This window comes from Rhyacophila brunnea, unplaced genomic scaffold, assembly GCF_057557595.1.
Source record: "Rhyacophila brunnea isolate RB1 unplaced genomic scaffold, BYU_Rbru_1.0 scaffold_5, whole genome shotgun sequence".
Classification (NCBI taxonomy): Eukaryota; Metazoa; Arthropoda; class Insecta; order Trichoptera; family Rhyacophilidae; genus Rhyacophila; species Rhyacophila brunnea.
Genome location: NW_028233170.1, coordinates 15,404,004 through 15,458,668, shown reverse-complemented (window position 1 = coordinate 15,458,668; position 54,665 = coordinate 15,404,004). Strand labels below are relative to the sequence as shown.

Here is a 54,665-nt window from a genome sequence, read left to right as displayed (position 1 = left end):
GAAATAAAGTAAGGACATCATATCGAAGCGGAGCCGGCACAGAGGCAGTTTATCTACCCAAACTGTGGTACTATAAAAATTTGGAGTTCTTGAACGACCAAATGGAAGGTACGTAGGAATGCTTTAAAGCTATTTATTATACACGTGCAGATTTTGAAATTGTCGTACCTAGCTCTGAAAGTGACATCGCATTAGATTAGCTACTATTAAGCAATTAAAACATACAGCTATGAATCATTTCTAGTCACAATAAAATTTCTTATTCTTTGCCGAGGTAGGTAATAAATAATAATAATATATAGGTACGAGGGAATGCTTTAAAGCTATTTATTATACACGTGCAGACTATGACATTGTCGTATCTCTGAAAGTGACATCGCATTAGATTAGCTACTATTAAGCAATTAAAACATACAGCTATGAATCATTTCTAGTCACAATAAAATTATTTATTCTTTGCTGAGGTAGGTAAGAAATAATAATATATAGGTATGATCATGGCGGTGGAAGCGCGGCTTATTGAGTCGTGGTCGGGTCCCAGGTTCAAATCCTGGGTCTGACAAGTACACATTGAATTTCAATTTGTGTATGAGTCAGAGTATGGACCTAATATGTTGAGCAAGTGGCTGACATCCATTTCTCGTAAAAACAAAATCTGTCAATACAAACCTCCACTCCGTGGAGGTCCATATTATGATCGGACATGGTCGAAAGAAGAAGAAAAGAAATGATCATAAAATCAAAAATCGCTCGAGTTAGGTTCCTTCAGAGACAATCAATAAATCGTCAATCATCAATCAAAATTAATGGTACAGTTTGGTTATGAGGAATACAGCGGAAAACACATTTTGAAAATACCCGATATACTGGATTACACCAATTATACCAATATCAATATTAACCGTATGAAGGAATGGGTACTTAGGGGAGAGATAATAAAAAACAAGTTTGAGTATTATGTTGTATTTTAACAATTTACATTTTGTTTTACAGAATCGAGCTCAATATCCAGCATGGTGGACGATTTGGAAAACATGTCTCCTGATGAGAGTTACTCCAACTCGTTAAACAACGAAGATTGTATTGAGGTAAAACATTTTAACTAAATTGTTACATTGGTTTAATTTATCTATTGCTTATCATACTTTCTTGCCATGTGACAGCCCCGATAGTATTAAAATATTTTTTTGGTGCAGGTATTTTTAATCTGCCTTCGTCTAAACGTTTGAAAAAATCAGATTTTCTCAGTACGCCTCCATCAGAAATACGTCCATTTGTTCCAACATCAACATAAATAAATTCATAATTAGCATTTGCAATCGCCATCAAAACAATGCTGTGGAAATGTTTGTAATTATAAAAGTGGGAGCCGGCGCCTGCAGGTGGCACGATTGCAATGTGTTTCCCATCAACTGCGCCCAGGCAATTTGGAAATTGCCATTTACTATTAAATTCTTCTGCAATCGTCTCCATTTCTTCGTGCGTATCAGGGAACTGCAACAAAAAATAATCAACATTTTATTTACAGATAGAATATTCGCCTTCAACATCCACGTTGTCGACTACTCCAAGGTCGAATCTCAATAGAGCACCAGAACCCCCATCGTTCAAACGAAAAAAATCGAATGATAGCGCCAACAAAGTGTTAGAATTAATCACCGACAAACTAAGCAAGACTGAAGATGAATTTGATGTTTTTGGCAAAATGATGGCCATGAAACTACGATCGATGTCACAGGGACAAAGATTGCTGGCCGAGAAGCTGATGCATGAAGTTGCCTTTATGGGACAAAGTGACAAAATAATGCCAGCAACTACTGTTCATACTCAACCAGTTTATCGTATATTAAGCAAAAATGTACAAAAGCCGGTATAATAAATTAATGTTTTTTGTATGAATAAATATCTTGTAAAAATATTTGTTTTTTTGTTTGTTTTTATGCCTATAAACCTTAGCTTAAGCGATACAACAAATGGTAAGTATTTGAGCTATGTTAGCAAACCTATATTATTATGTGGCCTCATTTAGAAATCAAATTCCATGCTTGCTTTTCGAAGAATATGACTAGTATTACAATACATTCAACAGGAATAATTAAGCAGCTTGCTTACAGCCTATATGGAGAGTCCTGGCTAGGTACAGCATTCTAATGGTCTATTGAATATTTAGCATGTCAACGATGGCCTTATTTGTGACTATATATATACCTATCTCAAATGCATCTTGTCTGCCATTCTTATGATGTTGCCGTCTATGATTTATATAGGTAAAACAATCCACTAAACGTTCACTTTATAAGACCAACCAATGTCTACTTGTTAATGATATATTTGTAAATTTGCCCAACTTTATTAGATGACGTATAATATAATACACACCTTGAAATATTCTCCTTTCAAAACGTCAATGATGACTTGGCAAGTTTCGGGAATTATCTTGCCCAGAGTTTGTCTTCCAATCGCAGTTCTATAATGCAAGTCAGTGAATGTTCCGCCGGCAGCCAAAAATCGCAGGGTTGCACATAATCTATCATGAGGAGAAATAGCTTCCCTCATCATAGTATTTTTTTTTAAATAAATGGGGAGACCAAATTATACAGTTCTGTGTATACATCCTCCGACATTCGCAAATAATTGCGGAAATCGCTCGGTTGCAAACGCAATTCTCGTATTAAATTTGTGTGGGATAATGTCGTTCGTTTCCTTATCCAATGTTTCACCCAGTATTTGTGTACCCTTTGCTTCGTTATTACATTATCTGCCACCCAATAACCCAAAAAACATAAAACGTCGGTATCATTTAACGCCATCACGAACTGTCAGATATACGTATATTATCTATGCTGTCAAAGTCGACTGTTTTACTCGTCAAATTAATTATATACTCGTTTCGTTGAACGTCTGTTGGCCAGTAGCAGAACGTAGAAAAATCTGAAGACTTATTGTCGTCGGACTTTTGGCTCGCCAATGGAGCGCTGGCATTAAGTTTGTTGGAAAATATGCAAATAAAAACATTAATGTACTGATTTCAATAGCCAATGATGTAATTTTTTTTTTTTATTTATATTTTTATATTCATTATTGATAATAAAACTTTGCTTTCTTGCATGGTTTCGACAAACATAAATTATTGTTGTCTGGGTTCTATGATTATCTATGAGTATGGGTACCAATCACAGAAAAGAAAATAAATAGAACTCCGATCTTCTATTCTCCAAACGTTTGAAAGTGAAGCAGGATTTTAATAGTGTGAGTAAATGTGTGGACGCACAAAAAATGACCTTCGCATCACGCACAGAGCCGCATTATTGATGACTACTTATCATTAGACAGACTTAATACGAAACATATTTTAAATACTTACATATTACTAATATTTGTGTTTTAACACGTTTTTTAAATTAACATACATAGTTATTAATTTCACACACAATTAGTTAGGAATATGCTTTCTAGAAATTGAAAAAGGATATGAATTTGGTTTTTTAGAAAGTATATTTATATGAAATGAATGAACATAAATAACACATTGTACAGAATAATTATAAAAAATATTAAATATAATTATAAAAATCCCATTCAACTTATACCTACGTCACATAATATATAAGATTAAGTAATAACAAGATAAGTACAGCAATATTTACATACAACAGATAATTCTAAATAAGTATAACATTAATCGCATTTATAATAATATATATAACATAATAACAAAATTTATAATAACATTTATAGTATAACAGAAAGTATATATTTTTGTCTTATACCTAACTTACTGTCATCCATCAAATACACATTTTATTAATGGTGTGAGTTAAAAAAAATCAATCTAATAAACAAAAATGATGGGACCCATGTAGGGCTTACAATTATTATTAACCTGAGGAAAATTACTTACTATCCGGTTAGCGGTTAGGTTGCTTATTTACAATATATTTTTATAGAAACAAAATTATTTACGGGCAAGACAAGACGTGTACCTACTCCATTTAGGGGATAAGCAAAAAACCCAATGCAGTTGTCGATATCCTACAGATTGGCCGTGGGATATCGGAGCCCCGCGTAATCCTTAAAGACCGCCGCGCTAATATTTATTCTATGGAATTTGACTAACACTATATCAATAACAATAAAAGTAAGCCATTTAAAGGGTAAGTAAGTAATAGAGTAATTTAGGCAGGCGATGTTATTACTTGTTACGACGCAACGTTTATGAAAAAGCGCTCACGAGCTATTTTCGCTGTTTGTCTCTTTAGTTGTTCATATACATACTAATAATTTTACCCGGTTTTCGGTTAGTTTACATATCCACGGTTACCAAGTTATCAGGTTTCAGTAAAAACAGGGTTGGAAGCTCTAGATCTATTTACACGCTATTCATTTTTCGTATACAAATATGAAAAACGACGGTACGGACATAAATAAGAAAATATTATACACGATTTATTCAATCGAGACAGGGAGAAAAAACCAAATATCAAGTTTTTTGACTATTCTGTCGCATGTGTAATGGAAGATCGTTCTAAACATGGCATTTTCACTTCTATAATATACTAAATATAGGTAGGTACACAATAAATTAACGGTGAGGAATAATTCATAATTGAAACATTTAATGACTTCAAAATAAATTGATAGTCAGCGATTACAAGGTGTTGTGTGTGCTTATGGTGGTCAAGATGGTTATCCAAAACAAGGTACCTATTTGAAAAGATAAAAATATCATGGCTATGTCAAAATGCCGATGAAGATTAGATATGTCGACGTAGTTTTAAAATTTGGAATAATATAGCTAGCCATGTTTTTTAATTCATAATCGGCGGCTCTCGTGGTGCAGTGCGTAAGACACTGGGCTTCCATCCCTGATGATGAGTTCCAAGTCCAAGTCGTACGCCGTACTTGGTCCCGTGGAAATCTGTTATGCCAAAAGCCAATAGTATAATATCATTAATTATTCACTAAATATTTGAAATCGTTTAACTTTGTACTATGTAATTAGTGTGTTTGTCTCTTCATTTTATGATTAAAATGAATATTGACAGTAAATAAATGCACATTTACCTATGCATATTGCATACGCAACTGTATAAATCATTATTATAAACAAAACAGTTATAATTGATTATAATAAATATTATCTAATATTCCCTGTCTGAAATGCGGCCCTGTTATTCAAACAAAACACACGTATTATATGCATACAACGGTGTGCGTCGCACTTTCCAAATACACCCAATATTGTTTGTGCGTCGTCAAATACCACGCGTAAAAATAATTTTAATTCATGTTAAGATATTGACATATTTATTCAAAATAACAACAAAAATATGCTTTCTTGTGAAATGTAGTTGCGCTATTTGTTTTATTTTTCATATTTGTATCGCTACTACAACCTTTTACTGAACATATTGCCATTTTCAATTTTTAATTAACATAAAACCGAGAGCACTGAGGCAGTTGTCAGACCGACGCACAAGTTTAGAGTGACGTTTTCTGAACACGCGGTTTAAGTTTACCGTACTCGAGATCGGTTGCTTGCGTAGCCTTACCAGTTGGGTATTTCAGCTCCCATTATTTCTGAGTTCCCTGGTACCAATAGTACCATCAGTGTTGCCAACCGTACTATAATTATAGTATTTTTTGTACTATAATTTTCGTCTGCGTACTATGTACGATATAAAAGAGGTATAGTACGCATAAAATACTATAATTTTGAGAAATCGAAAGAAAGTTGCCAATAGAAGAAAAACAATGCCAAAATAATCCCCATGTCTAAAAAAAGGTGACGTTAATTACTTAACACAGCGATTTCCAAACTGGAAGGCGCGGAGTGTTGCAAAGGCAGGCGCGAAAAGTTTAACACAATTAATGTAGCCACAGGTTTGTTATTTGCAAACGCATAGTTTATAAAACGGCCGCTAGTTATAAACTACACAAAAAAACAGTCCCATAAAAGGGCAAACCTGTCTGCAAATATTGAGTCTAATTTTAAAATCCCTCACTTATATAGTAATCACTTTAAGCGCAATGACTATCTCGTAAAAAAATGAAATAAAAGGGTTAGGTTAATCATAATGTTGAAATTTGAGGCAAATTTGTTTAGGAACTATAATTTTGTTGTTAAACTTGTCTATTTGGTTGAAATTTTAAAAAAAATTGAGTGAATAAATCAAACCAAAGACCACTAATGGATTCACTGATTTAAAACGACAAAGTGAAGGCATTCATAAAAAAATGAAGCTTAGAAAATCAAAATGACAAAAAAAAGCTCGCCATGTCTCCAGTTTTAAATGATTTCTACGTCAGATATATTGAAGCAAACAAAAATCTATTTACTGAGTTCTTGGTTAGTTTGCTAATACACTTTTCACACTATTTTATTAATAGTAAAAAAGTCGCCTGTGCCGCTGCTTCATTTCGGACCTATTAAATATGTGATTCAAAAATCCTGACCAGTGGGGCCCGGATATAGGGTCCATGATAGATTCCATTAAATTTTGTCAATGAACAAAGATGAATTTGGATTGACTACTATTGAAATTGATTTTGCTAATAAACAAGCACATTCGTCAAAAATGAATGTAATATAAGTAGTAAAACGTTGTTTATTTTTTTTCATTTTTGTATTCGTAAGTAGGTACATTGTTGACTATTTAAAAAGGTGTCTGTATTATTTAATGAAATAAGGGGGGGGGGGGGAGGCGCCTAGATTAGATTTTTTTTAAAGGGAGGCGTAGTAACATAAAGTTTGGAAACCACTGACTTAACATTTGACTTTTGTCTAAAAAAACAAGACGTTAATTACACCACGTTTAATTTTTTGAAAATGCAGAAAATTATTGGTCACTCAACGCGTACTATAGTTTTTGCCGAAATACTATAATTTTGAAGGTACTGTACTATAATTCCACTTTCAAAATATGGCAACACTGAGTACCATAGACCCCATAGACTACAGCTGAAACCGAATCATAGATAAGATACTAACCGAATGCACCGAATGCTTTATTGAGTACGGTGACATCTCTCAGTTATCGGAATTAATCACTAGAATTTTATTGTTTGACGATTAATGACGATTACTGTATTGTATTTAAATGAGATATCGGTGTTAAAATATCTATTGGATGATATCTTCTTTTACAAGACTCTCAAGAAAATACGTGGATTGAACTTTTATTCACAATGGATGGATATTCAAACTATTACCAATGGAACGGTTGGTACTCTGAAATCATTGCTTGAAATAGTTTGGAAGATAGATGCTTCGTTTCATTATAATGAATACCAATTATTCCATGGATATATTTAATGAGCTAGCATCCAATAAGTTTATGTCTCCATAAGACTTATAATCTGAACATGGTAGATGTTTCTGACACTGACATGACTTACGTACGGTACCTACAATATACATTTTTTGAATCTGTTTGAAATGTACACAGTACGTAATTAATTACACTAATGTGTATGTACAAACAACAGCCAAAGATTATAAATAGCGAAAACAGATTTAAATTAAAATTTTGAAAACAATCTATAGGTACATTCCATTTCAAACCTCTTGTTTGTAAGTATATGATGACAAATTGTTATTCATATTGACTAGCAGAGCCGGCTGCCTTGCTAGACCTTGCGGGTCGCTTGGCGTTTTAATTTTATAGAAATAATTCTAGGATTGTAATAAAATGTCTAATCATCTTGAATCCCATTGGACTTGGTATGCTAATTAGGTACTTTATTTACTATGTAGTTTGGATAGAGTCATGGTCTATTCATTAGAATGCTTGGTACAAGTCGGTTATGGGGAAGCCAACGGCAAACACATTTTGAAAATAGCCGATATACTGTATTATTTGTTAGTTTGTGTTAGTTTAGGTTAGGTTAAGTTATACTAGGTTAGGTTAGGTTTTCATTCTTGAATTCATCAATTTTGCTAAAATCGCCTATGACAATTAACGCGGTTCCCGCATGGCTTCCCCATAACAGACTTGTACCGAATGCATAATTTTACGCGATCCAATAATTGACAGAATAGTTTTATTTTTTGTACATTTAGATTATTGCAGTACAAATAATACGTTTTGTTTATTCAATGGAGGAAGATCTCATTACGTTAAAAAAATTACTAAAACTATTTCTCGTAAAGATAATTAAGTACCACTTTGAAGGGGTGGGTCCATATGCTTTGCTTACGAGCAAAAATTGTGTTTTATTTTTAAATTAGTAAAGACCTACTAATGAATAAATTCCAACATGTTTATTTCATTATTTAACAAATTATCTGGGTGAGGAAATAAAAATGTTATTATTTTTATTACATACGTAAATGGGAAAAATAAAATTCTCATCACACATATAAAATTGAATTGACTATAAACTATTAACAACATTATCCTGGAGTGTCCGGCTTCAAACAATCTGGCACTTAACTTGGATTATTACGATATTATATAATATATCCTATTGTATAATATATCCCATTTTTTGAATAAGAAAATGCCTAACTCTTGTCAAATTTGGGATCACAGAGATTATAAATATAATTTTTTATCGTAAATATTTCACTATAATAACATCAATTTTATTTAAAAAAAAAATATTTTAACACTTATAATATTTTTTTATTTTTTTGCAACCAGAATGCCAGAAACAATTACTTAAAATGATTAAATTTGTGTGTCAGATGGTATCCTACGCTAATAACAATATTTTTTATAATATTTCCATTTTTAGTTGATCCCGTGTTAACGTCTCATTCAAACCAAAATAATTACTATCAAGGATATCAAAGCAACTATACCCAGGACAATTATTTAAGTGACTATTCTCCGGGTAGCCAGGTAAATAATATTTCTTGTTTCTAGTCTATAATTCATTTTGTGAACTAATTCATCAATAACAAGGGTTTCCGGATTGATGGACGAATATCATTTTTACTAAACAATATTATATTGCAGTCATTCTCAACTGTTGTGTCACCGGCAGTTATTAGTTGTATTGCGAAAAAGTTTATTTTAATATACCTATTCTGATCTTCATTTAAAAAAAAACATCATCAATAGTGACGCAAAGTGCAAAAAATTAGCAAATGATTTCATTTTTAGTGTCTAATAAAACATGTTTCCATTATTACTATATTAAGATTCTTATGCAAGTGTGTGGCACCGGTAGCTGTCATGTTTGTGGTATGTCGAAAAAGAAAAAGGTTTAGAACCCTGTACACCATGGCCCCCACATCCTGAAACGTGCCCCTTGGCCAGGATCTTTGTTGGGCCCCCCTACCTATCGCTAGAGTTTAAAAGCAGTGTGACACTACAGAAACATTTTCCAAATGGTGTTCCAGGTGAAATTAAGGGTATGCAATGTATTGTTAGCGATTTTTTTGTATTTTTCAATAAAACCACTTGAGTTATGAAGTTTTCGATTATCGACACACAATAATCAAAATTTGCATCACACAATCACATAAATATATTAATATTCTCAAAGTAAAATAGCGCCCCAGTCGACTTTTTTACCATTAGAGCAAATTTGTGATTTGTGTTTATTTCACTTATAAGGTAGACACGCCACAGCCTGGGCCCCCAGGCTAGGAAACTGTCAATCCCCCCTTTCTGGGGGCCATGCTGTACAAACTGTATTGTCTAGTTTACAGATAATAATGATAATAGATTGTAGATAAATCAATTCTTTCTGTTTAATATTTTTTCTGTCACAGGTATATTGTAATAATGATCAGTATTATTATGGCTTGTTTTATATCTCTTTTTTAGACCAATAATATTCAGGATTTGAATTTAGCATCCATGTACAAGACAGGTAATAATAGAAAGCGCCTACTTCCGGACGATGGAGGTATGTATTCAATATAATATAATTTATAAATATATTGTAGCTATTACCAATTTAATTTATTATTCATAATTAGTAGATAATACATTTTATAATGAATGTTTGGAATGATCTTCATTCCAGTTAGGCAAAGAAAATCTTCCAGCATTGGTATAACCATTTAAATATCAATTGTCGGGCAAGAAATTAATAATGTGATTTATTGCCACTGTTCAAATTATTATTATTAGGAGCGTCTCATAAAATATTATATCTTTTTTATACATTAAATAGGTAAGTACCAACAGCAAAAAATATCACACACACTTTTATATGAAAATTTCCCTTATTTTTTTATAATCCCAGGATTGACATACATAATACCAATCCCAATTTAATTTGTATGATTATGACCTTATTGCTGCTATAAAAAAATGGCAATAGGTACCTGTCACGTCTAATATAATTTGTGAAAAAAAATATGTGAATATTCTTAAATTACATTAAAATAAATCATAATTAACTAACCAATTATTATTTTTTGCATGCGAAAAACAGTTTTCCTTGAAAAAAAATGAATTTAGGATAGATTTGGATAAAATGCCAGTATCTGTCCTATTTTAAAATAAGTTGATTAGATGGAATAAACAAGCACTAATAAGATATATCGTCTCTGGCAGTGATCCGGATAACCGGAATAAAGAATAATAATTACGTAGGTATTCGGTTTAATTATGTTAAGTCACAATCAAACTATTTGATAATCCTACTTAAATATACAGACAGATAAACATACCTATAATAATAATTTTGACCTAATTCATTTATCAAATTCCTCACACACATATTTATATTATATTAGTTAATTACAACACACTTTTTTGTGATGCTATTTAACTTTGATTCAATCAAGATTACAAAGAGTTTTTGTTTTAAAGTTTCCATGTACACAAATAAATTCATTAGTTTCTAACACAATTCACTACCTTCTGAGAAATATTGTTTGAGACTTTCTTGTGTGGTTTATCACTTTTGGCGGTATTAGAGTTAATATCATCCGTTTATTCTTCTCATTCCTTCCTCGATGTTTCGAGGTCGAAACAGATGTCACTCTTAAGAAACAAGTTGGTAATATGTACTATTAGTTGTACATATTAATGAATATAGCATAAAGAAATGTGTGTGTTGAAAAACGTTCAGGTTAAGTGACATTGAACATTAATAAAAATAAAAAATGCTAGTGGATGTACTCCAGGCCAGTTTCACCTGACTGAACATTAGATTTTGCTAAAAGAACCGAAAGCCATAAAGTTTTCAAATTAGCATATCATCCCTATTAAATTATTGGGGTTCCAGTGTATTTCAAAGATTTTCTAAAAAAATCCTTTGATCCTGCACAGTAGATTAGTATTAACGAGACATTGATGAAGGCGAGAGAAGAGAAAACATAAAATGACATCCCAAATATATCTTTTTATGTTAATAATAAAACAAAATAAATGCAAAGAATGTGAAGAATGTTTATGCACTGTTGATGCGTTGTGTAAAAAACTGCCTCTCATGTAAAAATCTTTTCTTCTAGAGCCTACAAGTAAAAAAGCCAGAATGGTGGTCAGTGAATTGGGGGTGGTATTGAATAGCGGCCCTCACAATAGTCCTGTGGCCGAACTCAACAAACTCTTTCAAAACATAACATACAATGTTATCTCACAAGTTGGTCCAGCACACTGCGCTATCTTCACTGTCTCCGTGAAGGTACATTTCGGCCCATTAGGATTAAAGAAACATATTTCATTTTATTCTTCTTTACATTCCACTGATATGAACACGTGTTTTCAGGAGATACATATTGAACTATATTTTATCTGTTGAAAGTCTCTTTGTCACTGAACGTAATTTGCTATTTTTTGTCCATTACTCAAAATTGCTAAAAATTGAGATTTGTTTCTTTTATCCTAAGGGGCCAATTTAGTATTCGTATTGGTAATAACTGTATGAAAGAAAAGGGGAGATGCTAACTATAATGTATATATCCGAAAAGAGATGAGTCGAGTTGACACCGCTGAACATAGACACACAAATGTTCCCACGCAAAGTTATCCAAAATTTAATTTTCTTGACTCTTTCACTTACACTTATTCTTTTTCGCAAACAGATAGGTATAAGATTTTACGTTGAATAAAACACAAATTATATTTCACATACATACCTGAGTTTCAATCAAAGAATTTAGACTATAAATAAAAGGAGCCTTATACATTGCTCAGTTGCCATTCTGATTTTCTTACTTATAGCAGTACTGTGAGGTAAAGTCTGCAAACGAACCTGCAATGCAGTCATTTGTAGCTAACCTGGTCAGTGAACAAAAGGTCCGTTTTATTGTTTTAATTTCATACATTTAGGCCTCATCTCTGTAGAAAAAGGTTTTTTTCGACATCCTCAGTTTTAATTAATAATGATAATTAATTGTAATTATTTCATTTTCATATGTGACTGCTAGCTGGTTTTCTTAATATTGCCATGTTAAAAGATTGTGTTGACATTCTAAACCATATGAAATTCCCATGTGCACCACAATATTATGCGAAATATACATACATAGGCTGATTTTGATTTTCCATTGTAAAACTAGTAGTAATATAAAATGTTTCCAGAATGCAGTATATTTTATTATATATTTAAATCCTCCTCTTGTGAGGTTAAATTATTAGACCATTGGGTCTATTCTATACTTATCGACCGCTAAAGTGATAAAGTAATAAATATTATCATACTTAGGGTAGGTTTGTATCAAAATATTAGCACTTATTGTAACAATTACACGAAGTTGGTTTTTATTGTTGCAATAAGTGCGATATTTCAACAGCAGCAAGATAGGTGCTGTTAAAATATAGCACTTATTGCAACAATAAAAACCAACTTCGTGTAATTGTTACAATAAGTGCTAATATTTTGATACAAACCTACCCTAAGTTTGATACTATTTATCACTTTAGTGTTCGATAAGTATAGAATAGACCCACATGTTACATTGTCAATTTATGTTTTAGGTAAATAACAAAGATTTTATCGGCTCTGGGCCGAGTAAAAAAGCAGCCCGGGCTGAGGCGGCCACAAAAGCTTTGGCGACGTTACAGCCGCCGGATTTACCCCCGAGAAGTTCATTAGACTTCACTACTGACATTAATCTGTCTCCAAATAATGGTTTGTTCATCATCTACTGATTGTTGGGGTCATCCATAAATGACATATTATAATTTTAGGTATTTTTGACCCTCACTCTGTCACATCTTGTCACAAAATCTTTTACTCCCATGTCTAAATTACGTCACATTTTTTAAACTCCTTTTGTTATAAATAATGATCAATTTCGGTATAATGTCACAGAATACTTTATTCTCAAAAGAAATTAATTTATAGTTTTTTGGTTTTGTGACATAACATTTTTTACAAATTTCCTTCGTCACAAATCACATTATGTCAGCCCTCTCCCCTCTGAGAGTGTGATGTCATATATGAACCACCCCTTACAAATAAATTGAATGGACAAGTAGTGCAAAAAAAATAATACTGGGTGGGATTTGAACACATTTTTATAAATTCAATGAAAATATGATATATTTTAAAGTGTTGTGTGTATCAGTGGCGAGGGGTGAAGGTGGAGGTGGGCTATTAAGATTCAACATAAATAGTGCACACTAAACTTTGTCAGTCAGTCATACTTGTCTGTTTTCATTGAACACTAAAAAAACCATTATAATATCTTCTGACAACCATTTAAACATGTCATAATTAGATTATTGTCTGAAAATGATTAGCAGTATACTCATTGCCACTCATCGAGTGATTTTGATTTGACTTGCAGTTACCAAACAGAAGGATAAGTGCTTCAAAGAGCCTTCGGGAAGCACCCCTCCTCCTACAAAAGTACAAACGTGTGCCATTGTTCCTAAGAGTCCCATCAACGTGATCTATGAGAACTTTGCCGACGCCGTCTTCCAATGCGTGTCATCAGATGGGGGCAATGACACCTGCAATTCACGCTTCAAAGTTATCTGCAAAGTGAAGGGTCAAGTGTTTGAAGGATACGGTTTGTTTTTTCAATTGATTCTATAGCTGTTTGCTATATGGTTTGCTTCGTATATTGTAATATGATAACAATGCTTATTATATCAATATCGGATAGGTATTTCAAAGTGTTAGACAAACATTTTTTTATAATTTCAACGATAATTATTTTCCATGTCATATCCACCTTAATATTTTATAATATAGTCGTATTGGAATCATTCGACTATTAATCAGGCAATATTATTTCAGGCATGTTAAACTCACAAGTATTCAAAATACTGTTTTTCTTTCCTAAATCTAGGTTTATAAGAGTAAAACATATTCAACTTTGGATAACACAGTAATAGCAACTGTGCATAGAAAACAAAAATTAATGTATTTTCTGTGTTTCTACAGGATCAAGTAAGAAAACTGCAAAGTTAGGAGCTTCAAAGGCGGCTCTTGCAGCTCTGGGGCTGGAGGGTAGCATCACAGACGTAACGGAAACCAAAGTTCAATCTCCGCTCGGCATAGTTGCCGTCAAAGCAATCCATTCCGCTCTTCCACAAACCGTAGCTGATAAGATATCCATGTAAATATTTAACTTTAAAACCTACTCTTATCAATCTCGTTAATCAATGGTAAAAATGTACAATACATACAAAATGTATGGTTTCTGAAATCTTAATTTTTGGTCTAGTATAATATACAAACTAATCACTAATTTTTATTGACACATTTTTAGAGACAAATATTTATCAGAATGCTTTCTTTTTAACCTTTCTAACGCGGCAACTGACTTTAGTCAGCCTATACGCGCGAGTCATCCGCGCGTCAGCTGACTAAAGTCATTTCGATTTTCGTTTGCCTAGTACTGCTTTCCGCCAGGCGCGAATAATTCGAATATTGATTTAATTTATTCAAAAATCATCCTTCTCTTGACATCTGTCAATGGATAGCCTAAACTTTTGTTCTATCTAATTTAAATAAATATTTTTCGGGAGCGTGTCTTGAATAAAAATATATCAGTCATCGGGCCAATTCAAATTTGCCGCGTATATAGTGTCTTATCGTTTCTTAGTGCATGTGCGCCGAAGACATTTGACTGACGTGTTTGTAACGATACGAGTTTGCGATATAATAAGTTATATTGTTTTTTAGTGATTGAAAAACTATTTGGTGCGTAAACTGTTAAATAGAATATTCGAAAGTTACATTGATCAAAGTGAATTTACAAAATATTTTTACAAAAGGAATGCTTTTGGAGATTGCATTCATTCGCCTATCTGCCAGTATATTATCCGCGAGTTTATAGTTTCGGAAAATAATTTGAACCAGGTGTCATTTAAATATACCTAGAAGTCCGCGATTTAATATGTCTCTTTGTTTATCATTGATTAACATTTTTAAATACTATTTTCTGGTTATAGTATTAGGTGAAACAGACAAAAATTATTTATTTACCCTAAAGACACGAACACTCAGACGCCCGTTCCCGCATAAATGCGGAAATTGTCGTATTACGCAAACACCAGGTCCCGCGCTACTGAATTTTTATACACTGCGCGGCAAATCATCGTCTGCTGGTGTGAGACAGACACTTGAGAATTATTTTTTTCGTAATACTATTCAAAAGGGTTTGATTCATGACTACTATTTTTTTTATGTAGAATTCTTCTTATATTTATAGTCGAAAATAACTCGAGTTACTTACTATCACGTCATTATAATAAAATAAGAGATTACCTATTCTAGTACCAGGTTATTGAAGTAATATAATAAAAAAAAAAAACAAATGAACTTGAAAATAAAATTGTGGTGACTATAAAGCATTTAGAAGTGCAAAAAGTGTTTGAAATTTAATATTTTACGAATTGTAATAGGTATTCGAAAAATAAACCATTTTGTTATATAAACTATGTGTCATTCGATTCCATTCAGTTCGGGGTCAATGGTAGGTACAAACCAGGCACTGGTGGTAAGTACATCACTCTCAAATAGCCAGTAGTTCTCAAGGATGATTTATTTATACTCGGCCTGCAGTGCTGCAATGTGTATGCGAGTTCAAACAAAAGTTACACAGTTTGAGATGTCCTGGATGCTATAAAAATGAGTTATTTATGACTGATATTTTTTCAACACACTCAACAAAAATGCTCATAAAAGTCATAAACCATATTATTATTCATTATGTGTATGACATATTTGTCGAAATGGTAGCCGGTAGACTATAAGAATACTGAACTGTTCTTACACTTGTTAATCTGTCATCGACGCATTAGTCCAGCACCATTTCGTAAGTGTCATGGCGCCGCTCGAGTAAGCTGGCATTTTTTCAATGAAGAAGTCTTGTTCGTGATTTCTTATCAGATTTAGGCGACGAATGTTTATTTTTAGAGTCACATAAAATATTAGGTTCTGTCATAATCATTTTTGAACTTGACTCCGATTTTTTACTACTCTATTTGTGTATGTTTGACTGACATTTATTACGATTTATTGATGCTTGAAATCACAACGCGCACTGTTGTACTAAGTCGGGATTCGTAACGCTTAGAAAGGGTTAAAGTGCAATAGTTTTTAAGTTATGTTTTTGTAATTTTACTATTATAAAAAAACGATCGATCGTGTAAAAAAAGTGTGATACGCAGTCAGTGTCCTGCCACTGTGCTGTATAATATTGTGCGTCTAGCAAGTCTAGAAATATTTTTTAAATGTAAAATACTCCTGGCAAATAGCAACAATTTATGTTTGTTTCACCAATCTAATTTTTAAGCGAATCGAAAAAGAAATGACTCCATGAAAACTTTAAAAAACAGACAATCTCAGATTAGACTACTTTTATTTCTTCAATATTTCGATGCGATAAACTTGATTTTTAATTTGACATGACCTGTGAACATTGGATAACCAAACAAAAATTTGATGATATTTTATTTTATAAATTGGGTGTCTGTTTTATGAAAGAGTGGCTAAAACACTAAAACTGACTTTTTTTATGTTTCCGTGATGCTTTCTCTCAATCAACCACCAAACTATATGAATGATCCTACAGTAATATAACGCTGCATTTGTTTTTTTTTTTTGTTTCCAGGATAGTAATTGATAAGTTTAATGAACTATTGAGAGCTGATCCGGTGCATATACGAAGAAAAGTATTAGCTGGCATTGTTATGACATCAGGAGACAACTATGAAAATATTGAGGTAATATATATTGTAATTACAAATTTATAATTTGCCTGAGGAATTTAAATTATATCATTTTAATGTAATTGTATGACATCAAATATGTTTGATGTCCAAGATGTCATAAAATATTTTATCAGTTTGCTACAGTACTAACCTAATCGTTCAGTATGTCAAAGTTCTTGAGATTAGTGTAGATTTATTTCATGGCATCGGTAGTGTGTCATCAAAAGATTAAACCTTGTATTTCTTGGCGCTTTATACATAGTACATATGGATTAGTCAACCAATTTTCGGATAAATAAGAAATAAATAAGAATTTACATATAACGATAAACAGAGGCGGCGGCATTGACTATAATATGTATACTAAACAGAAATCAAGTAAAAATAGTTTTGATATTCGTTTCTGACAAAGCAAAATTGTTTTGATTATCTGTTCAAACAAGAAAGACTAGCAGTATTGAACATGTCTTATTATACCATTATTGCCATGTATTATATTTATTTGTCAACTGATTATATTGTACAGTTTTCTTACTTTTACCACTGGATGTCAATTTAAAAAATAAAACACTTTTGATCACGGGAAGCGACGTTGCCATATTAGTCACTGTTCTGCTGTCCTTCCGCTTTCATGTATACGTAGCGTTCCTAATTAGTTAGTTTTACATAGCGTTGACATGCTGTGAATCAGGCTCATGTCGTTAACGTCTAATTTTTCTTTTAGGTTATTACAGTAAGTAGCGGTACAAAATGTGTCTCTGGAGAAAGATTATCGATTAATGGTCTAGCGGTGAATGATTGCCATGCTGAAGTTGTTTCCAGAAGATGTCTTCAAGATTATTTATATGATTGTCTACAAGAATACTCAAACACAGACGGTACAATATTTATATGAAATATTTATAACACTTCTGCAGATCTATTCCAACTACGTATCTCCATAGTACCCAGTAACAGCACTTCCTTAAAATGCTGAAATCCGAGGTAACACCAATGTGTTATACTGTGTTATGGATGTATTCTATGGCCAAAACAGTAAAAGGGGAATCTTTAAGTTGGTACCCATATTTCATCTTTTTGAACCCAACCCGTGCATGCTGCTGGCAAGGTTGTGTTTGCACAGTGCACTATCGCTAATGTCACACTAAAGGGCAGAGTTGTGTCAAGTTGGAATAGACCTGCAACAGCTCTATTCTAGCAATCGTGTTTACTGTTAGCACGAAATGTAACATCTGCATACAATTATTAAATAATGTGTATGCCATTTATTTATAAGACGTAAATTACCATGTTCATTCCTAAGGTGAGCATATTGGCCTCCTCAAGGTGGAGGTTATATTAACAGACTTTTTTACGAGAGATAGTTGTTAGTCATTCGCCTAACTCATCAGATCCTTACACCAGATTAGACACACTGAGAAAACAACATCCATTTTTTTACTAGCCGTAGGATAGAACCCGCGAGCCACGGCTTCTTTTTTTAAATCTTTTAAACACCACTACAACAAGCCATGTGCCAATGTCAGTAGTGTGGAAGTAGTGAAACAGTAGTACATAGTAGGTAGCAGTGAGAAAATCTCAAAAATACTCAGGCCTTAAGATAATCACATACATAAATGTATTGTGACCTCACCGTTATCGAATCCAGAGTTCCCAGATTAGAAACCTGATGCTCTACCATCTATGCCACTGGGGGGGAATTTTTTTTTTTTTTTTTTTTTGACCATGTCCGATCCTAATAGGATCATATGGGCCTCCACAGAGTAGAGGTTTGTATTAACAGATTTTGTTTTTTACGAGAAATGGATGTCAGCCACTTGCTCAACCAATTAGGTCCATACCCTGACAGACACAAATTGAAAAACAATATGTGTACTTGCCAGACCCAGGATTCGAACCTGGGACCCACGGCGTGATAGTCCAACGCTTAAGCCACGCGGCCACCGTGGGTGTCAGGGGGGGGAAATTATTATTTTATTATTTATTACTATGGCGATATGTATTGTGCACTCTCAGCGGATAAATTTCACGCTAACAGTAAACACTGCTATGTGCTAGAATGCACCAGTAAATCAATTTCAAATATTAATTTATGGTTACATATTGAACCTGTTATTATTTTAATGAATGCAGGTGAACCCGTGAAGGAAGATAATCCTTTAGAGCCAGTTCCAGGCGGAGGTTACAAAGTGCGTGATTCGTGCAAGTTTCATCTTTACATCAGCACTGCCCCTTGCGGAGATTCCAGGATTTTTTCACCGCATGAAGAGGCTTGCTTACCTCCAGATCGCCATCCCAACAGGTTGTTACTTGGAATTATTATTCTAATATGCTTTTAACAGCTGTTTTTTTATAAGTCTCATATCATAACCATAGATACACATACGTTCCGATTTAATAATTACACAAGTTTTTCATACTATGTCCACAAATTTGTTTTGTTATTTATTTATAATGGCATTTCACCGAGGGCTACCGGTAAATAAATTAAATGTCAAAACCAGTGATAAATTTTGCATTATTTCTTCCAGACAAGCTCGTGGGCAACTTCGGACAAAAATAGAATCCGGTGAGGGGACAATACCAGTTAAAAGCAGCGGAGGATTTCAAACATGGGATGGGGTGCTACAGGTAAATATAACCATTGATTTATCCGACTTATGTGTATTACATTAAGACACCTGAGCTGGCCTAGCGATAACGTGACGGCTAATAATGTCATGGGTCCCGTGTCTGGTAAATTTACATCTTGTTTTTTTTTGGTTTTGGACCCAGAGTATACATCCAATGGTTAAGCAAGTGACTAACATTCATTTCTTGTAAAAACATAAATAAGCAATGTATACACATTGTACTTTACACTCATTATACTAGCCCCGGTCGATTGTTTTAAATAATTTAATATATTGTACATACACTGTGATCTCTTGGAATTATGGTGAAATACTTAACCGAAATACAAATATTTATTACTAGTATATACTTTAAATGTATTTGCAAAAAAGATATATATTTTTTTCCCCTATAAATTCGCGGCCCACCAAGTACCGCTACGATATTACCTCCCAGCATTTAGCGATAGCGCCCATAGCATAGGACGTGCGGGGTGCGCGCTCATTTTTGCAATTTGGGCGGTGAATCATGAGAAATACAATAGAGTGTACTCAGCGTATGACGACCATAACGCCACGCGCGCCTTATATTTCAACGCACACAGAATCGAGCGCGGCGTCCTTTGACGTCATAGCACGACAATAAAACGAAAATACCATGCAAAAGGGGCGCGAGGGTCACTAATTTACTCGTGCGGCAGGAGCGTCGTCAAACAGGCGCGCCCTTTTTCTGCATACACATATTTTAATTTATTCTACACCGTGCGCTTACATTGCTTATTGTTATTACAAATAATAACTTACTATGCTAGCACAATGACGTTATTGTGAAAATGAATTTAGAGCGGACAAATAAATTACTAAATTTTATAGCTTTGCAAAGAAACACGAAACGAAATGTGATCGGCGCCGCTTTTTACATAGGTGAGAGGTAATGCGCGGCAAGAGGCATGTGATTATGGTTATGTATATACGCTTCTCACACCGACTACGCCCGCTCCTCTGCTTTGGTGGCCTTTATGCCTTACATACATAATAAGATAAATGATTTACAAATGTATTGAAGTTACTGAAGAGACGATATTCACTAATAGTTTGTCTTTTTGAAACAAGTGTTTCTATTCCTTATAATCCAGCGAAATTTAAAAAGTATCGTGTACAAATACTGAAGGTGGATTCTACGTGAACAATCTTTCTATTCATATTATTGTTTTATGTGTGCAGGGCGAGAGACTACTGACAATGTCTTGTTCGGACAAAGTATGCCGGTGGAATGTGCTGGGACTACAAGGTGCTCTTCTTTCTATGTTCATCAAACCAATCTACCTGGAGAGTATTGTGCTCGGCTCTTTGCTTCATCCGTATCATCTGTATAGGTAGGATAATATATTTTTTACCCTTTTGTGTGAATTATTAAAATAATTATCAATTGTTCTGTACATTTACTGTCATCCAACGCTTATTATCATTTGAAGTTTATAATTTTCATGATGTGTTTTAGTGGTTTTGCAATCATTCAGTCAATCATGTTCCTTTATTAATATGTCATTCAAGTTTCCAACTCAGTCGGGTTTGGTTAATAAAAGATACACTTCGTCCTTACTAATTTATTCTACTTTGGTTAAGCTGTTTTTCTAGTCATCTTATAATATAAATCAATAATAGTTATATGGATATGTCGCTGTTGTTCTAACGAAGAACTTCCCTTTGGCCCTGCAAAAAAAAAAAAAAAATTTAAATACACCCACATACATACATACATGATAATATAACATTCAGTTGATATAATAATTTAATGAAGACTCTTTCATTAATGGTGAAAACCAGTTGGTTATATTGTATCAGTGCCACGGACGAGTTAACTCGCGGGTTCTTGTAATCGTCGTAACTTCTTAATTAACTATTTGTGTATATTTTCTAAACAATATTCATGATTTTAGTGTGAAAATATTCACGATAACTCGAGAAACATGTTGAAAATTAATAACATGAACATCTGAAGATTTTTTGCCTTTACAATTTATATTTCATTTTGAATTCAATATTATTTTATTGATTTATTACATCTCTCAGTTCTTATGTTTGAAAATAAGCAGATTGACTCGCAGTGTATTTAATTTGTTTGTTTTTTATCGGGCACAATGGTTTTGCATCCAAATTCTGTCATCATCATCGGCATTACAACCCAATGTTAGTCTTGGCCGCCTGCAAAAAATGTGTCCATTTCCCTCTGTCTGCCGCGAAGCTCCCTCCACCGCCTTAGCCTCAGAGATCCAATATCTTTCTACACAGTCAAACCACTACAGCCTAGATATTTCAAGCCTCCTTTTATTTTCTGATCTGTTGAAGAAGAGACTCTTCAGTGGTTGGGTGTATTCCATTCTTGAGACATGGCCTGCCCAATGGAGCTCCCCATTTTCACATGTGAAACGAAAAGGAGTTCATCGTACAATATGGATAGTTCGTATTCGTACCTTCTGCACATAGACTCAGAAGACTCTCTATTAGCTTAACCTAATACATACTACCAAATAATAACACAATCCCACCTGTTTTTCAAAATTTGGATTTTAAGTTTCTCCATGAAGTCAATTCAATCTCAGTAAACCGACATACAATGAATCTCGTGAACCGAAATCAGAGAATTCAGCTAAGAGTGGGAATAAACGATTTCAGTATAAAATTAATTTGACACAGAACAAAATTATCAGGTAACAAACCCAGAGGATAAAGTGTATATTTGACAAGTACAGTGAAACGAAATGTAATGTTTGCTAATTTAAAAGTAGAAGCAAGCCAATTGCAAAAAAATGTAATATTCACATGTAAACATGAATGTATAACACATGTAAAAATATGATTGATAATCCACATGTAAAATTTTGTCTAATGATTATTTTTAATATGCTTTCATCACCTTATTAAAAATACTTTTTTATAATAATGTACCAGCCACATTCCACGGTTGTAGGTTATTATAAAAGGGAGTCACAAGTCTAAAAAAGTTTGGGAAACCGTGGATTACAAAGATCTTCTACATTTTTATGTAGCAAATTTCAGGACATCCTCCGAGACTGTCCCAATATGTCAATTGAAAGGCAAGACCTTCCCAAAAATATTGCGACTGCATTGATTTCTACTTGGGCAACTTCTTAACGTTGAAAGCGTCCAAAGACAGATATCAAGGTTGCTTTTCACCAAGACTTGACTGTAATAGCTTAAATGACAATGGGAATTACGCACTTTTCTACTTACTGGGGACTTGCTGCAAATCCCATATATGTAAATGGTCCTTTGAGATCCTTACTTTGGCGTTTGGTGCAAGACTTACTCGAACCACAAAATTCACTCGGATACGCTTGCGGTCTCAATATAGATTCAGCATACAATTGGTAGGAACGCCAATGACTGCAGAAAACTAAAATCATGTTAAAAAATTTGTGGTGATATCTGTAAAATTATTTCACTATAATTTTCTCAACGGTGGTCCCTTAATGTTCATCAATATTCTTATGTTTTAAAATTACATATGCTACAAAAATGATAATTCAAACAACAAAAATTTGCAGTTTTTAGGAGCAACTCTAAATCTCGTCGAATCTAAAAGGAATTTCAATAATAACATAGTACTGAAAATAGTCACATATTAAAATTTCTCGTTTGAGTTGCTTATTTCATATCATATCCGCTAAGTCGATTTGACAAATATGGTGCTTTTGTAGGTTTTTTTTTATTTAACTTCAACTACAGTACTCTCTCAGTAATCCGCCACCCCAAAAACCAGACAAGTGTCCAATTAGTGAAAGCAGCGGATTATAGTGCATACATACAAAATATGGTAAAAATTAAAACAGGTATTTCGTAAAAAGTTTTGAGAAATTTGTACTAGCAAATTACGGTTTTATTTATAATCAAAATCAAGTATTTACTAAATTATACATATTTATTCACTAAAAATAAAACAGTAAATCACCAGTTGTTCAGTGAGGCAGATATTCTTGAATGGCTTAGGATTCCTGGCTTTCCCTATGACCAAAAGCTTCAGTTTGTGTGTTCCGGTTTCATTGGAGCATGGCATAATTGTGATGCGGTCCTTGGGCACTTTCCTCCCTGGTACATTATTACTTTCTTCACGATGAATGTACGTTTTACGAGGGAGAAGTTTCCAAAATAAACCCGTCTCATCTGCGTTATATACTTGTACGCGGCGGAATACTGAATTTGACAATCGAATACCGGCAAATTATAGAGCTTGATTTTGTGCTTAGTAAAAATAATGGCAGATGATAGTAGTTATCGGATAATCGAGCGGCGGATTACTTAGAGTGTACTGTACTTTAATTTAATGAATTTTGAATGACACGACAAATGACATGAAGAGGTTTCTTAACAGTTTCTTCCGTGAGAAGTTGGCCATTTACTCAACTTGTCGAATTTGCTCAACACTAGACACAGAATTCTAAACTGCGGCTCACGGACACAGAATCGAATATTCCGTCACTCATAAAATTTATATTATATCACTTAATTGTCATAATGTGTATTGAATTTCAAGTATACTTATTATAGTAGATATTAATACTCACCCTTTTCCAGAAGTAACATCCTAGGTAAAAGATATTCTAATTCGCATCCTGGTTGTGGACTTAATCCACCATTAACATAATAATCTGCATGACCCATAGCTGCTTGTATACCTGAATTAAAAAAAATGCAATCATAAAAAATGATCATAACTTCATTGGTTTAATTAAATATTTGTATTAACGGTAAGTAATGTCATATTAATTTCATAATAGTATATTTATTCTCAGTTTTATGTTTTTATTTCCTGCAATTTACAACTGAAATACATATCGTCGGCTTACTATGCAAACCTTCTATGTCTATTTTAGAAAAAAGTTCAAGAGAGAGTCAAAACGAATTATTTATTACAATAATTATTTTATAATTAAAAAAGTTTTAAATTTATGGTATATCAAAAAAGAGTGCACTTGAAATAATATTGTAGAAAAAACTTTTTTATTTATAAAAGAAATGTAATAAATAATACGTTTTAACTCTCTCCTGAACTTTTTTCTAAAACAGACATAGAAGGTTTGCATAGTAAGCCGACGATATTCAAAATTCAATTAAAAATAAAATCTATTTAAACACATTCAATTATGTATATATTATGTACACCATTGATATACTACTGGATGAATCATATGCTTCTTAAAATGACGCCCGATTTTCAGCGACTCGGCCAGTGTTAAAACTTACTGTTTTAATATCAGCGGACTTAACTCGATATAAGCTCACTTAATATTTGTCTCGAAAACGACCTGGCAATAATTATGAGTAAGCCCAATCTAGCTTGCATCTCACTCTAACTAATAGTCAGCGCATGACGACTTGCTCTGTCCGCTCAGACATGAATTTTTGGTAGCTTGCAAGCTTTGGGTTGCAGAATCCATAGGGTCGCTATTCCAAGAACGCAAATTTAGTTTTACAGCCAGGGCAATACGGGTGAAATTCGGAAATCCATGTTAACGGTCTTAACGCATTATACCTACAAGGAAATATTATATGACGATATTCGTAATATCTTTTTTTGTGGTACATTTTTAAAATGACACTTGTATGGGAACTCCTCATCTAGTAGTATATCAATGATGTACAGGAATGCACATTAAAACTTTAAGTTACAGACGCGTTATCGCATTTATTTTTATAAATACACCAGCAGTAAACGTATCGACGCATATTGTGCGCATTTCTTTTTTATAGACACTACTACAGTTTTACAAGGTCAAGTTTATACAAATGCACTTGGTGAGTGATCTTTTACTTTTTTTACATTAATCAGCTTGGGACATATGATCTATTTAGATCACACATGGTCAAAAGAAAAGAAAGAAGCGTGGGAAGAAGAGATTTTTGTCAATCTCCATTTTGGCTCAAATGTTACAGTCGCTTCTTTCGTTCTTATTGTTTACATAATTTTTACATTTAGTGTATTAAGTTGTTTTGTGTTGTTGTTTTGTTTACATCCATTCAAATAATGTGTCAGCAAAGAAAAACATTATCAGAACATTCTCGAAAAGATGAATGAACAAGTTGGCTCATTCCCAACAAACGAAGATGCTATGAAGTACTTCGAGGGCGTAAAAAGCTATTTCACTAGCATTGATGACACACGTGAATGAAACCTTCAAATTAATTTATAATATGCACCAAACCAATTTGAATGGTTTTTTAATATCCTTTTTTCAATACCTTCCATTTACATTTTTTTGCTATTTAAACCCTTCAAAACACATAAAATCGGGGTTTCATTATGTATCAGTAACATATTAACAGAAGTGAATAATATAATAGTTGTTGCAATAATTTATACCTACCCATGGATGTAGTGCTTCATATATTTACCACCAATACTCATGCGCTCAAAGGCTGTAATAATCCATATTATGTAAATGTGTCATATTTTTGTGTAGAAAATCGTAACGTCTACTACTAAAATTTTATTTACTATAGGTTTTTGTTCAGGTTTTAATTAAATTTTAAAAACTATCATAACACCGTCTTTTGGCTATGATCGTTTTTAGCTATGATATTATGGTATGTTGACATTTTTATGTACCTATTCATCAATGATAATATAATATTATTATTTATTATCTTCTCAAGTCGCGTAAGTATGCCCAATAAGTACAATTGCACCATTTTTAGGATCCCCATAGTCTACTTCCAAAAGCTACTCTTTCGCCATTGGTTTATATTATATACTTTACCAAATCCACCAGCATCCGTGTGGATAATGTCAACAAAATCTGCATCATTTCTGTCCAAACGTTTACTCAAGGGTAACTTTGCAAAGAGCGGGAACGCGGGATCGAGTCCAGTTATTCGAGCTGGTCTTGTACTTAGTGCGCCCCCGGTCACTCCTGCTGTTTGTCCTCCAAGGCTCAATCCAATCAAATGGAGCATATTTGGCTTCAACCCCCTAAAATCGAAAATATGTTACTTTACCACAATTGGAAACATCGATATAAGGCTGAGTTTTCAATTATAAAATCCTGAACATTGAATATGTGTTTTAGGATAAAGTGCGGATAGATAGGCCACATTAACTTTTTAGGCTATGTAATTCGTAATCTTATTAATATGTATTTTTAAAAATCATTTGTCATGTCCGAAGACTAGGTAATACAGTAATAATATTCCTGATATCTTTATTAGGCAAAAAAATATGTCATTTTTAAAATTAGTCGGTTCATATTCAAGAAAATATTTGGACATGTTTTATTTTGCATAATTTATCACCAGCCACAAGATCAATAATTTAACTGGCTACTGTATAACTCGACTCGATATGAGACTTAAACCAAAAGTAACACCACAGTCGTCTGGCAGTAAGTTTACGAATTATTCATTGTGGGGCATCTATCCTCCTAAGGCATCTGACCACCCTTTACCCTATCAGAATATAAATCTTCAGCCATGGTCAACCTCATTGGTCATCCCTCGTATACATTATAAAAAATTGTTATAAAAGATTATTTCAAACAAATCATTCTTAATAAAAACGTTTGGCAATTGTGCCGCAGATGCCCGCATGAGCTTTTATGATTTTTTTTAACGAAAACAGTTTATTCCATATAGGTAGACAATTATAAATATTAATTAACTTTTTCTGTCGGCGCGGATGCTTTTCGATCGAATAATTGTTAATTTAAAATTTGAAATTTTCATACATTTTGATGCATCATTATCACAAACTAAGATTATATTAGGTTGGGGTATGTTAGGTTTGGTCTAAAAAGAAAGTTATAAAATCATCTGCGGCATATTTACCAAACGTTTTGTTGGTAAGATAAATTATTTACAAATTGAAATCTTTACAGCTAAAGTTGTCAATTTAAATTACCTTGCGTAAAGAAATTCAATAAATTTTGCCGCATACAGCCCTGTAATAAACGTGTTGCTCACTGCGGTTGGATACCACGGTCCTGCATAGAGCCTTTGAGCGGATACTAATATTACATTATATCCACCCCTTATTATATAGCCTGGAACAATTAACGATTGTATTAGTAGTAAAAGTAAATTGCCATGTTAAAGACTACCAACTGTGTCATTGTGGATGCATCATATTAGATATAGATTTATTTAGAGTTTTGCAATAAGTTATCTTTAATTTAAATACAATTCTTTTAAATTCAGTTAAAAATTCACACACTATGTTGAAAGCACTTCAAAATATCACATTAGTAAAATTTCACATACAAAATTTCGTTACATTCTCACTGATTTATTTTGCATTATAATTTATCACAATCACCGTATTTGTGTTTATTTATACTACCTAAACAGGACAATTTCTTATAATACAAAGAGTTCCGTGACAAATTTGGTAGCTGTTATCAAATCTGGCCGACATGCCACCGTATTTGGAATAATCTACGGCATTGCAGTTAACGTGCGTCGACGAAGGTCTTATTTGATTCCAATTACATCCGATTAGAATCACCAATTAGATAAAACAAATCCAACTGGTGATTCTAATCGGATGCAATTGGAATCAAATAAGACCATGCGTCGACGCACGTCTACTGCAATGCCGTGTGTGTAGCCTAAACCACATCGGAGCACATTATGGCATGGCCGCCACATCCTGAAGCGGTCCCCCAGGCTACGATCTTTGGCGAGCCCCCCTACCTATCGCTAAGTGTTTTCTTTGGTATATCTTAATACATCCATTTGAATTGTGGAGTTGTCGAGTATCATACACAATTAAAAATTGTATTGTACAAGAACATAATTTTAAATAATAACGTTATTGAAGGATTTTTTTTTATTAAGTATTAGAGCATATTTGTGATGTGTGTTTATCTCACTTATCTGTTTGACTCGCCACGCCGGGCCCCCAGGCTAGAGCCCTGTCAGCCCCCCCTTGTGGGGGCCATGCAGTATGGTGTATGTCCGAATCAGATATCAGGTAGTTAAGTACTTAAGTTTTGTTAAAGAGCATTTTTTTTGAAAACACTTAATGTATTGGACAACTTAATGTTTTGTTTAATTGAAAAAATTGGCAAATTTCAGAATAATTTTCTACCTTATCTGTGAATAATTTTGAGCGCTCTGGAGCACCATGATCAACCACTGTGACTAAGGGCACCAGTAATAAATTAAATTCCGGACAATCTTGTACGATCATAATGATAGATTCCCAAACTTGTGTGACCGTTTTCTCCAGGTGATGACGCTTAAATTTTAACTACATTATTGCCCTTATCGCTGACACTACGAACGGTGTCAAAATCAGATACGAATTTACTTCCGAATGTCCAATCACCGATCGACAATTCTCAGACAAGCTAAACTAGTAGTTCTCAAACGATATTCTGAAACGTAAATATTTCATTTGATTCTGAGATGACAATTTTTGATTAGTAAATAAACTAAACAAACACCACAAAATATTTATACACAAAGCGCGCCGTGAGACGAAAAATGAAAACCACTAACATGGTGTACTTTTCCTTCACTAATCAAACATAATTGTGAGCCACCGGTTCGAATCCTACATTTTTTGACAAATTCACGTGGTGGTTGGATCTAAAGCAGTTGGGTGTCAACTTGTGGCCCGTGTAGCAGTGAGAAAATAAAAATAATATCAAATGCTGCCGCTAGATGTGCTAATTTCGCAAATTGAGATTCGATATTGGCTCAAGATTTTAAAAAGCACCGTGTGCTTTTTGCTGCTTTTGTAACGCCATTCTCCGTAGACGTCAATTTATTACCGGGAAATTTACAAATGAAACATTGTGAAATATGTTGCGATGAACAGTTAAAGGAGAAATTTCATCAGGTTGGTTTGGAAGAGTTTTACAAAACATATTTGGATAAGGAGAAATATCCTGCATTTTTCAAACATGCTCTAATGATGACTTCACTATTTGGAAACACTTTGAACAGCTTTTTATTCGGATGAAGCATATCAAATCCCGTGTGTTAACACGAATCACTGATGTGCATTTGGAAAACTGTTTGCGTGTAGGAACAACCTCACTCAATATCGATATTGATGCACTTAGTTCTGCCACACAAAATTAGGCTTCTCACTAAAATTTGTAATTTTTATATTATTTTTTATTATTTAAAAAGTCTAATCTAATAAATATTATGTTTGATTGTCATTTTTGTTTTATTTTATTAATATATATAATTCTTTTTTGTTTTGTATAATAAAAAAACGGTTCTGCGGCCCGGTAGGAAATCTCATTTTTAGAATCTGGCCCGGCTGCAGAAAAGATTGGCCACCTATGATCTACTAAAGCATGGACCTAATTTGAGCAAATGGCTAATATCCATTTCTCGTAACCCTCTTCGTGAGCCGACGAAGATCCACATTGGATTGTAAAGCCAAAATATATTTTTTTTATGGGGCTCCATTTGAAATGAATTTGCAATCTCACCCTGTCTGATACGTAACGCACTGTCGGAGGTGGAGCTTTCAAAGAATGCATGAAAGAATATGACGGTAGGTAGTGAGAAATCAATATAGGACTTAGACAATAGGTTGTCATCTCCAACTTTCAAATCCTGTGCCTGTAGCGGGTTATATCTGGAAAATAAAAATATGTCTTTATTAGGTATTAATTATTATACCTCCACACTTACGGCTTGTTGATTGTCATTGGATTGGTATTGACAAACTTTTCACTGTGGTACTGTTATATTTTGAAACATATCCTTTAACTAATGTTCTTATACTTAACTAGATATCTCTATTCATACTATACTTACCATTCAAAATGCCAAATTGGTGGTATTATATGGTAGTATTTTTCATATATAAACTAAACCTTTATTGACAAATTGTTAATCATGTATGAAGCAATTCCAGCAACATTTTTAATCCCAGAATTTCAAACCCTGATATATGCATGTGTTTAAGTAATAATTCAGAAGTAAAATAATTGAATAACCTATTTTTTTATTCAATAAATAATTCAGAAGATTTGAGAATATAAGGTTCTTTACTTGGAATCACGTCAAAAATATACCCATTAGAAAAAATCAGAAACAAGACTCGAATCTGAATCCATCGAATTCCAACCAATGTGCTCTATTACCAATTTAGCCATCTGCGCCCTAACTAATTACGACCAAAATATTTAACTGTCAGGCAATTGAAACGCTTCTTAAATTTCGTTAATATTGGCTGCTGGCTTTTGCGTTAAAGATAATTTTTAGGAAAATCGATGTTTTTTTTTTAAATAAATATAAAATACAATAAAACTATGTACACTAATCAAGCCGAAATTTTCCAGCAATTGTGCGTCCGAGGCATATTAAATTTCGTTAATATTAGCGACAATCTTTCGTAACCTTCAATCGAGGTATTAACAATACTTTGATTTTTAGGTGACATTAGGATCTCTCCAAACTTTGACCTATTTGCATTTGTTTTTTGACAACTGAGAAGAATGTAGAATATATTTTCACGTTTTTTTAGATTTATTAGTGTTGAAAATACGTAATTTTATATTTTCGGAGAGATAATTATCACTTATGATTATTACATAATTTTTCTCATTAAAACGATTATTGCTATACAATATTTATTATAATTAATTATCTTTACAGCTGAGTACATAGTTCATTGTATGATTTTGTGAGTAGGTGTGTATTTTCTTGTTTTTTGACTTCTGCGTGTCTTCGGTGTTCAGATTTCTTAATGCTGGTAATGTTGATTTAGTTTAGATTATTCGTAAAGATTTCTTCAATGCCAGAAAAATACAACATCTCATACAAAATTGATAACATTATTATAATCTTTAACGTATATATTATAAAAGTCAGAAGTTGTAAATAATAATGAAACAATGATTCGCGTTCGTTTATAGGTACATTATAATAATTGTGACAGAAATAAAAATATTTATAATGGGTAAGTTTATTATGTTAATAGAAGAGGGTAGATTTTTCTCACATTCTTGATGTTAGAAACACGTTACAATTATTAATTGTGCTCTGAACAACTGTTGTATGTTTAACGAATGCAGGAAATTTTTGAAGGGAAAGTGCTTTCCCACAATGTATCACAACATAGAAGAATGATAAATAAATTGATTTACAAAAACTGAAAATATTCTCACGGTTGAAAAGTAATCGGAGAGTGTAAATTATTTGCATGCAATAATATTATGAACAAAGATAATGACATGTTGCAGTTACATTCTGTAACTTTGAGATTAATTACTTTCTGACTTTCCTGATTTTTGCATATGTCCAGGATGTCATAGCAAAAGAAAAAGTATCAATATCAATTAATGATCCTTATAATTTTATTGTCTATCACATTTTTTCTCAATATCCACATTATCTGTATCGCTGAAACTGCATTTTCAAAAACATAGAATTCGAAATCCATAACAAGATATAAAACGTTAAATGTGTCCATAATATAAAACTTACATTACTAGCGTAAACAGTGATTCCGAACCGGATCCGTGAGACGTGTCAGGGTGTATGGTACATGTCTATTGGATTGGGATGATATTATTTTCCACAAGTCCACAATTCAATGATTATTATTATGGTGAGCGATGTTTTTGTTTTTCAAGTGGTTAATTTCTTTTTTCCATTATATCGTCTTTTTGCATTATAACAATATGCCCATTTTTATCAGCTAGTAAACCTTTAATTGCAATCAATAGGGACATATGGGGATTTAATTGTTTCATTTTAATCAATCGATTTCAGTAAGTTATTAATTTTTTCGTATAAATTTGGAAGCTACGTATTGTGTGAAATTACCCAATTTATAGAATATGTACCTATTTGTTGTTACTCTCGTTTTCTAGTTTGTGGAAATAGACTTCTAAATTATGAATGTGTCATATTACTATGTACATAATATAATACTTATATATTTATAAATCGAACACTTCATACCGCTTTCTACATAATGATAATACCTGAACCGTCTTGACTATGAGAAGACTTTTGCAAAATGGCAGTACGTACTTGGTAAACAGCTCGAACGTGATATCTTTTGCAAGATTGGGGCTTTTGCACTTCGTGAGATCCACTGGGTACAGCTGGAGATATGCATCCTCGAATAAAATACCAGGAGGTCCTGTGGAGATTTGTCAATTAATATCCCGCCATATTAATTCATGTAAACATAACATTATATGTTTTAAATCTATTTACAATAAACAATCTAATCCTCGTGACGAACGAGTGCAGCAAATTCACTTCAGAAATCGAACATCGCGGGTTCGAATCTCGCAAATGCACCTGTTGTTTTTTATAATGTGTTTGCAGTCTCGGCCGGTTTGGCATTTTGTCATGATTTATAGTGACTTACACGTATTTTCTAATCCACACGCATGATATCGATAATTTTACCCCTAAAACGCCGTCTATTATATTTTTAAACTATATAGGTATTTACCATCTTGAATTGTGTGCATGTTTATTGTTATATCAGCCATCGCCATACAGTGCGAAAACGAGATCTGTGACATTGTGTTATTGTATTGTTTTTTTTATTTAATAAAATAATAATTATTTTCTTAGTACTTTATTTTGTCCCGGTTTGGATTATGATAAGCTTAGTTATGATGCTCTTCTGGAGTCAGCCATGGTCCATATAAGATTGTAGACTGTAGAGCCAATACTGATTGCAACAGACAGTCTTATACATCCATTGATGTGTCAAATAAATAATAATCATAAAATTGTAACGTAGGCAGTGTAATGAAACCTTTTAGTTGCGTAATTTCAATAGTTAAATAATTACGAAGAAAGTTTCGATACACTCTAGTTGTTGACTATTTTACAGGTTACGCATAAAATTACTTCATATGCAACATTTTATATGACTTTATTGTATAACACGATATAATATACTGAGATAAAACTAATCATTGGAACTAGTGGTGGCATGTCAAATTAATATGCAATTGTGCATTCCGACTATAAGTGTAATGTATTATATAACGTATACAATATATTTAATGTTTTAGCACTCGTTAAATTTGCTTTATCAATAGGTACTAATTGAAGTATTGCACATGTTTTTTTTTACCACGCTGGAACTTATGTTCGCATAACAAACCAGAAGTTGTCTAATCATAGGAAAATCGCAGATAGTAGTTTAGCTGGTTGCAGTATCCCCCCGATCGAGTAGTTATTTAGCATACTCCAATAATTATTATTGGCATATTTTCAAGCTAGACAATTATATAAAATAGAAACCCTAGCGGCGTTAACGTGTTTTATGTTATATGTTCTGTCATACTAATGAAGATAAGAATTAATAGTATTTTAGTTACTTCTGCTATGTGCAGTAAAGTTGCAACTAAGCAATTTGATACATACAACGTTTTTTCTATTATTTCGATGACAGATATCCAAAAGGCTTGTTAGGCACGTATGACAATAATAAAGCACGCAATATACGACATAGTTATCAGTCGTCCATAAATTATTGTGTCACACGTCTTTGTGTAATGTTGAACACCCCTCAGCGTCACATTTCATCACAAAATAATTTACATCCTGTCCAATTTACACCACATTTTGGAACGTTAACCCCACCGTTATAAAATAAACGTAAACATTATTTAAATTCATTATAAATGTAATCTCTGAATATTTTGTTGCTAGATAAAAATAAGTTTATTTGTACCAAATAATGTATCAAGTGCAATTGATAAGAAGTAATTTAGAACTAATCTCACTATTATCCAACGCCTACACACATTGTTTTGTTTGCGTAATGCTAAATCGTGATTGTAAATACTGTTTATAATAGGTTTTCCGAAAAACACAGAATATACCCGCAAAGCAATATACATCTTGTACCTATTGACCGTTAAGTATACACACCTTACTAATTTTTGAAGAAACATAAAATCTAACCAGTGCCAAACTAGGTTTTCTTTCAATCTTCGGGGGAAAGATTGAAATTATCGCATGCATAATAATTATTCAAAATTGCACAACATAGTGTATATACCTATCTACGTAAGCCACTGGTGCCAATCAATAACTGTCGGTCGTTTAACTATTATATAAAAAAATATTGACAAATGAATTGACTTGGGTACATACAACTAATACAGTATAACCTCGTTTTTACGTGCCCTGTATTCACGTTTTCCCGGCAATTGCGTGTATTTTTTTCGGTCCCGATGTATTTCAGTACATTTAAGGGGACGCTCTACAGAAATGCCCTTGAGCATTGAAAATATGATATTTTTATATGTGGTCCGATATAGCTGGTCTACTAGTAATATTAAAAAGTCGCCGCCGATACGTGGGTCAAAAGTAATGGTCAATAAATTAAATTTAAAACAAACAAACTCACTTCAGCTTAGTGAGTATGGGGTGACCAAAAAATAATTTCTTTTAATATACTTGTTACTAAATGTTACTAAATTCAATATGTTAATCAGCTTTTTGGTGGGAAGTATTACAACCAATATGGTGGATATTGTGACGTTTTTAAACTTAGAGTTTAGTTTAGTAGTTTAGAAACTTAGAAATAGATTAATAACTTTTTAACCTGAAATTGTACGAGAACTAAACATACAAAGGATTTTGAAACACATTATCTACCTACATTTTTATTTCATGTGCTATCCAAAAAACATAATTAATGAATAGTTTTTATTTTTAATGTGTAAGACCTACATAATTATTTTAAAAAAAATAGCTAAGTATTGTTTAATTCTAATGCATATTTAAAAAAAAACGTACAATATATCTAGTGATGTACCCGAGTTTAGAGACACTTTTACAAACTAGTAACGCAATTACTTTTATAATATAATATGTACTAGTGAAACAATAGGTAGGTACCATTATTGTATTTTGTTGGTTGAGTAAAGCCAATGCACGAAATATTTTTTTTTTTTTTTTTTTTTTTTTTTTCGACCATGTCCGATCCTGATAGGATCATATGGGCCTCCACAGAGTGGAGGTTTGTATTGACAGATTTTGTTTTTTACGAGAAATGGATGTCAGCCACTTGCTCAACCTATTAGGTCCATACCCTGACACACACAAATTGAAAAACAATTTTTGTACTTGCCAGACCCAGGATTCGAACCTGGGACCCACGGCTTTGTAGTCCAACGCTTATGCCGCGCGGCCACCGTGGGCGTAAATTTATAACGCCTAAAAATAAATATTATCGTATAGGCACCCCATATACTGTTATTATTTTTCACATTGTTTTACATTACGCCGGCTGGCAAGAGCGTTCACGGCACCTAATAAATCATTGCAAAGAATTGCTCTAGCGACAATTATTATTATTAAGTTTTTAAAATAAAATCTTCGATGACCAGGGATTTTGTTGTAAATTTCATTTAAAATGACGTGCTACTCGCTCTGTGGACTCTCTTCGAATGAAATATGAATCACACTGGGTCCTGTTTTTTTCTTTCCCGCGATTTACGTCGAAAATATTCAAAATATGCGAGTTACGCCCGCTTCTGAAGAACTATCTGATGAAGACGAGGTTGATATTCCAAAAAATTCCAAAGCAATGAGGTTCATCGAGGGTTTAAAAACCTACTTTACAAACTTTGCTGATATCCAAGATGACACTTTTAAATGTTTATATAGTCTTGAAAGAGAATTACATAACAAAAAAACAAAAATGCAACAAACTAATATACATATGTACATGATTTTTTCAATAAAAATTTTAATTGAATGTTGTTTTTTAATAAAACGTTATTTTTTTAGAAACATAAAATTTTAATGTTCTTTTTTTCAATACCCCCCTTTTACATTTTCCCTCCAATTAGGTTTTTTTTTTCAGTCCCTTAAAAAACGTAAAATAGGGGTTATACTGTACATATAAATAAGTAATTACTTAATATCAAATCAATGCACTGCATCTGCTGATTGCGATAGTTATATAATAATATAAATATTATAATGTTGAGAAATTTTCATTGTCACTGTCGTGGTAAACAGGTAGACACAGCATTGATTAGTTGATTCAATACAAAAAATAGTTGTGTCATTTCTAACATTAAGTTTTGAGTCAAAAACATTATTTTATTATATTATTTACATGGTAACTCTGACTCCTTACTTAAGATACATTTTATCTCACAATTGTATTATACTGCCAACAATTTAAATTCCAGTATGTTTCACTTGAATGATCACGACATTAAATGTCAATCTTTTTTTATTTTACTCACACCTACAGCCGTAAAAAATATTAATTCATATAAGCTGAAGGCTTTTTATGTCTTCAATTTTGTCTAAAAACCATGCACACATCTGAACCAAATAGCATACTACATTACTAGTAACAAAACGTTACATCATTTTGTATTCATCTTATTAAAATTAATAATGTTGGTTAAAACCCTTTCAATGCTAAACAAAGATATATCGTTGTTCATAATAACAGCGAAAAATGCTAAACAACGATCGTTGTTGAGGACATACTATTTGAAATGGTAAATTATTTCTCAAATTTCTTACAGCGCCATTATAAACTGGATTTTTATTTTATTTATTTTGCACATTTATTTACTTTTTAACATTTATTTTGTGGGTTAGAATTGATGATGTAAATTAAAGTTATTTATAGATGGGAAAATCGAAATAGTTACACCTCGTTATAAAACTTCTAATTTCAATAAAACGATAAAATTGATTACACGCAAGAGTGGATCATTAGTGTTATCAAACTTTAGGCTGAATTACTCTAAAATGGGTTCTATTTTTATTACTAGTGTTGTTATTAGTATATTGAAATAAATAAATACAATTATATATGCGATACATGCAATAAAAAAGTAAGGTAAGGGAAGGTAATTAATAATATCATATTTTGTCGTAAACAGTATAAATGGTAGCTTTCTCACAGGGAATTTGAAAAATACCATAGCAGTCAACCAAAAATTAATGTATATGTTATGTTATAAGTTATAATATACATACGACTCTTATTAAGTAAAATAACATATTTTCGTCCCACATGTTTGAAACCATCCATGTGAAATTTAATGCTAACTTCATCCATCATAATAAATAATATTATGGTTAACAACTAAATCTCATAATTTATTCACACTGTGTAATAATATTTTACCGCAGTATTACCACAATAAATATAAAAAATAATAATAAGTTAGTGTTACACTTACCCGGTAGTATTGCCAGCAAACAAGCTAGGGAGAAATGGCTGAATGACATTTTGGTATAATAATGATTGTATTACGAGTATTATCTTGATGGTTGCTTGTAATTTTCATTTCATAATATGTAGTTTCCTCTCTCTTAACTCCTGTTACATTCTTTGATTTCCATCGACAATATTTTCTTCTTCGTCTATTGATTTCTCTCTCTCTCTCTCTTTCTCTTTGGATTACCTATGCATCCATGTTCGAAATTTGAATCAACTATGAAAAGAAACAACTTTCTTGTCTATAGTGACCTTGTGTCCTATAATATTTGATATCATTATTCGGTTGTCTCGTATATGTAGGTACTCAGTTACTGCATTCCATCAATTTAAGTACCTAGGTACCTAATAAATAATAATTACATATAATATATGTTGCTATGCGTGCGCCCATGTGGTATTAGATAACCTTTGGCGATTTTGGTTGGTTTTTTTTCGAAAATCTGTACTTGTAAAATATAATGAATATACATTAACTCTGTACAAACGTTAAAACGAATATCGTAGTTTTACCATGGGCATCTGGGCATCTAGTGACAAAATACGAAAGATGCAAATCAATAGAATTTCCACTGATTAGTAGTATTATGAATAATGCGCTCAAGATCGCCGAGCGGTAACGTGTCTGCATATTATAATGTCGTGGGTCCTGAGCTCGAATTTCGGGTCTAGCTTATTTTTTAATTTGTATTTGGACCCAGAGTATGGAGCTAATGGATTGAGCAAGTGGCTAACATCCATGTTTCGTAAAAACAAAAATATTCTAATACAACCTCCACTCCGTGGGGTCCCATATGATCGTATGTATAAATAATGTTAATAAAGAAATATTAAAATGAATAATAAGTCGAAGATAAACATGCAATTTACAAAAAAAAAACTGTAATGAAATGTACGTTCATCTTATTTACATATTCTTATGATTATTTTTAAAATTAAAACTTAGTTGCCAAGTTCTTTCGAAAAATGCGATAAATTTTTGAATAATTGATATACTTAATTTATTTTTAATTTTTGAAACTTAAATTTTTATAGAAAATAAATACATAACTTGAAATCCGATATTGGATTGGGTTTGCAATACCGGTATCCCAGTATTTTTCGATACCTACCGGTTTTAAAAATCAGCCAATACCGATATACCTATTCGGTATCGAAGGTAGAAACAAAACGTATTAATTAACATAAAAGGTTTAACAGGACTATACTTTTATTAGTGTTTAATTTTACTTAAGGGATAAATGTAAATAAATTGTGTAAAAATAAGGTAAAAAGTGCAATAAACCAATAAAACATTAGGGGGCACATACACACCTAATAATAACACTTCATAATATAAATTTATTGAAAGATTACTCGAAGAAAGTGCCAATAGTTCAATTAGTAGGTATTTGTAAACATCACCATCTTTACCATATCTTACCTTTACCTATTTTTGAAGGTTTATATTTGTACCTATTTAGATATTTTTGCTATAAAATATTATTTCAAAAAAAAATATATATATGTATATAAGTATATTATTATTAGTATACTTTTTTTTCATACATTTCACGAATACCGTTATTGGTAGTTTCATTCTGTATTACAATCCCTAGACAGCTTGTCCAATTCGATTAGAATGACCACGCGACATTTTTTGAATAGTGGAATCATTTTTTAATGGTAAAACCAGATCAACTCATTATTTATCTTGCCGCCTTATAGGTATCTAAGTTTGGCGCCCAATTGCACTACATCTCCGTATTCTATGCTAACGTATGAGATCAACAATGCCCACGCCGCGTATCCATGATAATATTATTATTTATGCACAATGCTGATCAAGTGGTCAATAATAATGCATCACAATCTAAATACATATCTCAGACTTGAGTTTATCGACTTCGTTGGTCTTTTTTATTAGCATTGACAAAATCTGCTGTAATGTAAAAACATAATCACGCAATGAGATAAGATTCAGTTAAGTTAATTAACTGTTTTTTTACTATTAACCTTACAGGTATCTCGCTTCTATTATTCTCATTTAAAATTGATAGGAAATTCGTATACTTAATATTGAAGTTGATAGTCTTGGGAGATATCTAAAAAATCTTTTTATTATCCTCGAAAGGCTCAATCGAAACACTGTTATAGGCAGGGAACACAGAATTAATGGGAACTGAAATACCAAACGGGTGTAAATTAACAGACAACCGATCCCGAGTGTGGAACAATATGGGATAAACTTAAACACGTGTCAAGAATACGCCATTCTAAGCTTGCCTTTCGTTCTGACAACTTCTCTCGGTTTATGCATTGACGCTCATTCAATTTTGTTGTATTTGAAGGTTGCAACACACTATTTTTTTTCGACCATGTCCGATGCTAAAAAGATCATATGGGCTTCCACAGAGTAAAGGTTTGTATTAACAGATTTTGTTTTTTACGAGAAATAGATGTCAGCCACTTGCTCAATCCATTAGCTCCATACTCTGGGTTCAAATTCAATTTTAAAAAATAAGCTAGACCCGAAATTCGAACTCAGGACTCACGACATTATAATATGCAGACACGTTATCGCTCGGCGATCATGGGCGCATTATTCATAATACTACTAAACAGTGTAAATTGTATTGATTTGCATCTTTCGTATTTTGTCACGAGATGCCCATACTATTGCACGTACATAATATTGTGTGTTTCATTTTCGTAGGACACTCATTCATTCAAAATCCTGCTTCAAAATGTAATGTATTGGGGTATAGCCTATCTGAATTCTATTCACTAACTAATCTTTCTGTGGTTTTAGATTTAGGCCATTCTTCTTGAAATAATCTAGAAAGAATAATGTGATGATGAAACATAGTCGTACAAGTAAACAGTATTCACCCCAGTATACAAAAATGTAATATTTTTTTATCTATAGGTATATTTATATTGAATTGGTAAGTACTAGCGATAGCCCGTGAATTCGACTCCGTGAAATTCGGACAGATAAACAGAATGAAGAAATGGACTGATTCGATTTGGGTTTTTTTCTTAGTGTGCACCCGCCTACCCGCACCTCACTCAATCGATGCTATCATACCATATTACGGTCGTACTCGCGATGATTTTTAGCAAATGCGTTTGGTATATGACATTTAGACATACCCGCACCTCACCTCAGTACTGCTATCTGATCACTTTTCAAAGTGCGTTATTTTCGAGAAGTTTTATTTTATTAAAAAACTATTTTTTTGTTTAATTTGAGATATCGAATAATTGAGTGTTCAAAATCAACGATATAAATTAAATCTCAGTTTAGTAGCAGAAATGTTGTGATATAGATATATTATATATATATCATAACTTTTCTGTTACCTATAATAACTTTTTTTTGTTTTCTTCATTATGAAGGTTCCTAGATAATAATGATGCGTTCATCATACTATTACTCTGAAATATATATTACGTAATTACTAATTATTGGGTTCTCAAACACGCGATAATAATAAACTTACACTTTTAGAATATAATATAAGGTGCTCTGAAGCTATTATGTTCGCCGGTGTTGTTATTTAATGTTGTGTTTTTTTTTTACATCAAAAAATCATCTCGTGTAACGTCATGCGAGACAAATAAATTATTGCTGTGATAGTGTGATGGTTCCACATAATATGCAATACAGAAAACTAGTGCAAAGGATTTTTTTTATTAACAAATATAATTAATACAAAAAGTAACTGAGGGCTTGTACCTACACTTGATTGCATTTGAATTTAAATTCTAATTGATTTAAGCTTTGTTCTATTCTATTTTAGTTGCGTCGATAGCGAATATAGAAATCTTGTATACTTACATAAATCCAAAACAAATTTTTACTAGATACAATTTGCGTTTCAAAAAGATAACACAAAACACTATAGATAAGTACAAAATAACAAGAATTCTTAGTATTTATGAGATTTGCATTCTGTTCCATTGTATGGATACGATTTAAGATAGGATGTAATTTCGGATTGTTTATACGTGTTATGGGTACAAGAATCTTACACGGTACCTAGAGATTTTGATTTCTTGATTTTTTTTCATTTCTCGAGATTCGAGAAGTCTCGATATAAATATTATTTGTTTTCTGGAGAATTTTAGATTGGTTTTGATTTCTCGATAAATTTAACAAATTCCGTTCAGAATCAGAAGTTAAGGGCCTAGTGATAATTTTTCGGTGAAATTAAAATTCTCGAAATTTCGGAAAATTAATATCTCGAGAATTACACGAGGCGAGGTTTATCGATCACAACCTCTACAGTCTATACTCTATCTACAATTCTACATGGAGGTAAATATTCAATCGGAGGTAAGTATTCAATAAAAATTATTTTTATTTTGCTAAAGTGAGATTTGTGATTTTTATAAGGTAGACTGTAGACCGACGATGTTTTACCGAAAGACGATATCGATTTAAATAGAACAATAAAAACTTGAATCGATTAGAATTTTTTAAATATACATTGCTTCGATAATCCAGATGAGAATCGATATATCAGCAGTAAGTACCTATTGCGTGAAAAAAACTTTATTTGTATTTAGCGTGAGTATTGAAGCGTTTCCTAATATGGACATTATGATTGTAATAAGTATTGCAAAATAATCAAATCTTTGCAATTTGTTCCTCTCATCTTGATTTCAAAATAAATAACATGTTGCCTAATAATATTTTTATTCCTCGTAAATAATAATTTGTGTAAACCGTATTAATTTGACGAAGTTAACTTGTATTTTTGTCAGACAACGCTACTTTTACATCTCGCAAAATATTATTACTATAGTAGTGCCAGCCAATGCTTAATGGCAGTATGCCATTAAATTACTAATGGACGCAGCGTATGAAAAAACAAAAGGACACCAGTAAACAACCTTGACCATAGTCATCTAGTCCTGCTCTTTCATATGACATCTTTCGAATGACAGATACATTCTTATGAATGTGGCTGAAATTTGAACTACGCGTTTATGTCTTTTAGCATTGCAATAATTGTGATTATTGTATATTTTCTTTAATGTCTTTCACGTTATCAGGTAACGTGTTCGTGTAATATTGATGTTTTGTATGAGACTATCCGAAAATATATTGACGAACTCGGCAAGTTCAATTTGAACAGACACTGGTACATTATTCTACCGTCTTCCTTTATGCATCTGCATAATGTTGTGATACGGTTTATTAAACATTGTCCGCGCATAAAAACGAGATGATACTAATCATAATATCAGTAAAGTTAGTCGCATGTATTGAATTCAACTATGGTTACGGAGAGAATAGAGAGGACAGCTGGACTACGGGACGGCTGGGCGACAGACAACTGGTCGCCGCACACAATACGAGAAATACACATACGTTACAATTCGAACCAGTAAATCTACTATAACTTCATAATGCTTATAATAAAGTGAGGTTTATGTTTATTGCGGACTCGTGTATTCTATGGTGTGCTTTTTCATTTAAATATTGCAGTAAATTGCAGTGACATTGTGCAATCATATTTACTAATTAGCTGATGTCGATATAGTGTAACACTTGAACATATCGAAGATTGTACAATATTTGGTGGTACTTATCAGTACTGCGAAGTTTTTTTTGATAGTGGTCGATATATTGAAGGTTTGTGCAATATATTATGGCAATCGAAAGTTAATTAAATTATGAGACCAATTTCTAAATATTGGAATGAGAAAACACACCATATACTACACCAGTTTTTGCAACAAGTATAAACCTCCTTGTATGGTATGTCGATAAGATGCTTTATATTAGACTTTTTGTATAGGTACATGCTGGTTCAAATCGTAACGTACCTACGTGTATTTGTTGCCGTATTAATCTGTGCGGTATCCAGTTGTCCACCATCCAGTTGTCCTGGCGTCCAGTCGGCGCCGCCGAATCGTCCTAAATCCACTTACGGCGTGCCACTAAACTTAAACTAGTGTTACTATAGGTGCCTAAATAAACTGTGGACAGAAGATTGCCATGCTAATGTGTTTCAAGGCCTGACCGGATTAGAAATTAGAATCATCAGAAATGGCATCTGAAGTATAGATTTTACGATTTAATGTATCGAATACTTCGTTAATGACCCACATGTCCTATTAACGCCAAAATTTGTGGTACTTTTGTAAGTTTGGTCTGAACAATATGTAGACTTTGTAGGAAATATGCACCCATAATATGTCATTAGTATGTCCTATCTTTTCTTATCCTAAAATTAAATATGTCATTGTATTAAATATTAAGTACCTAACTTAATAGGTACCATACAATTTATTTTTGTAAACGTGGTCGTTTGAAATTGAGAATAAAGCCATATTTTGGGTTATCAGATGCCTGTGGTTTTAAAATTATTCTTTTGTCAACACGTGCATTATACCTTTAGTTTTGTTAAAAATGCCATATAACAAATATCGGTATATTATAATGACATATACATCCTTTCTGCAAAGTTAACAGATCTGTTCAGACTTCGAAATTCGACTGACGCGCATGGGCCCTTAATTCTTACATTTTACACAGGAAGATAAGAATTACCGGTATAGGTAAACACCTTAATTCAAACCGTTGGTACTTTTTTTCTCTTTATAATAAAGGTATTTATTCAAAGTCAACTGTCTGAAAACCTATGCCTCTGAATTAATTCATGTTCGCTTAGAATAAAATTATCAAAAATAGTTTCACATAATTTTGTTTTTATGTAATATGTAAATGACATCGACCGGTCTATCGCGGATATACTGAACTAGATTGAGAGTTTTTAATTAAGTATCTAAAAATAGTATTTTCCCATCAAAATTTAACACAATATGTAGGTATTACAAAATGTTCTTTGTGATAATTAATGATTTAATATCACCTTCTGTTAGTGATAAGAATCTTCATTAACAGTAACATACAAAATATTGTTCCAATGGTAAATTACTACGTACCCAGTTAAAAAAAATAACTCAGTCATAACCCGTTTAATAATTTATTGTATGAATCTATGAGTCAATATCAAGTTTAAAATTTCTTATAAATGGTATCTAGTAAATATCCGTAGGTTAATAATTTAATTTGTATTTTTCTTGCACAAGTGAACTTGTAGCATTTTATATTTCAAAGTTCGTCTAGGTAACTTAATTGAGTATTTGTAATAAAAATATATATAAGTATATATTTATTAGACAATAATTATATCCACCACACGTGCATTTTAATCGGCGAAATTTGCTCTAGGCGAAATACTAAATATCTTTACCAAATCTCACACCTAATATTCAATGCATATGACGACTAATATTGTCGTAAGTACGTACGTACCTAAATTATAATTAAAATAAAATTATTTGAAATATTATTGAGAGAGAAAATAGTACACTCAAATACATAGTTATGAAATATGACGTGAACGTCGGCATTGCTATTTTTTGTTACGTATAACAAAAGTTACCATCAAATACCGGTATCATGATAGTGTACGCGAACGCACCGCGGAATTTTGAAGCTGTCATAATTCATAATAATATTGAATGGATCCAAAAAGTGGAAGAAGGCCTTCTTCGACATTAATAAGTTATAAAATATCACTTCACACTTATTAAAGAATCGTTTTGTGTTGAAATTCACAATTATTATTACAATGAAGATGGTAGTTAAATGTTGTGTTGTTTTGATGGTTTTATACAATGACTTACGGGGTGGAATTTGGTGATCTTATAAAACGTTAATTCTAAGACCGTATAAAGACGATATTTTTCTTTCACACTAGTATTATTAAAGATCAGATAAAATTTATACTCGTACATGCAACTAACTCTTCAAACACCACGAAATATAAATTCATTTCACTCTCAAAAAAGCCGAAATAGTTTTATTCACTCATAATTATCCACATGCCGTATTCTAACGTATACCTATTTCTTGACTTCAATGAATTAATTCCAGCGTTAACGTGTTTTTTTTTGTATATTAGTTACCATCTGTTTTTGTTAATAATGTTTTTACGGTCACTCGTGCTTTTATTCGGCGACTAGTTTTCGACTATCACTATAATTGCAGCGAATGTTAGACGCGAGTCTCTTGCCAGATGAACAATCGACTACTGCCTGACAGAGCACCCGCGAATAGATTCTGTTAATCCACCTCGCGGATTTCCCACTCCCAACTCAACCCTCGCTTCGTAAACACATTTGGAAATTTTCAGTGAAAATGCGCTACCCGTTGGGTGAAAATCGGTCATGCGAAATTCTACATGGATACCAATAATTTTATTATTGCACAACCCTTTTTCAATTCTATGATGCAGAACATTATCGCGGAATATGTAAATATATTAAATTGTATAATACTTATATGTAGGTATCTTTATTACACAATTAGTGCAACGTAAGTACTGTTACGCTATAAATCCTCACATACCTAAATATCTACGTTATTTACAATTTCATTTCCTATTTTAATGAAAATCCTTACCATGTTTAAAATCCAGGTAGGTACATTTTTACCAGATTTCCGTATATTTTTATTATACGTTAATATATAGATAATTATTAAACAATATATCAGTAATAAAATCTATTATGTGATTTAATTGCTACCAATCATAATGAAAGATTAGATTTAGTTTTCCGCGTTTTGTCGATTGCGAAAAAATCTCTTTAATAAAATTACTAGCAATTAATAGCAAATATTACCAGATCCTTACCTCCTCTCAATATTATCGTACGTCCTCTCCCTGTCTTCATCTCTCTCATACGTTTACGTGTATGTTCTGTCTTTGTTGTGGTGTTTCCGGCTCCACCCTGGCAGAGTCATGGTTGAGTCTCCTGACTTTGCCGAGCACGCCATCGCTGAACTCGTTCATTTGTCTAACAGCGACGCTTAGCTGATAATTTTTTGGTTACCGCACCCTATGTCTATTATTATTACCCTTGAATCTCTTTTCTCTATTCTTCCTCCAATCACTCGATATGCTAATACCACACTGTAAGCATCTGTCAAACTATTATGTAAGTATCATTTTTTTTTCTTTCACGGCCCTATTAAAATAAAGGATTCCTCCGATTTTTCAAATTTAGAATTTGCGTTTATATGTATATTAAATTTAATACCTACTCCGTCTCGCTCTCTTCCACATTTTCATATGCTTTCTTTCATGTGTCAACAGATAATTTAAGACAAATATGTATGTGCAAGTGTATAAACGCTTTGACACGGCAATATTTACAATTACATCCGTTTTTTTGTCAGTTATCAGTGTTATCACATTCTTCTGGCAGGGTATGCGACTCATGGTATCGTTACTTTCAAATGACACTAACACCGTTCCAAAGTGATTTCGTCGTGGCCGCAATGCCAGAAGAATCTGTCCTTCCTCTACCTATATATTTTTTATTTTTGTTATATTTGGTCAACAATTACCCATCCAAAACAGTGACACATTATTTACCTTGAAGTCAGTATCAGGCACATAACCTTGCGTTTCATTTTTACGAATATAAGGTTTTTTAGAGATATTTTTACTGCAGTGTTTGCAGGGTATGTATTATTTTTCACCAATATATTTGTCGATCGATATTGTATTTCGACTGGTGGATTTTTCTTCAAAAAACATTTGCAATTTATGATAATAATTTATTTGGAAGTTGTCGTTATTTTAAATGAATATAAACACTTAGGTAGGTATGGATTCTGACATCAACGAACAATGTTTACACAGACAATAGTCGCAATTGTATTGCACTTACTGATTTAAATTAACATTTCCAATTTCTGTTGCGAACCTTGTAATCACGCGCATGTAAAATTATTAGATCCAGGAAATACATATGTTTTGGTTTGTTTTTAATGCTGCTCAGATTTTGTGTTTTTGTGCAAATAATTTCATGTCTGTAATAATTATTGAACTACAGCAAAAAACAAACGAACTCTACGGTTGCCGTTCTCTGACTAAGGTCATTCATATATTGAAGGCTAATAGACAAAGATATGTTTATGAACTGTCCAATAAATTGTATAATACTTGATGAAAATCTTGTTAAGATTTCGAGGATTTGCGTATCCAAATTAAATGTATTAGTGGAAATATTATGTAAAATTTATAGCGGAGGTCAAAATAAGTTAGAACACCTACGCGATCATCTTAATTGATATCGATTAACCAGTATTTGGTTAAAATATGTATCGCTTTCTCTTAGTCATAAAAGTTTCGCTTACTAGAACTGCAATGTATTATTGAAAGACGAAACATGTATTAGTATCTACCTACGAGGGCAGTATGATAAGTCTGGTAAAAAGGAAACAAGGAATGACCTTTTCACCAAAAAATCTTTTCATTTTTCAATATTTTTACAATTTTGTGATCTCTTCCAGATAATACGATTTCTACAAAATTGGTGTTTGTTTCATTTGTGACCTCATCGTAATATGTTTTATCAACACCCGAAATTCACTTTTCTCTATTTTTACAAAAATACGGAATGTTGTCTGCTTTCAATAGGTGTTAAAAATAAACTAAATGACAAATCTACCTAAAAATTTTAATGTAACAGATGATACTTGACATATTATGTTATGTGAGATTTGCGATTGTGCTTTCGTTTCTTAGAATTTTACCTGACGTATCATACTGCCCTCGTACCCAAGACGTGTGATTTTTTTGATAATCGTGACGTGAGGATAATCGCTGTCGTGGACCCCGCTGATGGTGCTATAGCTGCTGGAGAGTCTCGTTCGGTGAAGATAACTCTGGACCACAGTTGTTGGATGTAATGAGAGAGAGAGAGAGCACTGAGAGCTTTTGAACGTTTGGATTTCGCTAGTCTTTTGGTGTTAAATTTGTAACGGAGAGAGCAGCAGAGAATTCTTCAAATTTGAATCAGTTATTCACGACCATGTTTTGTTTTTAATCAATTTCATGGATGAAAAGGCTTGTTCACATCTGTATGTCGATCCAAAGCGACATATTATATAACTTTTTGCAAATTTTCTTTTCTCTAAGCTCTGGGAAATGTTTACAAGGTAATAAACGCCAGAAATTAATTATGTCAGAAGCATTTTGATCTTGAAAAAGCTCATCAAATTTTATTTTCAATAATGAAATTGTTTTTAAATCAATCAGTTCCATTTGTATGTTACTATGCATCTGCATTACATTTTGTTCACTAAGTGAAAATGGGATGCAAGCATGCAGTTTTCTTTAGCAAAATCATGAAAACTACTTTCAAATGACCCTTGCATTCTTCTCTTTCAAGTGTGGAAAATGACTCAAATCCTCAAGATGCAATGCGCCACTTGTAATCATCGAATGCGCTACGGCTTGGCAACCACTGGCCTAGGACCTAGGTGAAAAAAACCTAACAAATATTTGTAATGGGTGGCATATTGTGTTAATACATTCTTGCTTCAATCATACTGCTATTCTTCAAAAAAAAAAAAAATACAGAATCAAAATTGAAACCTTTGATGCTAGACATTGTTAGGGCTATCTAATTGATGTCTTTTTTTAATTGAAATTCAAACTGTGTGCCGGGCGTCGAAAAAAAATGAGAAATGACAAGTTTTTCGCTGATTTTTTTTTTCGGAAAGGCTGCAGCGATATATTTTTTTTAAAACCAGACCTGAATTCTAGGCGGAATGATTTTTTTTTTTTTTTTTGCGAAAAGGGCACTTAAAATAGTGCTCCGTATAACAAGAGAGTTTAATAACCCCTACGTTAGCGTATGTTGAGTAGTGCAAGAAATATTGGATATTTTAGATGGCTCACAAGACGTTTGTAAATCTCTGGAAGTAGGCGCGAAGGCGACACGAAAATCTGACTCCGCGAGCGGCCGTCCATCCTATTTGTACCGAAATGTGAGACGTTTTTCGTCGAAAAATCTTCGAGTTTTCTCGAACGACCGTAAACTCTAGTCGTATCGTTATAATACCACGTTTACACGTGCATGGATTTCGCTGCCGACAGTACGTATTATCGCGGCCATAACAAAAAATGCATGTGTAAACATGTATTAAAATTCAAAAAATTCAGAACCTGGACCGTGCAATATCTGCGCCTGCGCAGTAGAACGATAGTAGCGAACCTGCCGGTAAAAAACGAACTACACCGCGCAGAGACTCATTTTGAGGTTAACCGATTTTCACCTGTCAAATAGTACCAAACAATGTACAATCTTGAAAAATAAGATTGGCGAGACAGTCAGCACTTTAACGTGTAAACAGTTATTATCGCGATAGTTTAAAATACACACTATTGGCGCAAGTAAATCCATGCACGTGTACAGGCGCTATTTAACTCATAATACATTGAGTTATTATATCGTGAATATATCGATAATAATTATCATCTTTGTATCATAATTATTGTTCCACAATGAAAAGAGCATGTTGTGTGAAAAAAGTGTACCTACTTATTAGAAATTGCGTGCAAAATATTATCATATTTTATACTTTGAATTTTCACCTATTAATCTAAAAAAAACTTATAGTACATAACATACCTTTAATAATAAATTAATTAATGAAGCACATTTAGAGCAGATATTTCTAAACAAGAGGCATTGAAAATATTATTTATGTATGTATATTAACTGGCTGAAATTATCCTGTAATATGTAGATTGAACAAAAACAACTTATTTAAGGTTTTTGTTTTTGAATTCAATAATAATAATTATTCATGACTTTCTTTTTTGTTCTTTTTAAATTTTGTTTCGAAAAATATATTATACGAATTCATTTAAAGCAGATTTATCGATTGTGAATCCACTTACATGCAGTGGGTATTATAATTTTCATTTCTCATAAGCAAGATTCCCATAATAGTTTAGTAATAGGGTTACTGGAAACTGCCTTTGTTCTGGACAATCCAAAAATTACATAGACATAATTAAGTGTGATTGTAACAAAGTTTTTTTTTTATTGTTTACAGGGCAATGTGCGGCCGTTTGGAAGGCACTCTGCAAAAGGTCCCGGCCCCATTCCGGCTGAACAAACCGAAACTGGCGCAGTGCAGCTCTTCAGAACAGCGCCGAGCTATACGAGCCCCCTCATTCAGCGTTAACTGGACAAAGGGCCGAGAGGTTACAAACATGTTACTTTAATTTATTTTTCAATAGTTTGACTCAATAATGAGACCTTTTTGTGCTGTCAAAAAAGAAATGTGCTTGCAGAATTAATAGAAGGGCTAGAACTTACTTCGGAATTTTCTCAGCAGGATGTTGACCACATCCTCTACGATGCCCTAGACCCTAGAGATAAAACTTCACTGGTCATCTTCATACAATACTAATTTGCTTTATAAAATAAATTGTTTTAGGGCGTACCCATTCTTAATATTTGTTGTCAGCTTACAATGTCGTGGCTTCCGGGTTCGAATCCCGGGTCTAACAAAATTCACTTATTGTTTTTCAACGTGTGTTTCGAGTCAAGAGTATGGACCTAATAGGTTAAAGCAAGTGGTTAATATCAATTTCTCATAAGAACAAAAAATCTTTTACCACAACCTCCACTTTGTGGAGGCCCATAAGATCGTCTTAGGATCGAACATGGTAATGTAATTTAATGTAGTTATTTATGCCAACCAAATGTTTACTATTTTTTAGAGCAATGCTTTCTTATTATTTGCCCAGACATATTCAAATGCATAATGATTCCCGGACCTGTCGGGATCGGAATCCAGGATTGAAACTCACAAATGTGATCGCTACCAACTTAATTACATTGCACTACAAGTCTTTTAATAAAGATATGTCTAACATACGATAAATAAATAGCTTTAGGTAAATACTTCATATCCTCTTGAAATGGAACATGTTATTTCTTCAAGCTTAACATCCCGCTGTCAATATTTTTTTCAGTCTGCCGAAGTAATTAATGCGATCACGGGCAAAACCGAAATGGGAGAACCTTCGAAAATTTGCAAACAGAATATTTTCAAACGGTGGCTGAAGATTGCGCCCGGCCTCAATCCCCTTCCTGGAACAGATCTTTGGAGAAATGGCAACCCCTCCCACAATTCCAATAATTCATCACATTTGGAACCGAATGTCAATGAACTCGAGTACGACATCATCAAATCAAAGGCTGTACTTTACCAGGTATGTGCACCATAAACAATATCATACAATCTGTAATGCATCATTAAATTTTCAATTTTACCAGTTTTTTTTTCCTACTAAAAAGATTCCTGTACTGTAATTAGTATTAAGGTAACTTTTAAATTAAAAAATACACTAAAAAAATAACTGTTCTGACTCCTCACTTCTCCACAGGGGAGTTGTGGGAGGGGGGTATGCAGTATGAGTTTTATTTTCTTGCTCAAAGATTTAAATTTTTTTTCATAAATAAATATGCCACTGAAGTGAAACCGCCTTTTTGACTGGTCCGTTAACATTCTACCAATAAATTCTGAAACATTCATAATCTCTTAAAACTCATTTAGTGCCAACACCGCGACTGGCGCATTTGCGTAAGTTGGCCATTAGATATAATTAACATGATATATAAATGTGGTAATTAAAAATTAATTAGTCAGCAGTAATTGTGTTAACTTTGATACAAAATGGAAGCACTGAAAACAACAATTTGGTGCCGGACAAAACTCGAACCTGCATCCATCGGATACCAGTAAATGTGCATTTAAAGAATGTTACATTCTTAAATTTTGTAAATTATTTGTTGAATTTTTTTATATTAATGTAATTATCAAAGATGTCAGAAGAAAACTTTATTTTGTGCACATGGCGCTTTTATATTACCTATTATGTATGAAAATTAATAGGAAAAATCAGTTACTGCTAAGTCTATTGATTAAAAGTAGCCGCAAGTCATTTTGTATTGTAGATTCATTTGTAGGACGCTAAGCACGCTGCTTTGTGATATATTTCCGTAGGCCGCACTGATATAAAAATGCCTCGCATAAGTGTCACAGGCTTATAAAAGTTTTTTATACAATGAACCATCATTATTATAATTCTATCAGTCGTGGGCAACTCGTGGCCCCATGTATGTCAGTAATTATAGAATTAATTTAATTGCAGAATAATTTTCATTACGTAATAGTGTTACATCTGTTTTTCTTTTAACTTTTGTTATTGTTGATAATGACCCTGTGCCTCATTTGCCGTGTCTTAAATAGTGGCCCTCGGATCAAACAAGGTTACCCATAATATAAACAATTTACCAAAATCGCAAATAAAATACCAAAAGAAACCTAATGAAAACATTTTTTACTTTATTTACAATTGATGATGCCCAATGCAAGGAATAATTTGTCTTATGTTACCATTTACCATTCCGACAATAGTAAAAACATTCTGGATAGTTGTAATACAAAAAACTATATTACTCCTCTCTTATTTTAAATATATACCCATATCTTTTTGGATGATATCAAATTTGTAAAGATGTATTTGATTTATTCTTTCCAGAACTCCAAACAACGACTCTTTGAAGCATTCCAAAAGGCAAACCTAGGAAAATGGCTGAAGAAACCAATGGAACAAGATCAGTTTCAGTCATTCGAAAGTTAATAATTCCAAGGTTTAAAATAACTTAGGATTAAAATTATTACTCATTTATTGTTGTTCTATTCTTAAAAATGACCTTAGGTGTACTATAATATGATTATGCCAAAACTGCATCATCCTGAAATCTTTTTTTTTTTGAAAAATCCTACTGGTTACCTTAATAAACGATAGTATTTATGATACTAGCTGTAATAAAATTAATGTATAATATTATTTCATGAACGAATTAATAAACAATTACAAAAATTAGGTACTCATGTCTTTCATTTATCTTCTTTTACATAATTGTGCACCCCTGATTCAAAAAAACGATAAGAAAGTTTCTCACCGTATATGGTAGGAAATATTTATATTAAAAAAAAAACGGTGTGTGTACTTATGTACGCGCGTTAGAAGTTATACTTCTTTGGCGTAACAAAATAAAATAATCGCACACTGCACCCAAAAATATTCAAACAGTTTTCACATAAACTAAATATGTGATACCAAACAAAAGTAACGTACCTATCACACTTAAAAATATTAAGCTTAGTTTTGACAGCTAATCTCATATAATTTTTATTTTATTTTGGCGAACAATAATAAATTCGTTTCCTAGGCAACGGAACAATTCTTCGTATATACCTATAATAAAAAATTCGCTGCCTATTCAATGGAATAAACTATAATATTATACTGTATAATCGTCATGATTGCATTATCATACTGTGGTGTAACGGCAATGTGTTCGGCTAATAACCGAACAATCGTGGTTCGAATCCAATCGAGTGCGATTTTTTTGTGTGAAAAAATAAATTATGTGTTACATGTCACACGCCAAAAATATACTCTGATCTGATTTTCCAAACGCGCCTAAAGATGTATAGCTTCAAAAAGGATAAATTAACATTTTTCCTGGGCGGAACGGAACATATGAAACTCGATGAGTGGAGATACTCATTAACAGAATATATGTGTCGAGGCCATATGCTGTGTGAAGATCGAAACTAAAGAATTTCCGCTGTCTTTGTGAGCTTAATCTAGATAATCTGTAGACTTTGTAAGAATAACGTATGTCATTATGATACCGTGTCTTTCTCATCTCAGAAATTAACATTTCATGCATGCATGCAATATACAAAACCCAAAGAGTATTGTAAACATAGTTATATTAAAATCGTGGTTATAGCACTTTTTCAAATTATTTTGTCAACACATGCATTATAAATAAATAAATTCTCAATGG

General features: G+C 32.6%; 2 protein-coding genes across 4 annotated transcripts; one reads left to right on the top strand and one right to left on the bottom strand.

The window, feature by feature from the left end:
- The first annotated feature begins 6,994 nt into the window (after positions 1–6,994).
- On the top strand, positions 6,995–53,695 carry Adar (Adenosine deaminase acting on RNA). The gene is made up of 15 exons (XM_085955658.1): positions 6,995–7,222; positions 8,740–8,846; positions 9,780–9,861; positions 11,420–11,592; positions 12,888–13,041; positions 13,703–13,927; positions 14,305–14,479; positions 16,982–17,093; positions 17,806–17,959; positions 19,215–19,383; positions 19,613–19,712; positions 20,918–21,069; positions 50,842–50,992; positions 51,770–52,009; positions 53,342–53,695. The coding sequence occupies exons 1-15, from the start codon at positions 7,189–7,191 to the stop codon at positions 53,441–53,443; spliced, it is 2,130 nt and encodes a 709-aa protein (XP_085811784.1). The 5' UTR covers positions 6,995–7,188; the 3' UTR covers positions 53,444–53,695.
- Positions 21,288–46,021, bottom strand: LOC147066089 (pancreatic triacylglycerol lipase-like). 3 transcript variants are annotated; one of them, XM_085955659.1, is made up of 9 exons: positions 45,891–46,021; positions 37,882–38,264; positions 32,717–32,828; positions 30,160–30,308; positions 27,609–27,750; positions 26,473–26,684; positions 24,280–24,390; positions 22,949–23,111; positions 21,288–21,406 (listed from the first exon to the last, which is right to left on the bottom strand). In XM_085955659.1, exons 2-9 carry the CDS (start codon positions 37,928–37,930, stop codon positions 21,349–21,351), a joined length of 996 nt encoding a protein of 331 aa, XP_085811785.1. In that variant the 5' UTR covers positions 37,931–38,264; positions 45,891–46,021; the 3' UTR covers positions 21,288–21,348. The 3 variants fall into 3 exon arrangements, with proteins under 3 accessions (XP_085811785.1, XP_085811786.1, XP_085811787.1); XM_085955660.1 differs by having other exon boundaries at positions 45,828–46,017; XM_085955661.1 differs by having other exon boundaries at positions 37,882–38,179; positions 45,891–46,017.
- Positions 53,696–54,665: the final 970 nt, after the last annotated feature.

Excerpts from the sequence above, each read along its gene's own strand:
- LOC147066089 (XM_085955659.1), bottom strand. The coding sequence starts at position 37,930 with ATGTCATTCAGCCATTTCTCCCTAGCTTGTTTGCTGGCAATACTACCG. Across the intron at positions 30,309-32,716 it reads ACGTTCGAGCTGTTTACCAA|ATATAACCCGCTACAGGCAC; the intron begins GTACGTACTGCC and ends TTTATTTTCCAG. Across the intron at positions 24,391-26,472 it reads CACGGATGCTGGTGGATTTG|GTATACAAGCAGCTATGGGT; the intron begins GTAAAGTATATA and ends TTTTTAATTCAG.
- Adar (XM_085955658.1), top strand. The coding sequence starts at position 7,189 with ATGGATGGATATTCAAACTATTACCAATGGAACG. Across the intron at positions 7,223-8,739 it reads AAACTATTACCAATGGAACG|TTGATCCCGTGTTAACGTCT; the intron begins GTTGGTACTCTG and ends TTCCATTTTTAG. Across the intron at positions 19,713-20,917 it reads CATGGGATGGGGTGCTACAG|GGCGAGAGACTACTGACAAT; the intron begins GTAAATATAACC and ends TTATGTGTGCAG.